Source organism: Sturnira hondurensis, unplaced genomic scaffold (genome assembly GCF_014824575.4).
Source record: "Sturnira hondurensis isolate 20B ecotype Veracruz unplaced genomic scaffold, ASM1482457v3 Scaffold0002039, whole genome shotgun sequence".
Taxonomy (NCBI): domain Eukaryota; kingdom Metazoa; phylum Chordata; class Mammalia; order Chiroptera; family Phyllostomidae; genus Sturnira; species Sturnira hondurensis.
The window spans coordinates 6598036-6670124 of NW_028074670.1; positions in this window are offsets into that span (position 1 = coordinate 6598036).

The following is a 72089-nucleotide window of genomic DNA, read 5'->3' on the forward strand; positions in this document are numbered from 1 at the left end:
GAATATACAAGGATTTGACACATTGGGGATCACTTTTGGTTGTGTCTGCCAATATAGTTAAACCAGCCCTGCAGAAAGGCATCTAGAAACCACATTTAGAACATGCAAGTAATTATCTATTTGTTGCAGCTTTGAGGTTTTAATTCAAGAAAAAAGAAAGTCTCAGCTAACTTTCTGTTACAAAAAAGTAAATCAAAACTTAAGATTCTATGAATAGAAGATTTAAACGAGGCATGCAAGAGATATGAAAATTGTCTATGTTGGAAAATGATTATCAGAAACATATTGTAAACATCAGTTTATTTGTGATCTTAAAGAAATTAAAACTAAATGCAGCTAATGTTAAAGCAAGGAAAATATGAGATAAGAGAATATATTACAATAACAAATAAAATGTCCTAGTTAAACAAATACTTAGAAAATGAAAAATATACATTGCAAAATTTCAATGAAATGAGTAATAAAAAGGGATACAACATTGTAGAAAATCTAACAAGTAAAGGACAAGCTTGTAAATGACAATTAAAAGGAAATACAAGTGTGCCTAATATGTTCATCATTTCCACGTACTCAAATGGTAATTTCATCCTCAGTGTGGGAGAATTGAGAAATATAGATTTAAATGGTTTATAAAGAATGGAATATAACCATAAGTACAGTGAAAAGCCATCTATAAAACATAATTTTCCTGGAGGGAAAATATTTATGATTTATATAACACATAGGAAGACAACTGAAACGAGAGAAAAGAACATGAAATAATGTATCTAAAATAAAAGTAATTTACCTCTTACAAGTTTAATGTGATTAATTTTTCTATTTAACATTTTATATTTATATATATGATATCAAATACAGTTACAACTAAAACATGAATACAGATCATTTAAAAAGTTTAATAAATCTTGCCCATTATCAGGCGAGGGAAATTAGATGCCACCTTTTGATATGAGGAATGTCAAATAATCTGCAGAAATGTTCTAAAGAAGCCACAATGTCCTCATGCTCCTGTTATTGTCTCTCTCGGGATTGCAGCATAGAGAAGAAAGATTAGAGCTGATAGTCATACTTTGGCTGTTGACAGTTTCTGCCATGGTGGGCATCCCTCCCTCATGATTATATTTATTTTAACTTTGGAAATGTATTTTTACGTCACTCTCCACCCTGCCTAGTGCCTTGAAGAACTATTGCAGTTTTTGTCTGAACCCTTCCAAGCTTCTTCTCCAACACCTAAGCATTCAGGGTGGGACAAAAATAGGTTAATGGCTGTTTAATTGTCCATCAGTAGATGAGTGGATAAAACAACTATGGGACATTTATGCAATGGAATACTACTTGGTAGTAAAAAAGAAGAAAATTTCACCCTTTGTGACAGTATGATTGGACCTGTAGAACATTATGCTAAGTGAAATAAGCCAGTCAGAGAAAGACAAATACCATATGATTTCGATCATATGTGGAATGAACAAACTGAACTAACAAGGAAAATGAGGACAGACTTATAGATGGAGAGCAGGGTGACAACTAGCGGGGCAGGCAGGTTGGCGGGTGGAGGGATTGAGCAAAAAGGAAAAAGGACTCACGAACATGGATAACAGTCTGGTGATTGCCTGGGGAGGGGTAAAAAAGTACTAAAAGGTAATGTAAAAAATACAATAAAGATGAAATTTTAAAAAGTTAATAAAGAAAGAAAAAAGAAAACAATACAATAGTCAATAAATGATAATAGAATAAACTCTGCTTTGTGTACTCACAACTGTAAACCTACCTTTTCCCTACCTTGTATTTGTACCACCTTTGAAAGACTATAAATCTCTACCCGTATGGGCAAGCCACTGTGTTGGGTGGGCACACTAATGTTCTGTAGTAGTGACTTCCCCAGTGGTAACAACTGCCTCTCTGCCTAGCAAACAGTGGAAGTGATGCTTGCCCATCACTACCTCCTCTTTTCTCTGCCCACCATCCAAAGCAGCTGCAGCTTGATTCCTTCCTCAGTATCCTCTACATTAGAAGTAGGTGCCAGTTTCTTTCTTACACTCTCAAAACTCTAGAGACTCATGTGAATTTGTCCCAAATCTCTTTTACCATGCTTAACTCAGTCTTGTGTCCATGCCTGGGGTGGGGAACAGGGAGGGAAGCCAATACCTGTACGTGTAAAAACTCCTTTCAGGCAACCTTCTTTAACATTTCCAGTGTTTTACATAGACTGGAGGTTCGTGATTGTGATGAAGTGAGGCAGAAGTTCTGATATATTTTGTAGGTTCTGCATGGATGTGTCTAGTACTCGCTTTAAACTATATAATATTTCTCAGTTCACAAAACGATCCTGAGCTTTGTAGCTTTAGCCGAAAGTCTGAATAGACAGCAGGTTCTTTTTCTAACACCCTAAAAGATAATGACTAACATTTGTTAAGTGTTTATGTTACAAACATTGTATGTTTAAAACATCATTGTATGCTCACAACAGCTTTACATGGTAGGCATTATTATTATGTCAATTTTATTGTACTGGGTAGGATAGTCCAGGGAACACAGTCTGAGAAGGAGATTGAGGGCAGTTTCCTGGGAGATTGCCAGGAACAAAGCCTGGGAGAGGCTGGGTGTAGCAGGACTGGCCCAGAGAGAAGCTGAATTTGATGCCATTTGAAAAAGGGGCCGTTGCTGATCTCACAGGGTGCTCCCAGGCTGATATTATGCTGCAGATTTGTCCTGAATTAGTCCTAAGGGGCCTGACCTTCGTATCTGCACACTAACCTCCATGGACCAGGAAGTTCTCTGTGGTTAAGGGCAACTCCTGCAAAGGCCCTCAGCTGGGTGTTGTGCTCAGATGGGGAAGGAATGCCTAGGTCCTGAAAGCATGGTTTGGATGCTGCCCCACAAACACGTATCACATTTACTAATGACAAAATTTGAGGTTTTGAGAATTTAATTATATTTTCCCATGCACAGTTTGTAGTCACAGGAAATTAACCCTGCACTACCTGGCTTTATAAATTCTCTTCAGGAGAATAATTTTTGCCATCCTAAAATCAGGTTATGATGGGAGAAGAGGGAACAAGCATGAATACACATATAATAAAGGAGTCAAGGACATTTAAAAACAGGAGAAAGGAATGGAACAAGAAAATTTACCCTAGAAGAAGTAGAAAAATTGAATAGACTTACTTTTTCCACTGAAGAAAACCGAAAGTTGAATAAAGATCTCCTATGGAAAAAAGCACAATGGCCAGGTGGGTTTATAGATGAAGTTTACCTAACCCTTAAAAACTAGATAATTACAAATTATTTCAATCTATCAGAATGTTGAAAAGTTTAATAACTTAATTCATATTAAGTTTTTTAAACTAATAACAACATCTACAAAATGACAGTACAAAAAAGAAAATTGTAGATCAGTTACATATTTTTGAAGATGCAAGCTAATAATTCATAGAGAGTAAAATACTTTGTGGACAAGTAGAGTTTATTTTACAGATCCAAGAGCAGTTAAAGTATCAGAAAAATTATAATTCATTATTGGAAACTCAGACCCTCTGTGTCAGCATGACTTAGATAAGATCAGACCACCTACACTTGGAAAACTTTTCCTGGGAGAGAAAGATTATGAACCAATAAATTACTTCACTATTTGTCTCAGAAGTAGTTATTAAACACTGGGTCTGGTGATCTGGGTAGTTTAGTTCTTAAATGACATTTTATTTATCAAATTTGTCTCAAAGCCTTTATTTTATGCTATGTCTACCAACCCAAACTACTATAGCTTATCAATTGCCTGATCTCAATTAGCCTGCTACCTTGAAAGATCTACCTTAAATCCCTTGAGCCCAGACACCAAGTTTTGTAATTATCTCACTATAGATTTCTTCCTTTTCAGTGTCTGTTAAATCTCTGTTAAAAGGTTTCTCCCTTACTGTAGTGAGCTTAAATAATGTGTTACTTATTATCAACTTATCTTGTGGTATTTTTGATGGGTTCAACACTGTCAACAAATGTTATTTATTACAGCAATACACATAAAATGTATTTAAGACCTTTTGCCAGTAAGGGGATACAAATTTGAAATCATGATGATGAAACACTACACACTTGTGGAATCCAAAACGAAAGAAAACAGTGGCATTACCAAATGCTGGCGAGGATATAGAGTTACTGGATTTGTGAGATATCCTTGGCAGTAATGTAAAATGGAGAGCTGCTCTGGACATTGTTTGCAAATTTCTTATAACGTTCACCATATAACTCAGCAACTGAACTCCTGGGGTGTTTATTGCAAGGAAAGGAAAACTTACATCCACAAGAAAACCTGTAAACATAGCAGCTTACCTCTAAAGCTTTATTGGTAAAATTGTCAAAACTTAGAAACAGTCCAAATGACCTCAGTGGGGGAATTCTTGAACAAACTGTGGCAAATCTATCTAGGGGAATGCTACTCAGCAAAATAAAATAATAAAATTTTGATATACTGTAACTACTTTGGTGGCACTCAAGGGTATTATGCTGAGTGAAAATAATGTCAGTCTGGAAAGACTCCATACTGTATGATTCCACTTATATCACATTCTTAAATGTTCAATGGCAAAATTATAGAGATAGAGAGCAGATCACTAATTGCCAGGGGTACGGTAGTGAGGAGACTGCAACTGCAGACGGGTAGCACAGGGAGATGTTGGGGTGATGGAACAGTTCTGTCTTGATCTCATGAATCTGAATCTATACATGTGATAAGATTACCTAAACACACACACTCACAAGACATGAACACCCCCCACTGATAGATACTAAATGGGTGTTCAATAAATTCTACAGTCATTCCTAAGAGAAACTCTAAATATATATAATATAAAGTACATAACTATAATAATGAAAAGCACTAATAAATCTTATTTAAAATGACAGATTATTTCACTTACAATTATTTATTTTTCAGAATATTTAATAGTATTTAGCCAATATGTAATTTTCTGTCAAAATTGTTTTTATTACAAAGCTATTTTTAGTACATACTAGCAAATTGACATAATCAAAATGATGGATTAGTAGCTAAAAATAAAACAATTGGTAAATTGAAAAGTAACAATAATAATGAAGACAATTTAATTGCTGATTCACTATGCTCTAAATCCAAATAGGCTTGTAAATCTCAAGTGAAATGTGGAATATGCAAATACTTTTCTATCAGTAAATTAAAGATTGCCAATTTAGTTTCAGGAAAACAGTTTCATTCATCATATTAATACAGCTTATTTGCATGTTAATGGCTTTGTAATTTTATTATGAAATTTATCATTTACTTTGACTTTATGAACATTGAGATGCATGCTTAAGACTTTTATAAAATTACATGTTTAAGTGAAATTATTATGAATACTTTAATTCAACACTTGTATCTATGAGAATTTCCTAAAAGGTTCTTTCTCTTTACAAGTTTGATGAATATTATTATTCTTTGAACATATACTCATGGGAATATTCCATCACACAACCAGAAAGGTTTGAAAGTTTCTTATGGGATTATGGTATAATAAATCATTATACAGACCCAAATTTGTGTCATAAAACTATAACAAATACTTAAATGCTAATTTGAGAAGCATGCCATAAACACACTGCAAAATAATTTTCTATGAAGTGATTACAGCCAAGAAATAAAATTTGTGACCAATAGATTTACAAAGGAAGAGAGATACATAATCAGCATAATTTATAGTAGAAAGGAGAAACTTCATAATTATAAAAGCTCTGAAATGGGAACTAGTGTAATAAATTATATTTTTGTAACTATGCCATCAAAATACAGGCTTTTGTAAATGAAGTCCCTTTCTGCTTTTTAATGAGATTGATAACACTAAAAAGCATTAAATTACACAGCATTTATTTTACATAAAAAAGAGGAAATGTAAAATAAACAATGCCCTGATGTACTCAAGGTTCAGAACAGGTAATGATATAGAAGGAAAGTATCACCCAATTTAATTATTTTACATTTCCAAACTAGAAAAGTTGTTCGATTACTGAAGTAATTTACAAACCTAAAAATCACTATACATAATAGTAAACATATAGATATTTTAAAAGGCTGAAAACAAATTTTAACCTGAAGAATTTGTATTCTGATTTTGATAGGATAAGTTTAATTTCTGAAAACAAAAATCAATGAACTTTATATTAATCAAGAGCAAAATTTTGAATTTCCATTTTTTAAAAAATATTTTATTTATTTATCTTTAGAGGGGAAGGGAAGCAGAGAGGGAGAGAATATCAATGTATGGTTGCCTCCAGTGGGTCCCCTGCTGGGAACTGGCCTACAACCCAGGCATGTGCCCTGACTGGGAATTAAACTGCGATCATCTGATTCACAGGTCCACGCTCAATCCACTGAGCTACACCAGCCAGGGCTGAATTTCCATTTTTAATAAAGGAATTAACAATGTAAAAAGTACCAAACACATACACACATCTGCACTGTATTTCTAGAACTCCTTAACAAATTACCGCAAACTTGATGTCTCAACATAATAAACATTTATTTTTTTCTTATTTCTGGAGGCCAAATTCTCCAGAAATCAAAGAGTTGGCAGGATTTCTTCCTTTGCGGTTCTGTGAGGGACTATCTGCTCCCTGCCATTTTTATTATTGTTTTTAACTCCTGATGGTTGTTGGCAATCTTAGGCATTCTTTGCCTTGTAGACCCATCACTCCAAATTCTGACTGAGATGAACTTCATTCCTATGTATTTCTGTTTGTCACACATCCCTGTCATTTATTTTATAAGAATGGCAAACAATGGGACTTCCGCCAAGATGGAGGCATAGGTGGAAACACTGTGCCTTCTCCCACAACCAAGTTTGAATACAACAAAGGTTTGGAGAAACAAAGACACAACCAAAGGATGGAAAATCAAATTATACGGAAGTCCGACTACATCTAACCTTTCAACGGGGACAGTAAGAGGGGTCGGGCAGGACAGATCCCCTGACCCAGGCGCGCGGGCAGCCTGGAACCAGTTGGGGTGTGGGGCAGACTGACCGCGGGCGCACATTTGCGCACAGTGAGACAGACCACGCAGGCCCCAGGGGGCGAGGGCTGACGACGGTGGCACACTCGCGTGCAGGGAGACAAAACGCGTGGGCCTGGTGACGGCAGCAACTGCGGCACCTGTGAGGGCCTCGGCAGCAGGCGGCAGACAGGACGCCATAGTCCCTCTTTGACCCCACCCCCACATACAATGTCACAACCCAACGACATAGTTGCCCTGTACTAGTGAACACTTTAGGGCTCTGATCCTGCTATGGAACAGGCACAAACAGCCCAAAAGATGGTGCAAGAAGAACTCAAAGTCCCAGAGCCAATAACTCTAAGCGACCGAGAAATTGCCAGCCTCTCAGAAGCACAATTCAAGACACTATTTATCAGGATGCTCACAGAACTGGTAGATTATAGTCANAGACACAACCAAAGGATGGAAAATCAAATTATGCGGAAGTCCGAACATCTAACCTTTCAACAGGGACAGTAAGAGGGGCGGAGCCAGCAGTGAGCAGGGTCGGGCAGGACAGGGCCCCTGACCCAGGCGCGCAGGAAGCCTGGAACCAGTTGGGGTGTCGGGCAGACTGACCGCGGGCGCACATTCGCGCACAGTGAGACAGACCACTCAGGCCCCAGGGGGCGAGGGCTGACGACGGTGGCACACTCGCTTGCAGGGGGACGAAACGCGTGGGCCTGGTGACGGCAGCAACTGTGGCACCTGTGAGGGCCGCGGCGGCAGGCGGCAGACAGGATGCCATAGTCTCTCTTTGACCCCACCCCCACATACAATGTCACAACCCAGCGACTGAGTTGCCCTGTACTAGTGAACACTTTAGGGCTCTGATCCTGCTATGGAACAGGCACAAACAGCCCAAAAGATGGTGCAAGAAGAACTCAAAGTCCCAGAGCCAATAACTCTAAGCGACCGAGAAATTGCCAGCCTCTCAGAAGCACAATTCACGACACTATTTATCAGGATGCTCACAGAACTGGTAGATTATAGTCAAAAATTAGAGGAACATAGTCACAAATTAGAGGAACATATGAAGGCTAAACCAATTGAAATGAAGGGAGATGCACAGGAAACCAATAGTGATGGAAAGGAAACTGGGACTCAAATCAATGGAATGGACCAGAAGGAAGAACAAAACATCCCACCAGAAAGGAATGAAGAAATGAGAATTCAAAAAAATGAGGAGAGGCTTAGGAACCTCCAGGACATCTTTAAACGTTCCAACATCNCCCTCCCAGTTTCCATAATCTGACCCCGAGGTGGGTTTGTTTTTACCATGGCCCACTTACTTCCCACTGGGAGGGGGAGAAGGGGGGAGAAGGCACAGAAAATAGCATAGATGGTAGGTAGAAAATAGACAGGGGGGAGGGCAAGAATAGTGGGGGAAATATAGAATCCAAAGAACTTGAGACACGTGGTTATAAACTAAGGGGGGGAGAATGGTGGGGGAGGGAGGGTGCGGGTGGAGGGGAATGAAGGGGGGAATAGAACAACTGTAATGGTATAATCAATAAAATATATTTTAAAAAATCACCAAAGGGATGGGGTTAAAAGACAGAAAACTGTACTTGAACAATAATTAAATTAAAAAATTAAAAAAAAAAGAATGGCAAACAATGAAGTTCTACACCCACCCTAGATCCAGGATGGCCTCTTCTCAAATCTTTAATTTAATTACATCTAGAAAGATGACATTTCTAAATAAGATTACATTAACCAGTACACAGATGTAGAACTTGGACCTATCTTTTGGGGAAACATAATGCAAACCACTACAATTTCCACGGAGTATCTTGATGGTCTCCTTGGATCATTCTATGAAATGAAAAATTGAAGAAACTAAGAATACTAGTTTAAAGAAAGAAGTGCTAGACCAAGATCCCATGTTGATACCTAAAGCACATTTGCTGTTCCAATCAGCTGACTTTGTATGTACCTGTCTTTTGATGAGTTGGCTCTATATACACATTTCTATTGTCTCTTCTATGTTTCAGATTTTAAGATACAATATAAGCCAGTGCCAGATTGGGAGGGGGAGCTCTGCCCACAAAGACCCCCGTCTGCCACAGATGAGAATAAGTCTACCAAGACATGATCTGCTTGGGGAGGAAAGGTGGCCGATCTCTCAAAGGAGAAGGGCCAGGAGAGTTTTCCTCAACAGGCTTTTATTGGGTTCAGTGTGCAAGGGAATGCAGGTAAAGCTCATCAGTCACTGTCAGGTAGTAAGGATCAAACAATAGGTAACATACAAAGAACTTTGAGGGCTTGTTCTGAGTCAGGGTCAACTAGCTAAAGGGCTATAAAACTTTGGGAAACAAACTAATTTCATACTTGGAACCCTATGAGAAAACAGGGCATTTCTAGCAAAGCAGGTTTCACAGGATTTTATGCATTCTTTCTTAGGCCTGATCACCACAAGGAACCCACCCTTTCCAGCACAGGGCTCCACCACCAGCATTGTTTCAGGCTTCAGTCAAGCAGGGGAAGTAAGGCAGCCAAGAGATTAGGATACTTCTTGCAGACAAAATGAGGATTCAGGTTATGTCAAAGCTGAGGGTCAAGGGTCCACCATCCCCTTTTTATGTAGCCCCCCAAGTCCTTCCTTGAGGGCCCCTTTGTGACTATGCCTGTCTTAGGTCACCCCTCCTTTGAGGAATCTTACCCATCACCGGCTAACTGGTCATTCAGTCAGGGCCAACCAGGGTGAAGTAAAAGGGGGAAGTATGGTGCTCCTGCCAGTGAAATAAGCTTTGTCTCTTTAGTGGCTTATGGTCCCAAGGTCTCTCACTCAGCCTCAGCCATGGGGGGCGGTTACAGCTTCTGTAACCAGGCAGGATGGTTCCCAACATCAGATTTATGCAAACTTGTGTTCACTCTTCAGTTCTGCACATCAGAAATTTAAGCTAATATAGGCAGAACTTTTTTAAGGATCAGTTTCTTGTTTCATTTTGTTTTATTTTTACTTTCACAGCTCCTGGGAAGTCTCGTAAAGGAGTAGAAATAAAGTGGCACCTTGTACCAGCTCTCTCAAGATGGATTTCTAGACCACCATAGTTAAAACACAGTCCTTTTACTTGCTAGAGTGCTAGAGAACTAAATTCATATAAAACAGGGCAAGAGAATAAGGAAGAAGATCATATTAATCACCTCCCTGATCATCATTGGCAAGCTGGGGAAACAGTTACCTCCAGTGGAAAATACCAGATACTGTGGGGCTCTAAGCAGGCAGGGATCAGTTCTAGGGAGGTAGTGTGAGTGGACTGAGTATGATAAGTCCCATGCAAGGAGCTCTGGAGGAAACATCCAGGACAGTGAACTGATACTCCAGTTGTTAATATTATGTGATACTCATTGAAATGAGTAAACCAACAAACAAAACTTTTGATATTTAAGCATTTTTCTTTGTGCCCACAGTACACTGCTTGGTGTTTCGCTTATCATAAAAAGCCAACAAATAATTCTGAAGACCCAGAAAAAGGTTCAAAATTAACATTGCAATCAATAAAACGTGATAGAATGGTTTTCAACTTAATATACCCTGCCGGCTATTTCTCCCATCTTTCCTTCATTTCATAGTCAACATTCTAGAGACAGTTATAGTTTCTGCTTTAACTTTCTAAATATTGTACAAACTCTGTAACTAACAATTACTTGGATTTTATACCATTATTTTACAAAAACAATTGCAGTTAGGGTTATTAATGACCTTCACATAATTAAATCCAACAGCCTGAGTCAACATTATCAATGATGTTATTTTAGAAAAACTCTCCTGCCTCTAGCTGTGATGCCCACGACTCCTGATTTTCCTTCTACCTCTATAACAATGTGTGCTTAACCTAGTTATCCAGTTTCCCACTTCCATTCAATCTCATTGAGGCTCTTTCTTAGATATTCAGTACTATCTCAATCATCTTATCTCTCTTGCAGTCTCAGTGACCATCTATTTGTTGCTGACTGAAAACTTTCAAGTCTATGCAGTCCAGACATCTGCCCCTTGAACCAAACCCACCTAATGCCAACTATCTACATGACATCTTATCTTGGATGCATAGTAGACATTTTAAATTCAATATATTTGAACTGAACTTATCATCCCCATTTCAAAATGTACTGTATCTGATGTTTTATAATTTGATATATAGCACAAACAATCTTCATGTTGCTTAAGCCAGACTTGGAAATCATATGTGATTCATCCCATATTTTTTCCTGCTCACCATGCATTTCTTTAACTGTAAGTACCTGAACATATTATATATGTGTATGTGTGTGTATGTATATATACACATATACACACACACACACACACACATATATTAAACAAAACTCTGATCCAACTAATACATTTTTACAGGCACAAAAATCTTCCATATTGCTATCACACAGCTTTAGGGTTCTTGTGTGAATGTACTGTTAATAAGACCTATAAGTTAAGTGTGTGCTCCCTGATCACAGACTCTATGTCACCTCCAGTCCAAACCACTTTTCAATAAATACATGTGGAACCAGAACTGGAAGTGTGCAGATAGCTGGGTGCACTTCTTCTCTACTATTGAAGAAATAGTTAGGGACTGATTGCTATATGGTATGACTATGGACACCACACTTGCGCTCAGGACAATTAATCTTTCCTTGTAGTTATATTTGTCTAGTATATTTGCAAAAAGCAATGGCTGTGCAGGGAGGTTGTTTTTTGTATGGTGCTGAGCCACTGCTATCCCGCAGATACTAGGGGTAGTGGCATACTCTTCCCTTTGGTATCTCTATTTTGCCTGGTGGCTGGTGACAACATGCAGTTAGAAGTTATGGTTTTCCTCAGTAAGTTAGTGTTACTTTCAATAAGGCACAGCTCATGCCTCACTTCCCCTAATAGCACTATCACACAAAGTTTATGCAGTTACAAGTCTTTGGGGAAAAACTAAATAAAAAAGCAACATAAGAACAATACATTTAATTTGCTATGCTAAATGTAACTTCTACTATAGCCTAAGGTATAAAATCCTATTTAGTTTGTCTAATTCTGCATAACGAATCACACCAAAACCTATTATTATCTTTGAGTATATCTGGTTTCATATTTACTTCTTGAAAACTGGTTGGGCTCAAAGCTGTAGTCTGTGACTACAGAGCACAAACTGAACTTGTAGATATTACTAATATTTATTTGACTAAGAATTGGGGTCATCTGGATCATAGGGGCACATGTAATGGGGCAGTTCTGAGCCTCAGAATACTCTTTAAACACAAAAAACATTTGTAGGATACTTCCTAGAATCTGGTTTTATCTAAGCAACATAAATGATTTCTATATTAGTGAAACTATGCATCTGCTTCCTTGAAATATAGAAAAAAGTTTCATTTGTTTGTGATATATATACATGCATTTGTATAAATGTGTTACACATTATGTATATGTGTTTATATATACATAAATATAAATTATAAATATAAATATAATCTTCTTATGCTCAGGCACTGAAATTTGAATGCATTGCAGGCAGTAATAATGAAGTGACCAGAGGGGAGAGGCCAGGGAATTTCAGGGAAAAAGGGTGAACTCTTTGCAGGAACAAGTATAAAGAACACATGGACAATAACAAGGGGGGTGCAGAAATGGGAGGGAGGTTGGGAGAGCTGGAAAGGTGGGCTGGGATGGGGAAAGGCAGAAAACTGTACTTAAATGACAATGCAAATAATTTTGAAAAGGACCACATAAAAGCTATATGGAAAAAAAAGAAGGGTCAAGTTTCTGGATTAAGCAATATAGTGATTATTTGTACTGTATATAGCATTAGTTTAGTATTATTTTATATTTTATTATTATTATTTCTTAAATGTCTAGGGTTGATGAGTTTAAGGAGATTCTCACTTAGACCTCTCATATGTTTGTAGCCAGACAGCAACTGAGACCAGAGTCACCTGAAGTGTTCTTCAAACACACATTTGTCACTTGGACTAGGATGGCTGGACTAGCTGGGGTTCAGTAAAGCACTTCTACATGGGGACTTGAGCAACTGTGAGTTCACATCTCTAGGAATCATTACTAAGTTTGTGTTAACTTAGTGCATAGTTTTAAATCGATTCCCTGGAGAACTCTAAAAACATCCAAGATTAGCTTTGTTTGATTTTCAAAATATTATATTTACAAAATAGGAACTGTTGTTTCCAAGTAATTTAAATAGCACCCTTTGAATGGAAAAAAAATGTAAAGATTTGCAAAGTTATAATTTTGTATCAGTCAACTTTTACTAGGTTTTGCTGCAGGAACACAAAATTGTGATCCTAGTGATTTACCGCATCAGGGTTCATTTCTTATTCACATTATATGTCAGTTCCATGCTGTTCTGTTCTATGTATCATCTTTATTCTGAGATTCAGGCAGGACGAGTAGGCTCTAACAATGACATGCATTCTCATGGATAAACTGTTTAGTAGCACAAAGAGCTTTTGCTTAGACATTTTACAATCACATCTATTCATACTCTACTGATCAAAGCAAGTCAAGATGGCCATGATCAATATCAGTCATATGTGGAAGTATCACCATCCCATTCTACACAGCTTGAACTGGAAGTTATATAGAAACTGGTGAAGATACAAAATCCGCTTACAGGAGGGCATTGGACACTTGGGAACGAGAACAAATCTCACACAGCTTTTTCTGAGAAATAATTTAGAGGATAAAATGTGTATCATATTTATGCATTTATGAGATCTCTTAATGTCTTATTTTAGCTACACAAAGATCCATTTGGGAAATTTATTTGAGTCCTTCCTGAGCATTACTTAAATTCTTACTCAAAGTTTCATCCTCTTCTGAAACTTTGTTGGAGGTTGTAGAATGTGTTGATGAGGGAAGAGGAGCTCAATTCTTTCAGATACAAATGCAAAGAACTCTATGTTGTCATTTCTATGTCTATAAACTTATTTTTCCACACCCAAAGTTGTCATTCTTGAATGAATCCTAGTCTTACATTTAGTTACATTTACTTTCTTTAGGGAAATTTAGTTGCAATTTTGCCAAAGTGAAAGATTGCAAAATATTTTCTTGAGACATGTTTTTACCATTTTCTTATGATTAATATTATCTAGGTCCCATAACATTTATTACTTAATCTTAACAATCATACAAAACAATATAATTGCTTAGGTGCTAGTCACCATTTTTTAATGAAACTTACATTTAAAATGCACAGAACTTAAGTGATGTTTCACAGCTTTTATTTTCCATTAATGCAACCCTCAAAGTTTAGCTCATGTGTAATATGGTGATTAAAAAAAGATTATATTTTCCAAAGCTTTTCTCTAGTATGCTTGTATGTTTATCCTTCAGATAATTTATGGAAAAGAATTCTTTAGTTATATAAAATTGAGAAACAGTATATATTATATATATGTATATACATATATATGCATATATATGTACACACAAAAACATACATAAAATCACAATCCTACTAGCACATTAAGGTTTCTGAGAAATCCTACCAAAATTTTTTTTTACATGTAGGAAAATTCAGTTAATAAACTTCATTATGACCCTAAGCCATTTTATATATAACCATTATTAATATTATAGAGTTTTGAAAAACATAATTGGATATATGCCTGTGCTTCCAGTTTATGACTTGATGTCACTTGTGTGCATTGAAAGACATGTGAGGCTGGAAAATACAAGGGGATGAAAAATGTTACTCCTCACCCAAGAGAAATGGTACAAGAGAAATTTCTGTTTTAAGGTATCAAAAATTATGTAAAAAGTGTGAGAATATGTTAAATATGCCAGGCTATGTTAGCTTATAATTGAATGATGTAGACTTGGTCGAAAATAATTGGACACCTGAGAAATGAGCACTTGTGTCTTGACTCCTTTTGAAAACTGCATTCACAAGTTGCATAAAGAGGTTTTTGTGCTGGCTATAATGGAAAAGTGTGCAACGGGCCAATTTTCTGGTCAAAACCAACCAGACTAAGATTAAATTTAAAAGAAATCTGCTCAAAGGTCTGAGAGAGGTTCTGAGATAGCTAGGACTTGAGGGATTAGAACCTGGAGAGAAGGAAATGTCACCAAAGTGAGCCCAACATTCCTAGTGTTGCACTTTTTCTCAGAGCCTTTTCCCACTCTTGACCTGAGAAAAGGAGCTAATAAGCCAGGCAGAAAGCAGCTACTGAGATATAAAGAAGCCATCAGAACTTTAAGAAACTCCCAAGACTGAGGAATAAATACTGGAGTTCAAGGTTGTGGAGGCAGGCACCATTGAGGGATCCAGGTCCCAGAAGGAGGGAGACACAATGAAGTGAGGCTAACACTAGGCACAGGTTTTCCCATCAAGGTATTTGCTTGTACAGCTATACAAAGCAAAAGGATATGAAACAAAGAGGAAAGTGGCTGAATCATGGCAGAGACTGTTATTGTCTTTTAGTCCTAGGAAGACAAAAATGCACTTCAGGACCCACAAGGAAGAAGAACCCTGTATAACACATGTAGGCTCTTGGTTTTAATCTCTGCAGGGCTATCCCTGAGGAATGCCATTGAACCAGTAATATAACAAGTAGTACAAATACCATAAAGAGGTCACAAGTTTCTGACTACCTCAAAGTTGTCTATCCCTTGTCTGCCTTCCAGAAAATGGAATGAATCTTCTCTGGAGAAAAATATCATCTTGAGGCACTATAATTTTTTTTTAATATGCCGTATTCAACATTTCATTAAAACCCATTACCAAAAATAACACTGGAGGGTCAAAACAAACCATAAACATAGAAATTTAGGTGATCCCAGAATATTATACATGGGTGTAACATGTGATTATATTTAAAATAGCAGGTGACTATGGGGGCGACTTTGTCTTCCAGTCCCCCCATCCACCATGGATGAAAGGAAACACTACCAAGACATGATCTGCTTGGGGAGGAGAGGTGGCCAGATTCTCAGAGGAAAAAGGCAAGAAGCCCCTTTCTCCAGAAGCTTTTATTGGGTTGTAATACACAGGAATACAGGGTGGCAAGAATCAAACAGTAGATAACATTTCAAAGAATTTTCAGGGCTTAGTCTGAGTCAGAGTCTGTCAGGAAGGGGGTTTGCAGAAACTTTAGGGTTTCCTGCTCGAACTCTTAACATACGAATGAAAGCACTCATAGCAGAGCAGGTTTCACAGGATTTTGAGGAATTGTTTGTGATGCCAGATTTCTCCCTGGAGGGATCCAGAGGAATCTGCTCTGGCAAGGCAAGGAGCTGCACCCCTCCCTATCAGGTATTCAGGCTTAAGTGGATTAGGGCCAGGAAGCGCTTCTCCCAGAGGACATGGGGACTCAGGCTCAGCCACATAGCCGGGGGGACAAGGGTCTATTGCTTGCTCTTTGTTGCAGCCCCCCCTAGTCCTTTCATGATGGCCTCCCAAGTGATTGAGTCTGGCTTAGGTTGCCCCTCGCTGTGAGGAGTCTTACCTGTCATTGACTTCCGGAGGTCACTCTCTCATCCTTAGCCATGGGGGTAGTTACAATTCCTGAAACCAGGCAGAACAGTCCCCAACAGGTGACCAAAATGGAGACTTTCTTTTAACAGCTAAAACCTATAAGAAAGAATGGGATAGAAATAGTTTTCAGAACTAAAAATAAAATTAAGAACTCAATAGAATGGTTTAATAATAGGCTGGATCCACTGAATAAAGCAATAGTAAGCCAGAAGATAAGATAGTCAAAAGTATTCCTCTGAAGAACTGAGAAGCATAGATCACATGCTGTAAAGATTCACTGAGAGGAGAAACTCAGGTCCCTGAGCCTTAAGACACTATTTTAAAGGATGAATAATGCTAAAAGTCTTTAAATGCAACTTGGAAATAATTACTTTCCAGGAAGCACCCCATTCATTGTCTTGCATTATATTGTCATTGTGGTTATTTATGATTGTTTGTCTCTACTTTTGCATAATTATTCTTCCTTCAGAGTTGTGAATAGTTTGGTGTCGAAAGGAAGTCTTGTCCCAAAGCACTAAAAATTGCCTGGAGTCATGCTTTATAATAAAAATATGATAAAAAAGGTCAGAAAAGATCACTTTCTATCAGACAAAGACAGGTTACAATTGGTTAGAAAGCTGTACCAGCGTTGCTTAATACTGAAAAAGATTAGTGGGAAATCAGGCTAACTCATTTATATATTAGATTTTTTTAATATTTTCTATTAAATTTCAGGAATGATAATTATGAGTGACACCCTTGCTTTTTCAAAATTATTTTTGATTTAAGTAAAATATGACCTCTGTTATAGTAGGAATTATAGTAGAAGTCAGTATGACTTATTCCCAACTATTAACTTTTTTTCTGTAGTGAAAATATTATAAATTTAATGGCATTACATATGCCCTCATCTAGGTCTCTGTGTAAGTTTTTCATCCCTTCACTCTCTGTCTTTGAATGGGGTGAGGTGGGTAAATAGTATAGTTTATTATAGTTCTCACATCCCTTGGAAACTGATGTTTAAAATAATCCAGAAATCACACTCTTCTTATTTCCAAGAAATTAAAATTGCTTCATAGAGCTGAGTTGTAGAGTGTAATTTAGGAAAAGTGGGGAAGAAACAGGACCAAGATGTTTGGTAAGGTGTTCTCATTAAATTAATTATTTAATTACTAGATTTAGATAGGTAAAATTATTTTCTTGGAGAACAAAAAGGGCTGCCCTGTTATTAATTACTGAGAGTTTGGATATAAGATGAATTAATATACCAGTAAAAGATTCCAATAGGATATTTGGTCAAAACAATACTCAAGAGGAGTGGAGTGTATATGAGCTCCGTAACTGCATGCATTGTTCTTCTACCTGCAACTCTGTGCCTTGAGATTGGCATTGCCCTGAAAGCCTCTTTTTGCCAAGCAACTGGGAAATGGGGTAAGCTAACTGGAGAAATAATACTGCAGGAAACTGCAGTGGAATCTGTAGGCAAAAACTCCAAATAGCAGTGAGCAGTGATGTCCCCAGAAAGTGGCTGGTCATTTACTCACCCAATAAACTGAAAAGAACCAAAATTACTTTCTTATGGTGATGAAACTAGGACACTAGAAAATATGACAAAATAGTTCACGATCAACAGATGCAATTGACCAGTTCAACAGAAATCATTAGAGCTAACAAGATATATGAATTTTTTAAAGACTCATCATTCAGGATAGAACTGAAACGAAACATTTCATTTCCGTTCTAGATACATAGATACATAAGTTTTTCCATCAGTGCATTAGGGTTGTTCAAGATACATAAGTTTTTCCATCAGTGCATTAGGGTTGTTCAACCAATTCATAAAGATGTATTTGCTCAGGTACAGAAAAGCCACTGGAGAAATTGGTTATTTATGCTCAGTGCATGCTAGGTGAACATATAAGGTCCATTCATAACTCTATACATTTTCCCCCAAAATTTCAAATACTTTGTAGGCTCAGATTCTTACAGGCCACCATCTCCATCTACTGTTGAATCTGGCCTTTATGGTCCAGTGGGCATTAATAAAGGGCAGATTTAGAAGCGTGCCTATTGGGTTCTTCAACAATGTCAAGTTTCCCAAAGAAACTCTCACCAGTGCTGTTAAAATGCTGGGACCTGCCATAATTTTTTATCTGAGAGGAAGACTATGTTTAAGAAGGCTTTTTATTCTGCCTTTGCAGAAATCCTGCCGACCCTGCGAGAATCCAATGCAATTCTCAATCACCTGATACAACAACAATTCCTCGCTGGGGCTGGGTGTGAGGTCAGCTCTTCCCCACTGGGAGAGGGACTTCCTGTTCCAAACACTTAGGGTAGGGTTGTTGTTGTTAGGAGTCTTTGTTTCTTCCTCAGCCTATTGTTCCTTCCTTTGGAGTTGCAAGTAATTCTGGATTGAGTTTTTGTGTTTGCAGATCTATTTGGAAAAGTCAGAAAGGGGTCAGCAGAAAATGGGAAAGCTGAGAATGAAGCTTAAGAACCTGGAGTGTATAACCAGCACCCAGGAGGAAAGCTTAGCCTGCTTCAGAATTCTGGGGGCCAATTAAAAGCACATGGTTTGGGAGGGCAATTCAAGTGTCCCTTGTAAATAGATTACTCTCCACAATGTATTTGAGGCAGGGCAAAGTCCCCAACAAATCCATGTTGTCAAGTGGAGGAGCATGAACGTTCTCAAGAAATATCTCAGTCCCGGAGATCTTAATTGAAAATGCCGTTGTTGTTGTTTTAACCGAAGATAGAAATAGCAGCTTTCTCCCATTTAAAAAATAGATCCTACTGGTATCAGAATTTCTCCCTCAGGCCTCATATGGATCAATTATTCTTCTCATACTTTCATTACAGACCAGCACTCAAACAACTCCACATAACTGGAAGCATGACTGAGTGCATTTTGAGAAGGAGAGGATTCATAAGGGAGGAGGAAATGGTTTAGAGGAAAACTTGTTTAAAAAATTTCAAGATGATTTGACTTTGGGTGGTGGGCACACAATGAAGTATACAGGTCTTATATCATAGAAATGTACACTTGAAATCTATATATTCTTATTAACCAATGTCATCCAAATAAATTTAATTAAAATAATAAATAAATTAATTAGTAGATTAATTAATTAAATATTTTAAACTAGTGCTGAAAGGCTAACAAGGAGCACTGGGATGTGGGGGGAAGACTGCAGCCTCTCATTCTCACTTGCCAGTGGAGCAAAAAGGGGGAGAGGTTACTACGTTTATCTCACAAGGAATGAACTTTTAAGAAATTACAAAATGTTACTTTAGACTTCTATTTTTTCAAGACTTTCTTTACTTATTTTTAGGCAGAGGGGAAGGGGGGAGAAAGAGAAGGAGAGAAACATCAATGTGTGGTGTCCTCTCGAGCCCCGCTCCCCCGAACTGGAGACCCGGCCTGCAACCCAGGCACGTGCCCTGACTGGGAATCAAACAGGTGACCATGTGGTTCACAGGCTGTCACTCAGTCCACTGAGCCACACTAGCCAGAGCTGCTTTAGACTCCTTTCCTGGTGATATGATTGGGCATAGGATCAAGGGTGTCAATGGATTTATAGGAGGACATTAGCTCAGCGTAAGTTTAGAGAGATCACTAATAGGAGGCAAAGAGGACTTTTTTGTAGAGGAGGAATGGAAATAAGATCCATTCACAGGTTTGTAGCAGAATGTGTAGGACTTTGGTTAAAGGTAAGTACATTTGGCTAATGACTTCAGCAGGTACAGAGGATAGACGGGACTGAGACTGGGACCCTAAGAAAGGAAGAGAAAGCAGTGGGTGTACAGTTGAGTTACTCAGGATTCCTTTGGGTGGCAGTAGCAAAATTCCAGCTCAGATTAGTTTGAGCCAGAAGGAATGTGTTGGCTCACAAAACTGAAAGTATAGAGGACCCAGAACCTGCAACACCACCTGAAAAGAGAGCCATATGCTGGTTAAGGCAAGCACTCTGAAGCTAGACAGTCTGGGATTAAATCCCAATAACTGGTAAGTACTGGCTTTGCAACTTGAAGTTAGTTATTAACCCTTTTAATGAATGACTCAGTTCCCTTTCCTCTACAATGGAGGTATTGACAATTTCTTTCTCATAGAGTTTGTGCAAGAATTAAGTGAAAATGATATCCAAAACACTTCAACAGTTCCTGCCACCTTTGCTGTGTTCACATCAAGATCCTTTCTCTCTCGTCTCTTCTGTTTTCCTGTAGTTGGCACCATTCTGGCAGGTTCTTCTCACCAAGTAACCTGCTCTCAGCTTTCTGCCTGTCTTCACAGCATCTCCAGTAGACAGTTTCTTTCCCCACTAATATATAAGGTTTTTGACTTATTCTGATCCGATTGATTGGTGGAGCATGTTCAAATAGCTGGGGGTGAGAGGTGAAACAAATGAAATGGCCAGAAATATGGACAATTCTGATAGGTTATGTCTGGATAAATCACCTACTCTGCAGTTAGGATTTAGGCTCTTTCCCATATAAACTCTGTAGATTTAGAATAGAGTGGGATGATTTCTGCAAAGATAATTGAAGTACAGTTATCAGAGAAAGAGGAAATGGATTCTAGGTGGATTAAAAACAACAGATGTATTCCACAACCCTGAGAAGGAGGTCTTGACGTAATTTCAAACTTATTGAGAAGAATTAGGTGAAAAACAAAGAAAAGTACTTTTAATAATTTCTCAATTAGGCCATAGTTCTTTTATCAGCACTACAGTTGTCAAAATTGTCAAGCTAGTTAAGTTTCTTTGTGATGTTCTCGTAGTTTTCTTTAATCATCACTACCATTCATTCAGTACCTGCTGGAATCAGGTACTGTATTACATGCCCTCTCATTCTCTAATCTCACACACATTTTTCTGCTTTTATTTGAAATCTGAGTTCTTGCTGATCCCCAGATATTGTCAGTAAGGATTTACACTCATATCTATCTGAACCACATGGTCTTGCTCTTTCTACCACAGGATGAGGCCTCTGGATGCCTTTCTTACTGTTCGCCTCTCCCACTCCCAAACTGTGTCACTTCCTTACCACATCCAGGCAGTTATACCCTGTTTCCTTCTCCACTCACCAAACTGTCTTCTTGGAAAAGCCTTGGCCATCAATCACTTACCATTCAGTGACTGCCCAACTCTATGTCCCCTCTACCAAGGTCCTTAGCATTGGAAGCTTCATTTCTTCTGATGAAAGGAAAGGCTTTGCTCCTGGTCAAATGACCTCAGAAGTCATCAAATCAGAGGACAGATCTGGGGTTGAGTATTCCACCCAGCTAATTCTCGACAACAGAGGGCTGTTACCCTACTGGTAACTTAGAACGAGGATCTTTAGAAAGGCTTCAGCAGCAATGTCTTTGAATGACTGGCCTCTCCGGCCATCTGTCACCCGGCCATCTGTCACAATGTAACACAGACCCTCTGTTTTAAGCTAGTGAGTCTCCTCAGTGGTCCTTTCTGATGGTACAGCCTTAGCTAAATCATACCATATCCTGAGAACCCATTCCTTCGCTGCTCTTTCCCACATCCTCAGATCTTTCTAGATTCCTTTAAGCCACCCTGGCCTTTTCCCTGCTTCAGTCATACAATCTGATTATAACACAAACCTACTCTTTGATTCTAAACATCATTTTTGTTTTGTTTTGTTGTCATTTTTATTTACCATCCCAAAGTACCTAGGCCAGGCATGGGTACATGCCTGACAATGAATGAAGGAACAGCCTGCTGATTTTTCTAATACATAAAATGCTAGTTTCCTCCCTCTTTCCTTTCTCAGACTGTGACTAAGTCAGTTGGGGGCTGCAACACCATCATTCCATTTCTCCTTTTTGCTTTGCCATTGCTCTCCACCAGCATAAAAATCAATTAAGTCTCAGTACTGAGCCTTATCTAAAATATTCTGCTGTCATAAAGCAAGGACCTCTTTTATTGCCTTGTCACTTTTCAACAGAGAACAAACTAAACCTACTATTAGAAAGAAAATTCAATCTACTCTAGAAGTGTTCCCAGTATATATATTTTTAAAAATCATAAATTCTCAGTTTTCAGAGTCACAGTACAATTGCAGCAGTCCTAAATTTATGCTTCTAAACAGAAATACAATTTTCATCCCCATTGCCTCTTGTCTTTTCTATTGCTCTGCTTAATTTACAGTTATTCAATAACAATTAAAACAATACTCTCATCCTGGTCAGTTGCAACTGAAAATCATTATGTGCTGATGACTTGTGGGTGAGGATGTTTGGAGCGAAGGTAGCTGTAACCTCTAGTCCACATTAGGACAATCACCCAGACATGGAGATTGAAGAGCAGAGGGGATATCAACTTGCAGAGTAAAAGAGGCCAGGGTAAGTAATTTAGCACAGACGAGGGAAAGAAGAACAGATTTGAATGGCTCTCACTACCCATGTCTCCTCCCTTTAGGGGAGCTGAACAGTAATTGATTTTTGGAGCAGTCCATCTAAGTTTTTTCCAAACATTCTGAAGCTTGTCTGAGATTGCTTCATTATCTAACTCACCTGAGAAAAGGGGGGAAAGCAGCAGAAAGCACAGGAGGGGCCCTGAGTGACTACATCAATAGATTGGAGTTGTTTATTGTTCTGAAACTGATGTCCTGGATAACCCAAGAGCGTAATTTGGGACTTGAATCACTCTCCATGACTCCACAGACAGAATGCTAACAGCTGTGATGTGAGTGTCCTGGACTAGGAGGAAGGTGACCTGGTCCTAGTCCTGCCTCTATGCTTATTTTCAGTGAAAACAGAGGTAATCTTTTAACCTCCTCTATCCTCAGTCCCTCATCTGTAAAAGTAGATGGTGGGCAGGAGTCAGGGCCTCAAATGTTTTCAGAGACAGGAAAGCATTTTAGGAAATTCAGTGGCTCAGGAATGCAAGAAAAGCTTGGAAGTACAGCAACTGGGGTACGCATACCTGGTTCAAAGGTATTTAGCATTCACATTCAATTTTTATAAACAAGCAGTGCCTATTATCAGACCTCCAGTTTTGGCTTCTAGACTAGGTGATCTCTTCATGTTTTCCTACCCACACGTCCTTTGAACATGAATCCCAGGAAGAGCAGTGCATCATGGTCTGACCAACTCACCATATGCATCTCACATCAGATAAAGTGTGTGGACACAGTAGTTGCAAATTATAATTTGTGGAGTGGCAGGACATTCTTCAACCTTTATCTTTGCAATGAAGTCTTCTATTATTTTTAGGCCGCTCCCTCATTTGACAGTTCTTGGCTTTCAGCTATTTAATCATTTTACTTACCATCCATCTGACTTGTCCTCAGCTAAGCCTTTTCCTGAGGTGTGGGGAGCACAGCTGTTTGCAGTTTTGCTCGGAATGCCTGAGACAGCCTCAGTACCAACATTTCTTCCACAGGCAAAGACTGCACCACCAAGAATCCCACAGTCACCCAGCAGCTCTGTCAAAAAGATCATCTTTAGCCCCGCTGCAAATTTTCTCCCTCCTTTAAGAAGCAACCCTTTCTCGGCCTTCCCCCTTCTCTTTTTGAATTCCCAGTTTAATAATCCATTCAGCTCAATGGCTATTTCTCTTTCTGTCTGCCCTCCCTAAAGAGCTGACCCAAACTCTGAGCTGCTTCCAAGTTATTTCAAGACGGCTCTCTGGACCAGCTCCTTGGAGATGCTGCAGAGCAGAGCACTAATGCTCTTCAATTGGGCCAGACTCATGCCCTAAACAGCCTTGGGGAAATTCCCCTTATTTACACTCAAGCCACACAAAATGCTCACTGTCATCTTTGGTAACAGATGCTGGCAAAACAATCACAGTATTCTTTTTCTACAAATCCTCAAAGGCCCTCCAGAGAAGCCATCTCAATGGAAAATCTAAAATCTAATCCCAGAAATATATAGGCGATTCTCTCACACCTCAGGTGAGGAACCAGCATCGTACGCTTTGAATAGGAGTTCTCGTCATTCTTTTGTTATTGAAATCCATAATATATTCAGAATTGGAGTTCATGGAGAAATCTCCCTTTAGCATTTTCCTTCACTGAAGGTGCAGAACGATGAACAGACTTGGTTAATGATCTCCTGGGTGAAAAAAATGAAGCCTCAGAATGGCAGCTGCTTACCCCTCCACTTTACAGCTGCTCTTCACTGCTGTGCCTGTCAAAAATCTAGGTGGGTTTGGTGCAATTACATTGTGTTTTAGTGTGGAGCTAAGGCCTTGGAAAACCTGTCTGCTGTAAATTAACTGAAAACCAGTATGCATGGAAAACATTTTAGTAAAGAATAACAGCTCTGAGAGTGGGAGCAGTAGAAATGTTTAGGAGGAGAGCAAAGGGAATGTCAACTATACTGCCAAGTAGGAGTGAGATTTAAATAAAGGGAGTCAGGTGTTGGCTGAACAACAAAGAAAGAATTTCACTCTGATAGTAAGAGAGCTGGTCTGACTCTAGGAAATGTGTGAGTGGAGATCAAATAGCAGTCCAAGAAGTTTTAACACATAGGAAAGAATATGTTTAGGATAACTTAAAGGCCAGGCAAAGCAGTTAAGGCCTGACGCAGTAGGCAAAAACTGATGAAATGCCTTAAAAACAATAGTCATGCTATGAGAGAATAGTTGTTTGTGTTTGGAAGTGGACCTACTTTAGGTACTTGAAATGTGGAAACTCAGATACATGTTAGTGTTTCTACCCCCTTCCCACTCATGCCTCACTTTTAAAAATTGAGGACAAGGGAGATTGTGTGATCCTCACTCATTTAAACTTCCGAAAAGGTGTTAAAATTAATTTTGTTTTCTTATGACATGATGACATAAGTGGTCACACAATTAAAAATAAAGTAATCCCTAGAATTTTCCATTTCTAAGTAACCACTTCATCCTTTGAATGGTGTCTGGTACTGTCCACAGATTTTGAAGTTAAAAGGATGATTTTCTTACTGACATGGCCTTTTGGAGTTCATGTCATTGTTGGATTTTTACAGTCTTATAATCCAAGTCTCAATATTTCCATTTATTAATGGGGTTAAATATATGGAGCTTTCAAAAAATGTTAGGAAGAATCAATGAGACAAGTATGTAAATGTACTTTTCCCAATGCAAAAGATTATAACATTAGGTAGTTTCCAACTGCACCTCACAAAATTAGTCTCTCTCCAGTGTACCTATACATCTTGCACAGCTAAAAATGTAAGAAGGCAAGTGATCAGCAGCTAACTCACAGTCTGGTGCTCTCATGGGTGACTCATCGATCCCTAATTAGGTGTGCGGAAGTAGTGCCCTTCCCATCCCCTGTGCTATTATGGCAAATGAATGCTCTTAGATAGGGCTCCTTCCAAGTCTATCCTAGTAGACTGACTGGCATCTAAGTGATTTATTTGGGATGTGATCCTAGGAAGCACAAGTAAGGAAGCAGAAATAGTGAACCAAGAAAGAGAGAAAATCTATAAAGTGTATGTGAATGAGCAAGTCCCTATCGTGGACGATTAAGGTTCATTCCTGCTAGATGCCTCTCTGTTGCCTATGGAATAGGTTTCATCATTTTCATATGAGAAATAAGAAATGGGGCATTTATTCACTTTGTCTAGTCTCTAACTTGGTGACAATTGCTCCTGGAGGTGTGAGGGCTCTGGTCATCTGGGCATCCATGATCGCTGACCATCTCTCACTCAGCTCTGCAGCAAAGCCCTCGAAGAGACACAGGCCTTGAAGGGGAGGCTGTCCACATACACAAACACTGTCACCTCAGGTGTAGGTAAATTCAGAGGTGGGAGGAGCAGTATGAAATATCAATAGCTTCTGCTCTAGGAAATATGACTTGTTTAAACTTAAGAGGCAGAATTATCACAGACTACACAGTTAATCACAAAGAAAACAAAGTTAATCACAAAGAACTTAACAAAAAAAAGATTCTCATAAGGGATGGGAATGAATGGTGATATTGAGAAATAATATTTTGGTTACGGAACTTGGGAACTACTGATATCTGATATACTGACTTCAGCTTGCTCATATTCCACTAGGAACAAGGACAGGAAAAAGAAGACTGAAATACTTAAAATTTAATCCTGTCAAGAACAGAGATGACTGGCTCAGTGAAAATTACAGTTTGACAATTCCTAACTAGCAGCAAGCATTTATAATTTTACACTCACAGAACTTGTGTACATTCTGGACATCTCTCAGATGAACATCGATAAGAGAAAAGGGGGACTAGAGAGGTTCACAAATGTTTCACCTAAGCTTCTGAAAAAAACGAAAGAGATAAAGGTCAAAATATTTACATTTCCCAGGGCATTAAGAACTGAAGACTAGGAAAAGTGTCTCAAATCTAGAGAAAAATTACAAATATTCTTTCTCAAAGACAAAGGGATAAAGTCTAAAGCAGCTCATCCAAAATGCAGGCTAATTTTACATGATACCCAAAGACAATATTTGAACCTCAATCACATCCCGAATGAAAGTTCGCAGACAGGCAGGCTATACAGGGCATTTTGGGGGGTGGGGCAGGGGAGGAAGGCGGAAGGGAAGAGAGAGAGTCACAAAGCCAACAGAGAATAAAAGAAAGCACTTGGAGTGTGGTAACTGCATTTTATGCCTACGACTTACTCTTAGGAGCACCTATGTCTCACATTTTAAGTATCAAGTTAATCGATAAAATGACTTAAAGATTGATTTCAATGTCTAGTTAATTAGTTAATTCTTTGATGTAACCATTCATTCAGGCACAATAAGCAGGGTGATAGTCCTGTCTAAACAGTCCAGTTTTTTTAAGGTCATTGTTTGCAAGTTATCCCAAAGCAAATTCCCAGTGCACATTACAGAGTTCACTGTGGCCCTAAAGATAAAAGAATTATTTGGAATATTCTCAGTGGGCTCGTTCTTTCCCAACTGACATTGAGCTCAATTCCTGGCCAACGTTTCCGAAGCGGAATATGTAACATAGGGACAGAACCTTCCAAATACTAATTTTCTGATGCAGGAGGGGCTCCATCTAGAGCCAGTTTCTATTCTCATGTGACCATTTACACCTTCACTGAGACCACAAGGCAATGTCAAAGTCTGTCTTCAAGCCAAAAGGTGGAGGAGTACAGGCTTACAGATTATGTATAGATTTCAAAATTCACTGTAATTTGTAACTGCCTGCCCCCAACCCCGGCCTATTATTTAGAACCATTTGTGATTAGAGAAAGCCCTGCCTTTGTTGCATCCTTTAGCCATTAGGGCTAAAGTAATAAAAAAGAAGACATGCTATGGTATAAATATTCTTTATTGGAGACTTACCTAAGCAGAAGTAGAATGTATTAACATGTTCTAATTTTTCCTTACATCATGACCACATTAATATTTTAACTACTCCAGATTATCTATGCACATGTGAACTTTTTCAGTCTTTATAATCTTTTGATCTAGTTGATATTCAACAAAAAGAGGCAAAGCTGATAAAACTGTCTTGGAATTTAAAAGGTTACTTTTCAAGACAAACAAACTTAACAAAAACATTTCTCCAATTTCATGAGAGCACAGGTTGGCAAATAACAGCTGTCTGGACAAATCCAGCTTGCTGTCTGATTTTGTAAATGAAGTTTTACTGGAAGGTAGGCATACCTATTTGTTTATATAGTGTGGCAACTATACTCTATGGCAACTTTTCTGGCTACAACAATAGAGTCAAGTCCTTGCAACAGAAATTCTATGACCTAGAAAAGCTTAAAATAATACTATCTCACCTTTAGAGAAAAATTTTGCCAACACTTGCTCCAAACCATTGTGGTAGCCACTTGCCACTGGTGACTATTGAGCATTTAAAATATAGCTGTTGCCCTGGTTGGTGTAGCTTAGTGGATTGAGCATGGGCCTGCGAACCACACGATTGTGGTTCAATTCCCAGTCGGGGCGCATGCCTGGGTTGCAGGCCAGTTCCCAGCAGGGGACACACCAGAAGCAACCATACACTGATATTTCTCTCCCTCTCTCCTTCCCTTCCCCTCTAAAGATAAATAAATAAAATCTTTAAAAATGAAATAAGTAAAATGTAGCTGTTGCATCTAAGGACCTCCAGATTTAATGGAACTGAGAGGTGCTGAAAGTGCATAGAAAGAGAAACAGAATCAATAGAAAGATTCTCTAGAGAACCTTTATGTAGAAGATTTATTTAAATTAATTTTGCATAGGTGTAGATATATCTAGATATATGACAGGTATGTTATATAAATATACCATAGGTATATAGATATAAATATACATAATACATAGATATACAATGGACTCTTGAGCAACATGAGTTTGAATTATGAGGGTCCACTTATATTCAGATTTTTTTCAATAAATATATGAACTGTTTTCAAGATTGGGAGTCTGTAGATGTGGAGGGCTAACAGCATGCATGGATCTACACCATTTTATGTAAGGGACTCAAGCATCCATGGGTTTGGGTATCTTCTGGGGAGGGTGGGGCTGGGTCCTGGAACTAATCCCACTGAATATACGGAAGGATAATCAAGTTTGGGGAATCAAAGGGTTACCCATTGACTTTCAACTACACAGGATGTTGGCACCTCTAACCCTGCATTGTTTGTGTCAACTGTATATTATGTTATATAACTATATATTATATAACAGTATATATAAATATATATTATAGAAGAGAGACTGAAAAAGAGATTTATTCTAAGTAATTGGTTCACATATTATGGAGGCTGGCAAGCCTGATTTGGCAGTGTGGGCTGGCAAGCTAGAAACCCAGGAGAGACAGAGCATTCCGGTCTGAAAGCTGGCAGCTGAGATACAGGAGAGCTGATGGTGTGGATGAAGTTCGAAGACAGTCTGCTGGAGAATTCCCTCTTGAGGGGCTACCGTACTTTTCTCTTCAGGACTTTACCTAATTAAACAAGGACTACCCACATTATGGAGGGTTTTACCCAAAGTTCATTGACTTAAGTATTAATCTCATCCAGAAAGACCTTCCTAGTTGACACACTAAAATTAATAATTTTGCCTACTATTTTAAAGGCATAAAATTGCAAAGAAATTTTTACAGGAATATATAATATCTCTTTAATTTTTACATTGATTAAATGTTGAAGTTATAGTCATATGATATATTGGTTAAGTTAAATATGTCATTAAATTAGTTTTATCTGTTTTCCTTAATTCTCTTTATAATTGATTACTAGCACATGTGAAACTACCTATGTGGCTAACACTATACTTGTATTAGATAGCGCTGCTCTCGACTCCATTCTCAGCCTGTGAAAATTCTTGTTCCTTTCCATATTTCATACAGTTCTCATGTAGTCAGTTTGAATGGCAAGTATATTTATTTATACAAGTTTGTAGAGTACTGGCATGAGTTATGAGAAAGATGAAAATATAGTTTATAATTTGGCTGTTCTTGTTGATGCTGTAGTTTATTTTCTTTCCTCAAATTGGGTAAAATAATTCTGAGGAGTCATGAAAACAACTAAGCTATCTTCTTAATCCGTACATTGAATATATGGGCATATGCGTGTGTACACACCTGTGTGTATTGAATGGTAAATGCATGACCCTTTAATAAAAAAAATCTGAATTTGGTCTTTTATTTCTCCTTAATCAGGGTGTATGCCTTTTTTCTATACTTTCATTCATAAAAATATTCTAGAGATTTTTATTTTCTTCATTTGAAATCAAATTAAGGTAGGTTAGATTTAATAAAATAATCCATTTAAGTGAACAGCAATTTAAAACATATTTGCAAATGAATACACCTGTGTAACCACTACCCCAGTCAAGATATACAAGGCATGCAAGATATACAAGAAACTCAGTTCAGTTCCAGACCACAAGAACAAAAGAGTATTATGAGTCATGATCATTTTGCTGAAGGGTCTTATCTTTATTTTGTAAGAAATAAAACACCTGTGAAGTACAATAAAGCAAAGTACAATAAAATGAAGTATGCTTGGATGTTTTAGGCAGAATTCTAGAATCATCCTACCCCAAGATTCCAGTTCCTGGTTATTTGGTCAAACCCTAACTAGGTTCTTCTGTGAAGAGACTTTGCAGATGTAATTAATGTTACTCATTAGGTGAAGTAGATTATTCCAGATTATCAGGTGGGCTCAATTCAGCCCACCAAGATCATGAAAGTAGAAAAGAAAGGCAGAACAGTGAGAGGAGACTTGAGACAAAAGAGAGGTCAGAGAGATTCCAAATACGGGACAGACTCAACCTGCCTTTGTTTTCTTGAGGATGGAGGAAGAAGGGCATATGGCAAAGAATGTTCCTATAAACTGAGAACGACCCTTAGTTCACAACCAGCAAGGAAATGGGGTTGCATTCTGACAGATCCATGGGACTGAATTCTGAAAACTTAAATGAGCCGGGAATAGATCCCTCGGAGCCAGCAGAAAATAACACCGCAGGGCGGACACCTTGATTTCAACCTTGTGAAGCCTGGAGTCGAAAACAGAGAACAACTATGAACCTGGACTTGTGACTTCCAGAACTGTGAAACAATTCGTAAGTGCTGCTTTATATTGCTAAATTTGTGGTAAGGTGTTATGTTAGCAATTATAGCAAATTAACTCAATATAGACATCTTATCTCTCCCAAAGACTCCAGGGTAACAATTCCAATTCACCTCTGCCCCAGGCAACCGGTGTTTTGCTTTTTGTTGCCATAGATAGTTTTAATTTTAATAGAATTTGCATCGATGAAGTGTTTGTCTTCTATTGTTAAACTGATCACCCATTTATCACATGGACCGGTAGATCATTTATTTATTTTGATTGCTGAGTAGCATGTTACTGCATTATATCACAACTCGTGTATCTTGCACCTGTTGATGAACATTTGGGTTGTTTTCAGCTTTTGGTACTTTTTAAATGAAGCTCAATGGACATTGACATGTAAGTCTTTTTTGTGGACAAAAAGTATCCTATCTTTGGGGGAAATATCTAAGAGGGGAAGTGCTATATCATATACTTCACCAATAAATAAGTGTCAAATTGATTTCCATAACAGTTGTACCATTGGACACTCCTGCCGTCACTGTATTGAAAGTTCCAATTGATCTATATTCTTGCCAACACCTAATATCGTTGATCTTATTTTTAGATTAACTATCTAGTGGCTATCAGAAAAAATATATAAATGGTTTTAGTTTACATTTTCTTCATAATTAATGACATTGAGTAGCTTTTTTTTAGCATATTTGCTTCTCAGGCTATTTTGTATAATGTTTGTTCAAATCGTTTGCTAATTTGTAATGGTTTGTTTGCCTCTCTTTGTTGAGGTGTAGAAGTTCCTGATATATTCAGAATAGAATCTTTTGTCAATTATTTCTATTAAAAGTATCGTCTTCCAGTCTGTGCTTTGTTATTTTATTTTTATAATAATGTTCTTGATGAGCAGATATTTTTAAATGAGTACTACATCATTTTTTTTGTTTCTTTGTGTACTGCTAATACTTTTTTGCGTTCTACAAAGTATTTGCCTATGGCAAATATTTGAAAAACTTCTCAATTGTATTTACTTAAAGAAATTGTATAGCTTTAGTTTTTATATTAACTCTATGATATATTTCAAGTTGATTTTGTGATTAAAATAAGATAAAAGTCAAGGTTCTTTTTTCCCGTGAGTTCCATTTGTCCCTTCAACTCTTGTTGAAAAGGCTATATTTTCCCATTTAACTTACATATTTCTTTAAAAAATCAATTAATCATGTAAGTGTGGTCTCACAATAATTTTTCTTTAGTGCCTTATTTGGAAGTGTACTAACCTCTAAATATTTGGCAATTTCCAAGGTATCTTACTGTTATACATTTATAGTTTAATTTATATGAGATAAGATTACTTTGTATGATTTCTCTTAACTTTATGGACTCATTTTTAAAAAGATTTTATTTATTTATCTTTAGAGGGGAAAGGAAGGAGAGAAAGAGAGAAATATCAATGTATGGTTGCCTCTCATGAGTCCCCTTCTGGGAACTGGCCTGCAACCCAGGCATGTGCCCTGACTGAGAATCAAACCACGATCCTGTGGTTTGTAGGCCCGCGCTCAATCCACTGAGCTACACCAGCCAGGGCTGGACTCATTTTTAATAACCCATAACATGGACCAATTTTTTGAATTCCATTTGCACTCGAGGAAAAAAGACCACTCTATAGGGATGGTCTGTAATTGTCAGTTAGGTCAAGTTTATTGGTATTATTGTTAAATCCTCTATATCCTTACTGACTTTGCCATCTACATTGTCTTATCAAATACTGAACAAATTATTGAAATATGTAACTACAATTGTATATCAATTTCTTCTCTTAGCTATATCATTTCTTTTGTTTCATGTATTTTGAAGCTCTTTGGGACTCTACATACATATTCTTTTTCTCAATGAATTATTTTATCACTTCTAAATGTTCTTTTACTCTCTGGTATTTTTTTTTTATTCTGAAGTCTTCTTTTTATAATATTAATAATATAGCCTGTTCAACTTAAAAAATAGTTTTAGTATGCATACAATTTTAATTTGATTCTTTTACTTTTCACATATATACACATTTATATTTATATTAAAGTGGATTTAGTTGTTTTGCCTTTTCCTCCATTCTAATAGCTTCAGCCATTTACTTACATGTAGACTACATTTAATGTAACCATTGGCATGCTTTTGTCTAGACCTACCATCTTTATATTTGCATGCTATCTGTCTCATCACAGTTTGCTTTATGTCTTCTCTTGCCTTTTTTGACTGATTGGGCATGTTTATAGTCCATTTTGTGTCCTCTTTAAAAAACTTTCAGTGGCTGCTCCAGCTTTACAAAAGAAACTTTTAACTTATCACAGTCTACTTTGTCTATTCTACTCTTCAAATAGTATAAGCAACATATTAAGTATATTTTCATTTCTTCCTAGTTTATTCTGTTTTTGTCACATATTACTTTTCTATATACTATGAACCATTAATGCATTGTTATTTTGCTTTGGCCAGTTATATTTTACTATTTTATTAATGATGGAAAAAAATCTCTATAATTACACATACATTTCTGGTGTTCTTTCTTTCTTTACAGGGATCTGAGTATCCATTGGCTAACATTTCCTTCAATATAAAAAAATATTTTAACACCTACTTGTAATCTGGAACTATTGGGTGACAGATTCTCCTATACTTTGTGTATTATCCAGTGAAGACTCAGAGGGAAATGTTATGCATAATTCGAAAACTCCTTTTCTGTATAGTTATCTCTTCTCCAATACTGTGCCTTTGGTAGCTGTTTTGGTCTACCAAAATTGGATATTTTCTCTTCATTTTCATAGTATTACTATGCTCAGATTGAGCCTCCCCTCCCTGCACCAAAATAGAGGAAGAACCTCCTCTATTTTAGTATCATAGAAAACAGGACAATTAGTGAAACAAATGAAGCAGACATAAAGCCAGGGCTCACCCCTTATATTTCTCTTTTCTTGGGAATCATGTTACTGACCTTCCTGTCGTCCAACGTCTGTTTCATTTGTTTCACTTACTTGTCCTGTTTTTTATGATACTTATTTTCAACAGGAGGGCAAGTTCTATACTAGTAACTCTACCATAGCCAGAAATACAATAGAAATTTCTATACATTACTTTCAAAATGTATTTCTGGTTTCTATATTAATGGTTAATATTTAATACATTAAATATAATTGATATAAATTATATTTATGAGAGTACTATTTTTAATCTTATTTGTAGAAGCGCATTGTGAATAAGTATTTCTGAAAACTCAGTTTTTTGTTTTTTTCCAATGGAAGTGCATTCCTGAGTTAAAGTGTCTATACTGTCTTAGGCAGATAAAATAGGATTGAGTGTTTAAGAAATAGAGGAGTAGATGAGTTCAGAACTATCAATAACTTTATATGCATAGCTCAAGATTCATGTTTCTGTATAGTAGTCAATGTAGTCTGTCCTTATTGACTTGCTTGACAAGTATCTACACAAGGAGTCTAACAAATGCAACAGCCAACCAAGAAAACCATATATCATCGTGTCATCTATTTGTGAAGAAACCCCCAGATGTAGAACTTAGGACAAAGTAGAACATAAATAGAAATCTACTATGTGTAGAATTTTATATCTTGTTGCTCCTGTATATTAGAAGGTACGGTACCCCTGTATAAAGTTTAACTGTGCCATGTAATTTTGAACAAGTCTTCATGTTATATTTTAATTCAAAATATTACATCCTGGAATTTCAAAACTAAGTGTAAGGTGGGAAAGAAGCTTAATGCAGACATATATGTAAGTGTATTTAAATACAAATTTTATGTAGAACTAGAGGTATTGGGGATGTGATCATCAAAAAAGAAAAAACTAATACAAACTATAACTGAATCCACACAAATAGAATAGATTCAATACAGCAAACAATAATCCTATTCTATTCTTTTCTTGTCAAGACCATACCTAGATAATTTTATATTAATAACACTTTTGATTTAGTAGGGATATATTAAATTTGAACGGTTTTTTTTTTTAGATTAGAGATATCAGGAGGTAAAATAATGTAGAAATTATGTTTTACAATCTGGGATGGACCAGGTCATGAGAATTAACAAAACTAGGTCATCATTTGCTGGCCCTCCAAAGAAAATTTTTATGAAGTGTTTATTTAATCCTAATTCAGAGCACAGTCTGAGCACTTCAAGGAAGAAAAGAATCCGACCCTCTGGTGACAGCTCTCTACCCTGTTTCATTTCCTCAGGCAACTAAGCCCTGGCCCCAAATCCCCTTATAGCACTCAGCCAAACAAAATTCTTGCGAATAACTAGACCCAGGTCCCATAGAAGATGATATAGGAATGATTTACTTTTTCTCAAGGGTTTCTCTTGAGAGAGTATCTTTCACTGCCTTCTTACTCTATATACTAAGCAGTTTATCAAAGCATTTCATCCTACCAGATAGAGTACTATTCATGACAGAAAGTCTGGCAAATAAAAGTTTCCCTATCTCATTATGTATGCAGTGTCTTTTCTGTGCCATTTATAGACTGGGGCCTGATCTCGTGTCTAGTCTTTTACTTGGTAAGTATTCCTTATGAGGAATAATTGGAAAAATTAGTTTTAGTTTCAAAATACCTTATTTTACCAATCATAAAATTCACTGTAACTACCTTCAAATGCTTTAAGACTTTCTTTGGGAAGACTGAAAGATAAATTTTACGTGTACTCCAAGGTTTCAATGTAGGGTCAGAGTGTAAAAAAATTAAGAGATTGATTTAGACTTTCCGCTAAACACCAACTGGAAGAATCAAAGGTTGAAAGAATTACAGCACAATATTTTCAAATCTTCCCAACCTATGGAACTAGCCAGCACTCGTGTCAACTCTATCTCAGAAATCTTTACCTCAAATAAACTGTTTAATATATTTTCCTAGCTATTGTAACAGATAACTGCACATCTCAGTTACTTAATACTAGTTTTTGACTTATGAAAAAATCTGAAGTCAGCCTTGGCTGGTGTGGCTCAGTTGGTTAGAATGTTGGTTGTTCTGTGGACTGAAGGGTCATGCTTTTGATTCCCAGTCTGGGTGCATACCCAGGTTGAGGGATTTCCAGTCTGGGCACATGCAAGAAGGCAACTGAGATTTTTTTCAGTGCAAAGGGAAAGAGAGAAAGAAACATGTCCTCAGGTGAGGATAAAGCAAAATTTGAAATCAACAATCATGATTGGCTAGATAGAGGAAGAGAAACAGTACTTTACTCTGTGGATTTGTTTAGGGATACGAGCATCATTTTTCCCCACTGCAAAATGAGGATTCAACATTTTGTGAATAGGGTATACATCTCTCCCATGTCCTATTATGTGCCTCATTATCTTGACCTGTTATCTCTTGGTTTCTTCTTATTAAAGCCATTTTTTAATATTATAAATCTTCTTGATTCTATAATTGTTTATTTTCTTGTAACCTCTCTGGACTTTCTAGGGCTTTCTTTTTTCTCTGCCTACCTTGTCTACAATGTAGAGATTGTTTGAACCATTTCCTCACCAGCACAACTATCCCAGCATGCCTACCTTTATTCCCCAGGGAACTATTATAATTTGGATTAAAAATAAGGACTATTTTAATTAGTACTAAGTTAAGTGTCATGAAATACAAAAAAATGATATCTAATAGACTGAACAAATCTCTGGACCTCTTCCTGCCAATTATTACATTGAATAGTGGTAGTTTCATTTCTACTTCCACTACCAACTTTCCTAAAATGTCACTATTCACTTGAACCTTTCATACACCCATCATTCTTTTTTATCTCAGGAAGATACCATACCGGCTGCATTGAAAGTGATATGTTAGCATTATTTTACAGTGTTAATAACTTTAAATATATGCCTATTTTAATTAAATCAACAATCTGATGCTAGCTTTTATTTACTAAAGATTAATCCTAGATTGTGTGCACCTAAAAGCATTTGCATTAGTTTCTGTTATATTTATTTGATTCATAATAGTACTCATTTCTTTTTAAGAGAGTAGGGCTCCTTTAAATTCTAAATTTGAGTTTACAAATTAATTTTGGCCATGCCATCCATAGGTAGATAAATACCTATCTAAAACTATATATATAGACACACATACGTATACACAGAGAGATACACACAGATGCACATCCATAAACAGAGAGATGTCAAGCCTTATTTTTATAACCATTATTTATGTCCCCCATACAATAACACAACACTCAAAAGAATAATTAGATAGAAATTATGTTTCTGGCATCTGGACTAAATTAAGATTATTTACTAAAATAACAAGTTTTCTGCATGATTCAGGGATCCTTATAAAGTTGTTTCTTTTTATTTTTTATTTTTCCAATTTTTTATTTAATTATTTTTCAAGTACAGTTTTCTGTATATTACTCCCATCCTGTCCCACCCCCATGCTCCCCCCTCCCTCCCATTTCCACCCTCTCAGTTGTTGTCCATGTATCCTTTATATATGTTCCTCTAAATCCCTCCCCTATTTCCCCTGAAATTCCCTCCCCTCTCCCCCCCTGGTCACTGTCAGTCTGTTCTCTATTTCAGTGTCTTTGGTTATATTTTGCTTGCTTGTTTGTTTTGTTGTTTAGCTTCCTGTTAAAGGTGAGATCATATGGTATTTGTCCTTGAACACCTGGCTTATTTCATTCAGCATAATGCTTTCCAGTTCCATCCACGATGTTGCAAAAGGCAGGAGCTCCTTCTTTCTTTCTGCTGCATAAAATTCCATTGTGTATTTGAACCATAGTTTTTTGATCCGTTCATTTACTGATGGGCACCTAGATTGCTTCCAACTCTTGGCTATTGTAAATTGTGCTGCTATGAACACTGGGGTGCATAGGTTCTTTGGGATTGGTGTTTTAGGGTTCTTAGGATACAATCCTAGCAATGGAATTGCTGGGTCAAAAGGCAAGTCCAATTTTAGTTTTCTGATAAAATTCCATACTGTTTTCCATAATGGTTGTACCAGTCAGTCTGCAATCCCACCAACAGTGGACCAGAGTCCCCTTTTCCCCACACCCTCTCCAACATTTGTTGTTTATTGCTTTATATTTATGATAGCCATTCTCACCAGTGTAAAGTGGTATCTCATTGTGGTTTTAATTTGCATCTCTCTGATAGCAAGCGATATTGAGCATCTCTTCATGTGTCTCTGGATCCTCTGTATGTCCTCCTTGGAGAAGTGTCTGTTCAAGTCCTTTCCCCATTTTTTAATTGGGGTAGTTGTCTTCTCAGAGTGAAGTCGTGTGAAACCCAACTCTCTACAGTTAATTAATATTCGACAAAGGGGGCAATAACATAAAATGGGGTAAAGATAGCCTCTTCAACAAATGTTGTTGGGAGAACTGGACAGCTACATGTAAAAAAATGAAACTTGAGCACCAACTTACATCATACACCAAAATAAATTCAAGGTGGATAAAAGACTTAAATATAAGCCGTGACACCGTTAAAGTCCTAGAGGAGAACACTGGCAGGAAAATATCAGATATTTCGTGCAGCAACATTTTTACTGATATGTCCCCTAGAGCAAGAAATATAAAGGAAAGAATAAACAAATGGGATCTCATCTAAATAAAAAAGCTTCTGCGCAGCTAAAGAAAACAGCATTAAAATAAAAAGACAACCAACTGGATGGGAAAACATATTTGCCAATGAAACCTCAGACAAAGGTTTAATCTCCAAAATATACAAAGAACTCACACGACTTCACTCTAAGAAGACAAGTTGTTTCTTTTTAAAAAGTCAATTTATCAGTTAGAGAATATATTCCACTGTCACTGAGAAGTTTTGGATATTGTTTTTTAAGTCCTTAAGGTGGACTTATGTGCACAATGAAGTTGGAGTGCTTGGAACTCAGTAGCCTCCCAAGGCCTGAATTTAAAAAGGGGAGATTTTCCTAAGGAGGAGGAAAGGAAGGTGGTGCCAGAGGTGGAGCCTGAGTAAAAGAGCTGTCCCGTATCTGGTGACTGAAAAAGATGGCAGATGGGAAGAGACCTCAGAAAGTCATTTTTACTTCTTTCAGTTACTGGTCTACTTTAGTTAATTTAGAATGCTGTATACATTTTGAAGACTCAAGGTACTACTTAAAATAAATATACCACTCAGTTTATTTCAGAGCTGTGATTTCCTAATACAGTTTTGAAAAAGCAAGTTTGAGAAGATAAAAAGTCTCTCCTTATGGCCAGTGTAGCAGAAAGTCGTCTCAGATTACCAAAAAGGGTGGCTAAGCAGTAGAGGAAAGCTTAAAAACATGAATTACCCATTTTCATTCACCTGATGAAGGCATCCCTTCAAGTGTATCTTAATCACGAGCATCTTCACAAAACCTATAGATGATGACCAAACAACCATATGAATGGAATCCATAAACTGGATGAAGGGTCCCCTCCCAAAGTGATCCCCCCCCAAAAAAAATCTCTGTTTAGACAAGTGGGAATGGAAAAACCAAAACCTGAATATCAAGCTTGAAAACAAAAGGAGATGCAAATCCTTGGGCCTGCATTTCCCACTCAAAGACTGAAGATGAAAGCCAGCAGAAAGAAAAAGAATGTTCAAATAAAGGCCAGAACTTCAACAAAGGAGGAAGGTTCAGATCCAGGAGGACTTATGCCAAAAGCTGGGAATGCCAGAGGGGAAGTAGGGAACAATGGTCTCTTGCAGGTACCTTGTGTGAATCTGTGGTGCCACTGGGGCTGGAGGACAAGCACTCCAGATCCCACTCCTGATAACCACACAATGTTAACAAAAACAAAACCCTGGGGATAACAGTGTGACTACAAAAGTGAAAGAGGGATTGAGGGAAACAGAAGTGGGTAAATGGAGGAATAACTGGTGATAGAAGGAGACTTGACTTTGAATGGTGAACACACAATACAATAAACAAATGATGTATTCAAGAATTGTACACTTGAAACCTATATAATTTTATTAACCAATGCCACTCCAATAAACTCCACAATAAAGAGGTTTAAGCTGTAACAGAGAATAAAATGCATTTATTTGAGCAAAGGATTTCAATCCAAGAGATACAAATAGAGGTAGCCACTCAATCTCTGCTCAAAAAAACAAAGGGCATGGCCTATAAGGGAAAAACACACAGAATGCACCCCTCACATGCAAATTAAGGGTTGCTGGCTAGAATACCAGGGATTGGTCAGTTGTGGGTGGTGAGAGACTGAGATAAGCAAGTTCGAGATGTGCCTCTGCAGCACGCACAAAAGTCCAAGCAGTCAAATCTTACTTAGGTCCTCTACGGAAATGAAAGATACTGGCTGGGGAATAAGATTGGCTCCTTTCATGATGAAGAGTACAGATGGCCTGGTTGCCATGGTAAGGAGGGAGTCATGTTTGGGTTGTGGTGTCACAGCTGGTTCTAGAGTTCATAAATGGGATGAGCATAACACAAACTTCTCCTGGCTCCATTTTAGTTCCCTTGATATAAATGGCTTTGTTGTGGCAGTTTCCATTTACAATTCCCATAATGACCAGGATGAATCTCCAGAAAATTATGTTGTATAAAACAAACTAATCCCAAAATGTTATATAAGTCGTATGATTCTATTTATACACCATTCTTAAAATGACAACAATCCTAGAAAAGGAGACCATATTGGTGCTGGGAGGGAGGTTAAGGAAGGGGTTGAGAAATGAAGGGAAGAGGATTTGGATACAAGTGATGTGAGGAATCCATACAGCAAAAAAATGTTCTGTATCTAGATTGTATGAATGTCCACGTGTTCATTGCGATGCAGTTTGCAAGGTTTTACCATTAAGAGAAACATGGAAAAGGGCACATGACACCTTTGTATATTTCATTCAGTCTTATGTGAATCTATAATTATCTCCAAATAAAAAATATAATAAAAAACCAAAACCAGAATGTGTACTAAGATATAGAAGCCAGACTACAGTGGGTTGGAGAGTTAAGAGGATATAGGGAATTGAATATCGGGAAATATTATGTTGTCACCTAAGGCAAGTATGGCATTTACTGGCTATATTTATAGGCTTTCCTTTCTCTCACACTCTTTAGCTGCAGTTATCCATCCTCATTCAGTGCTCAATTCTATGTTCTCCCTGAGCAAGCTCAGTCTCATGGTTTTAACTGCCTATATGCTAATAATTTCAAAATTGACATCGTCAGCCCTTTCTCCTCAAATGTCAAGTTAGTGCAGTCTGTTGCGCAGGAGACATACTCATGGGTGTTCCACAGACACCTTACTCAGAGAAGAGTTCCCACTTTTACTCTCCTGCAGTCTCTTTTTCTATTTGTGTCATCACCATCCAACAGTTCAGCTTAATTAGTAACCTGGGAATTATTCTTGACTCCAGTATAACTTTCAGACCCCTTGATATTCAAGCACCAAGTGTAGACACTTCATTTTCACATCTATTTTTGCCTTGCTCAGGTTCTCATATTTCTCTCCTATAGATTACTGCTATGTTCTTCTAACTGGTTTCTCTGCCTTCAGATTTTCCCACCTCAAATTAATCCTTAGCACATCTTTCTGAGTTTTCTAAGTTGCAAAGTATCTATCTTACTCCCAGAGAACAACACTTTAGATCCTTGTCAAAATGTATAGCCCTCTAGCATCTGGTCCCTTCCACTTCCCCATCTTATTCAGGTCTTTGTCTGGAACTTTATGTTCCAGTAAGATTTAAATTACAGATAATTGTTCTATATTGTACTCCTTGCCTTCTATTGTAATGACTCTCTGCTGGCAAGACTCAATATCTTTTCATACCCAACCTCTCACAGAAACCACTCCTTACTCCTTTATCTGTTTACTTACTGTTCAATTTTTAAAGATCACGTTAAGTGTCATTTCCTTTTATTACCCTAAAGGATTGCATATTTGTTCCCCATGGCACTCTGTATATATCTTTACTATGGTCTCTTATAGATACTATTTATGCATCTGTTTTCCCCACTAGACTGGGAGATATTCAAGGGCAGAAAATATGTCCACAACTCCAGGGTAAAGATGTGAAGTGGTTGTAGAACTTTGAAAAACTATCCCAGCTTTCATTTTACAAAGACAACCTCTTACAAACTCTCAGAACTCAAAATATGAGGAAGATGTGTACTTGTCATTCATTCATTTATTTATTCATTCATGCATTTATTCATTTAATCAAAATGTACTGACTATCAATCACTGTGTATGGGCTAGAATACAAAGATCAGAAATCATGTTTTATGTCCTCAAGAAGCTTATAGTTAGGCCTAATATCACTCTGAAAAATGTACAATGAGAAATATATAATTCTAGAATAAGTTTCACAAATCAATACTATTATTAGGGTAGTCAGTATGGGTGATACTACAGAAAGCCAAAAACCCTGAGGTCAGATTGGTGGGACAGATCCAACTAGATAAGGATCCTAATTCAGATCCAATAATCATGTGCAGAAAGAAGTATCTGGGACTAGTCTGGTGGGAAGAATTAAAAATGGCATTTAGAACCAGAAGACACAGGGTGAATGACTGAAAAATGTTTGTTAACATGCATGACTTGACTTCATGAACGGAGTGAAATGTGTGTTGTAAATGGTGCTAATTCTAAAGATCTAGCAGATGACTTGCCACACCATGTCCTTAGACAATCTTACCTGACTTCAGTGAAATTTGGCTTCATTGAGTAGGGAATCAGATTCTGATCTCTATTGCTTGCAGTATCTTTCTTATGAGGTGCAGCTTTATCCCAACAACAAGATGATTCTCTAGGCACTGTCAATTCTGACTGCATTGTTAAAATAAGGGAAGAAACAAGCAAAACCAGTGGTTACCAGAATTTGTTCTCTTGCCACTCTGTTGGAGCTAGACAGTGTGAGCCTCATGATATATACATTTACTATACACAATAAAAATGGTGAAAATAAATAAGAAATAATAAATAACCAGCCCCTGACCTCATTCCATGTTTAGAGAGTCTGGAAACTCTGAAAGTAACATAATTTACTTGCATTGATTTCATTGATTAATGTTCATACAACAAATATGTATTAAACCCCTACTGTGTGGCAGACATGGTTAAGTTCTTGGTTCCTGCCTCTGTGGACCTTTCCATCTAGTGGGCCCTGACCATACAACTATAAACTATCTCTTCTTTCTAAGTCATTCACAATCAGGAGGCTACAGAGCAACCTAACATTATTTAAGGGATGAGTGCACTTTTGGGTTTGTGGCTTCTCACTCTCTTGCCTTGATGCCCACAGTTTANAAATAAGAAATAATAAATAACCAGCCCCTGACCTCATTCCATGTTTAGAGAGTCTGGAAACTCTGGAAGTAACAGAATTTACTTGCATTGATTTCATTGATTAATGTTCATACAACAAATATGTATTAAACCCCTACTGTGTGGCAGACATTGTTAAGTTCTTGGTTCCTGCCTCTGTGGACCTTTCCATCTAGTGGGCCCTGACCATACAACTATAAACTATCTCTTCTTTCTAAGTCATTCACATTCAGGAGGCTACAGAGCAACCTAACATTATTTAAGGGATGAGTGCACTTTTGGGTTTGTGGCTTCTCACTCTCTTGCCTTGATGCCCACAGTTCAGGCTTTTCTGTTAAGGTTTTCAGCACCTGCATCAGTTAATTTGAATGGTCATTCCCAGCCTTCTGGATCCAATGTATGAGATCATTGAAGCTGAGATAAAGCATGTAGCAGTAGCAATATTACTAATATAATGTCTGCCTATGTAAGGGTTGATAATCTCACTGCTGTGATTCTAGATCTGATATGCTTCAGAATGAATTAGAACATCATATTGCCCAAAAGTCCTTAGCTCTTCCTCAACCCCTGCCTTATTGGTCTAATACATTCTCTCTTGGTTTTTTGCTTTATACTTTAGTTCATTATTGAAGTAGGAGTGCATTCCTGAACTCCTCATGGGGCCCTAATACGCTTCCAAGTTCTTCTGCCAACTGTATCCCCAGGAAAGCTATTGACCCTTCCTCACATTCTCTACTCACTTGCTGGAGTTCTCCTTTCAATGAACCAACCTCCTGAAACACCATAGTTCAGACTGTCACTAGCTTCCACCCTCCTTATTTTAGGTACTCCCATGCTCTGTAGCCCTGCTACTATGCCCAGACATAAGCTCTTCATTTTTGCCAAGATTCTGCATACCTTAAACAACAATTACGATACACAGATGGGTTAAGGGTATATTGATTCCGGTTGCCAACACTTTTGAGTATTTGTTTCCAAAAGACAGCAGAAAAAATAAAAATTAAGCAGTGGTACAATGAATTGAAATAATTTACAGATATTTTTAATGTTGTAGAAGAAAATAATGATCTGATTAAATCTTCCCCTAAGAAATCATTTTGTTGAGTTCATCCAAATAGCAGGGTGTAATTTTAATTATTATAATGGAACATAATTGTCACTAAACTGAGGAGTTAATTATTCTGAAAATAATTGTGCCATTCTTCTCCAAATACAATCACACAAAAATGTATTTTCTTGTTTTGAGTGTTGAATAAGACCAACACGGCCAATATATTTACTCATGTGAAACTTAAGCAGTAGCCACTTGTGACTCACCCAATTTTCTCCCAAGAGTAGAATTTGCAACTTCAAACTTGCAAATTAAATGGAGGCTGCATTATTTTTCTAATGGGAAACACAAAATTCGTGCACAAGTGTCTCATAATTGACATTTGCCACCTATCTTAAATGACACCATTCAGCTGGGGCATTATTATGGGTTCCATTGAAGCTTTCTAATGATTTGTCTTTTTTATTGGGATATTTCCTAACTCTAAATCCATGGGATAATTTCTAGACAATACAGCAGAGGCCCAAAGATATGAAATTATCAGACATTTAATTGACCTCAAATGAAAGGCAAAATTGTATCGCTGAAGAAAAATGGTGAATATTTTTGAGTTAAGATTAAATTAATGGCTCACAGAGAATAATGCAAGAATAGTGGTAAGGGAAAATAACAGAGTACAAATATTCAGTAGCCTAACACTAGCTTTCACTCTGGGACTTACTTCAGTGAATTTAGGCATATTACCTTGTTTCTAGGTTTCCTTGTGTTAATCTATCTTGTCCCACTACTGCCAATACCAAACCATCCTCCAGCAGGTCATATTCTGGGGCCTCCAATGTCCATGGCTTTATAAATCCTGTTTTTTCATGGAGCCTATTCTCTGAGCACTTGAATTCATTAAAGCCATTAGCTTGACTTGCTATCATAAAAATTTTTTGACTTAAAATTAATCCTCAACTGCCAGATAATTGTCATTGAATGAAGAAAATTTGAAACTGACCCCAACAAATGTGATCAACATATGGTCTCCTTCAGAGTTCAGAGAGACAGATGAACTGAATGAGATTTAAGCTTTAGGTGAGGAAAAAGTCAATTAAAGCTTAATGAATGAATTCATGAAAGATTAATTCATTAATTAATGAAAGGTCCCATTGGCCTCCTAATATTATTAGTATTTGCTACTATTTAAAAAGGCCACAGACTCAGAATTTAAAAACATAATGCTATTTCTAAGAATGTCAATATAGGAAAGAATAAAGGGTTGATGACTACCACATACTACTTCCTTAACATATCAAAATATAAACTTTTTCAATACCTAATTATGTTTTAATATTTACCTATGTTTATCATGAAGTAAAATTCTCACAACACTCAAATGGTAAAGTTAAGAAAGTGTCATGCTTAGTAGGGCAGTGTGAGTGGTCAGAGAAAAGAGAATGCTGGAAGACTTTTGTCATGGAATCTCAGGAAATAGAATATTTTAAGAAAGAGGGAGAGGTCAACCATATAAAATGTTCAGAATTAAGTGAACTGATTATAGAAAAATGCTGAATGAATTCAACATCCTATGTCACTGATGACTTTAACAAGACTTGATTTAGTGAAATGATGAAGATAGGAACCAGGTTAGAAGGGTAAGGAATATAAAACAGAGGCTAATATAGACAGTCAATAAAATATATGGAGTGGGGAATAAAAGATTTGCTTGTTTTTGTATTACTTAGGAGAGACTTATTTGTGCTTGAAAATAGCAATTCCACTAAGAGGAAGTGGTTGCATACACAAGAGAAAGGGAAAGAATTTAAACAATAAGGCATGGTCTCTGAGCATACTAGCACTCATGAAACCAAAGTAGAGATATAAGGATCAGCCGTAGATTAGAGGACAGGCAATTCTTGGCTCTTTCTTTAACTCCTAAAAAAAGGTCCAGAGATCAGTAATTTCATTCGCTCAGTGAGACCTGCTTCTCTATTCCTGAACTGCTGGTAGCATATTCAAGTTTTATTCCTGGGAGGCTGTTTCCAGTTTGAGATGGGAATTACATTATTTTTACTGTAATGAGAAATCCGAAACTCCACCCGTTGTCAGACAGGAAGGTGAACCTGTGACAACAACCCTGAACCTGTGTAGCACACCCCCTGTGGAATGTCCCTAACCACCAGTGACAACTAGTGGCTGTGTTGCTTATATATCCTCATCCTGAAAGCAGAAGCCTGGACTGCTAATTAATGGAGAATCATGAAAAAAAGTCAAGATAAATTATTCTAAGTGTTGCTTCTTAGATCCATGGGGTATAGGGAGATAAAAAAGATAAATGAAATCTCTTTCCCCCCTATTTATGGTCCATGTCATACCTTTGTCATAATTAGTGGCCTGGGGTGGGTTACCCCAAGATTATGGGAGTCCCACCAGAATAAATTAAGCTAAAGGAATAAAGGCCTACCAGTGGCCTAAAACGGATCCAGAAATAAAACTAAGCACAAAGGTAACTTTTGCACATTCTCTGTGTTTGTAAATAAAGTTTTATTAAAACATAGCCATGCCCATTAATTTATCTATTCTCCACAGCAGCATTTGTGATACAGTAAAGGAGATGAGTAGTTGTGACAGAGACCATAGGTTCTCTTAGACTGAAAGATCTTATCCAGCCCTTCTTTTCATCAAAAGTTGGGAGACCCTCTGACCTTGAGGAAGGGGAGAGCTATGTAATGTCCAAGGCCATTGACAGAAAAATAGGCAAGACTTCCTATTTTGCCATCGGGGAGAGGACTTTGGACAAGTTTCATGGTCAGAATCCATAAGTGTTCAAATGTCATGCCTCTCTCTTCTACTGAAGGATTGAATTTCTGAGAAGAATATGGGTTGTGGGAACAAGGCAAAATCCAAAAATTAATACAGTAATGCAAGCCTAAACTAAAAGAAGCATAAGGCTGGACTAGGAACACGTATAAACAAGAGTCTAGTGGCACTGAACCTAAGGTGGGAGAGTCTAGGCAGAGAGAGATCACAGTGTTGAAAGGAAGGCAGGCATTTAGGATCCCTAAGAGCTATAAATTCTTCATAAATTAAAAAGTTAAATCATGACCTTGGCTTTATTAATATTTGTGAAAATAATAGCTAACACTTGGGAGCATAGCATGTGCACTGTTCCTTATATGAATTTTTAAAATTAAATTCTTACAGCAATTCTATGAGGTATGTTCCAATTTAATTGTCATTTTAGAGATGAACAAGTGGAAGCTTGGAGAACTTAATTTGCCCAAGGTCACACAGCAAACAGCTGATCTAAAATGTAAATATAGGCTCTCTGAGTTCAAAGTCTGTATCTCTAACAACAAACTTCTTATGCATGTCATAGGGCAACATCTAATATAATTGTCAACAAAAAAGAAAAGAAATGAAGGAAAGGAAACCTTTCATCGGAACAGTAACTAGTAAAACTATAGCTTACGAAGTAAACTTTATTTAATGCATATGATAAAATTAACTGCACCATTAAAGTGTTATCTTTTCTATTGAATTTCAGTATTGCTTTTTCTTTGGTATACCACTGTTTCTCTTGGAAAAAGATACCATTAAGAGATAGTACTCAAGAAGAACATGGACTCTTGAGCTAAAAGCAGAACAAAATATAATATGGAAATTAGAGGATTGTGAACGAAGCAGAACTGATTAGAGAAACACACTGTGCTAAAGCATCATTTATATTGGTCAGTTGGAGTCTGAAAAGACCCCCAAATAATTTCTTCTTTCAGTTAAAACATTATTTACATAAAGGGAGTTACAATCTGGGCCCTTCCATTTTATTACACTTGAGTTGAGGCTGAGGATAGTTTTCAAATTTATTGAGGTATAGTTGACAAATAAAACAGTAAGACCTTTAAAGAGTACAATGTGGTGTTTTAATATATGTATGTATTATGAAAAGATTCCCACTACCAGGTGAGTTAACACATCCATAATCTCACATATTTACATTTTGGCATTAATATTTAAGTTTTACTCCAAGCAAATCTCAATTATAGAATACAGTGTTATCAACCATAGTTATCACATTATATATAATTAAATCCTCAGACCTTATTCATCTTATAGCTATAGTTTAGGATATGGTTTATATATCCTTTTACCAACTTCTCACTCAAATTCCACCTACTCTTAACCACTGACAACTACCATTTTACTTCCCGTTTCTGAGTTCAACATTTTTTAGATTTCACATATGAGATCATATAGTATTTGTCATTATCTGTCTAACATATTTCACTTTGCATATTGTGCCTCAATATTCATATATTTTGCTGCAAGTTACAAATTTTACTTATTTATTATGGCTAAATAATATTTCATTATGTGCGTGTGTGAGTGTGTATGTGTATAAAATAACTTCTGTATCCGTTCATTCATGAATAGACACTTAAGTTGTTAGAGTTGTTTCCATATCTTGGCTATTATAAATTATAGTTCTATAAAAATGAAAGTGCAGATCTTTCCAAATTTGTGTTTTTGTTTCCTTTGAGTATATTTCTAGAAGTGAAATCATTGGATTATATAGTTATTTTATTACTTTTTGAGGATCCTCCACACTGTTTTTCATAGTTGCTGTAGCAATTCAAATCTCATCTACAGTGCATGAGGACTCCCTTTTCTCATTATCCAGCATTTATCTCTTGTCTTTTTTAAAAATATATTTTATTGATTATGCTACTACAGTTGTCCCATTTCCCCCTTATTCACTCCCCTCTACCCTGCACACCCTCTCCTACCCACATTCCCCCCTTTAGTTCATGTCCATGTGTCATAAGTTCTTTAGCTTCTTCATTTCCCACACTATTCTTACCCTCCCCCTGTCTATTTTCTACCTACCTTCTGTGCTACTTATTCTTTGTACCTTTTCCCCCTCTCTCTTCCTCCACTCCCCTGTTGCTAACCCTCCATGTGGTCTCCATTTCTGTGGTTCTGTTCCTGTTCTAGTTGTTTGCTTAGTTTGTTTTTCTTTTTGTTTTAGGTGTGGCTGTTACTAATTGTCAGTTTGCTGTCATTTTATTGTATAAGTTTTTATCTTCTTTTTCTTAGATAAGTCCCTTTAACATTTCATATAAAAGGGCTTAGTGGTAATGAACTCCTTTAACTTGACCTTATCTGAGAAGCATTTTATCTGTCCTTCCATTCTAAATGAAAGTTTTGCTGGATAAAGCAATCTTGTCTGTAGGTCTTTGGATTTCATGACTTGGAATACCTCTTTCCAGCCCCTTCTTGCCTGTCAGGTCTCTTTTGAGAAATCAGCTGACAGTCTGATGGGAACTCCTTTGTAGGTGACTGTCCCCTTATCTCTTGCTGCTTCTAGGATTCTCTCCTTCATTTTAGTCTTGGCTAATGTAATTATGATGTGCCTTGGTGTGTTCTTCTTGGGTCCAACTTCTTTGGGGCTGTCAGAGCTTCCTGGATTTCCTGGGAGTCTATTTCCTTTGCCAGACTGGGGAAGTTCTCCTTTATTATTTGTTCAAATAAGTTTTCCACTTGTTGCTCTGTCTTTTGATAATTGCTATTTTAATAGAACTGAGGTGATATTGTGGTTTAATTTGCATTTCCGTAACGATTACTGATGCTGAGCACCTTTTTATGCACCTGTTGGCCTTTTATGTCTTCTTTGGGAAAATGTCTATTCAGCTGTTATTTGCCCACTTTTTAATTCAGATTTTTTTTAGTTGTATAAGTTTTTTCTGTACTTTGGATATTAACCCCTTGTCAGATACATGCTTTACAAATATTTCCCCCATTTGTTATGTTTTCACTATCGTGGTTTTCTTTACTGAACAGAGAAGAACTTTAGTTTCATGTAGCTCCATTTGTTCATTTTTTAAATTTTCTTACTTGTGCTTTAAATGTCAACTCCAAAATGTCATTATCAAGGCCTATGTCAAGGAGCTTTATTCCTATGTTTTTTTGTAGAAGCTTAATGGTTTCAGGTTTCTAGTTCACATTTAAGTCTCTAGTTCATTTTGAGTTAATTTTTGTGATAGGTATAAGATTAGAGGTTCAGTTTTATTCTTTTACATGTGAATAATCAATTACTCAAGCACTATTTAATTAAGAGTCTGTTTTTTTCACTGAGTATTTTTCGCTTCCTTATAAAATATTGGTTAACTGTATATATTTAGGTTTACTTCTGGGCTCTTGATTTTGTTCCATTGGTCTACTTGTCTATATTAATGCCAGTACCATTATAATTGCTTATAATTGATTATAATTGCTTTTACAGTATATCTTGAGTACTAGAAGTATGATGCCTTCTTCTCTTTTGATCTTTTTTTCCTTAGAATTTCTTTGACTATTTAGAATCCTTTGTGGTTCCATATAAGTTGCATTAAACCTATATTAGGTTTTTATTAGTATTGACATTTTATCAATATTCTTCCAATCCATGAATTGAATATATGAAGAAATCAATATATTTCAATTTGTGTGTTTTATTCAATTTTTGTTTTTTAGTGTTTCTTTTTCACTATTCTGATTATGTCATCTCATTTTCCCCTGTTTTAAAAAGGTTCTGATGAGAAATCTGCTGATAATTTGGTGGGGGGGTGTCAGTTAGGGATCTTTTGTATGTAACTTCTCTCTTTTTTCTTGCTGACTTTAAATTTTTCTATTCTTTGTTTGACAATTTAATTTAACATGTCTCAGTGTAGCCCCATTCATGTTCAATCTATTTGGAGTCCATGTTCCTCATAGACCTGGAAGAACATTTCTCTTTGCTACAGAAAAAATGAAGCAACCAGACACTGAGAGGTTCAGGAGCACGATCTTTATTACGTGCACGGGCTCAGAGGAGAGTGAGCTCCGAATTCTGAGCCCCGAACAGTGGCAGTGGTCTTACTTTTATACTCCTGCCTTTCTTTCTAGGCTACGTGGCAAAAGCAGGTTACAGAAGCAGATGCAGAAGTTAGATTACTCTGTGGCATTCTTAGGCTAGAGGGAGGGGGCTTTTTCCCTATCATCTTCATAGGTTTAGAATATTTTCAGTCATTATTGCTTTAGATATACTTTCTTTCCCTTTCATTTGTTTCTTCTCCTGGAGTTTTCATAATATGAATAGTTTTCTCTCATAAACTTTTCTTGTTATGTTTTATTTTTTTCTTTTTGCTTTTCTTACTGGATAATTTCTAATTTTCTATTCTGCAGATATTTTTACTTCTAGATATAGCTTTTATGTTTTTTGTTGCTTTGTTATGCTTGTTTTGTTTTCATAATTTATTATGTTGTCTTTGTGCTCTTGTAGTTTAAACTTTTTATAAAATATTTTAAATTCTTTGGTAGTTTATAGATCTCCATTTCTTCACAATCAGTCACAAGAGCTTTATTACTTTTTTTGATTGTGTTATATTTACTGAATTTGTGTTTCTGTGCGTGTGTGTGATGGCTAATTATTTACATTGCTTTCTGTGCATTTGGCTAACTGATGTTCTCTTACTCATCTTACAGGTTTGCTTTGGCAGAGACAGATATTTACCAGTCAGCTCAGTTTGGGTTTTGGAGTATATTTGCTAGTAATGTCCTTGAGCTGGAGGGGTCAGCTATTATGATCTGTTTCCAAGTGAGACAGCTGAGTTCTGAGGGTGGAAATGTGGAGGGTGTGCCCCTGGCTGAGAAAGTTGGATAGGACTCATGGCTTGTTTTCCTATGCAAATGAGAATGTGAGATGAGCTCCATGGTTGCCTGCTGCCTTTCTTTATGTTTATTAGATAGTCAGAACAGGATCTAATGCTCAGTGTAGATGGGGCTACAAGTTAGTTTTTCTACGTGGCCTATTAGGGCAAGACCCAAGAGTTGTACAGCTCATTGTTTGGGAAACTGAATCAGGCTGAGTGTGTACTGAATTCATTGGTCAGGTGAGGTAACAGTTTTGCTCTGCAGGTGGGAGAGTCACACACTAAAGTGCCACTATAAGCAGAGCTCTGGGTGGGCTTTGCAATTTCTTGTGTGCCTTCATTAGGTTCTCTGGTCAGGTAGGACTGTACTCAGTAATGAGTGGGGCTATTAATTAGTTTGTCTTCTCTGGGCCCAGTAGAAGAAGCAGCTCTAAACCCAATAAAGCTCTCTGTTGTCTTTTCTTTTCTTTTTTTAAATTTTATTTTAATTGTTGTTCAAGTAGTTTCCTGTCTTTTACTCCCATCCCAGCCCACCCATCCATCCATCCAGCCCCATCTCCCTCCCACTTCCACCCACCCTAGTTTTTGTCCATGTATCCTTTATAATTGTTCCTGTAAACTCTACCCCCTTTCACCTGAAATTCCCTTTCCTCTCCACTCTGGTTACTGTCAGACTGTTCTATATTTCAGTGTCTTTGGTTATATTTTTCCTGTTTGTTTGTTTGTTTTATTGCTTAGGTTTCTATTAAAGGTGAGATCATATGGTATTTGTCTTTTACCACCTGGCTTATTTAGCTTAGCACAATGCTTTCTAGTTCCATCCATGATGTTGTAAAGGGTAGGAGTTCCTTCTTTCTTTCTGCTGCACAGAATTCCATTGTGTAAATTTTGTTGTCTGAATTCAAGATGACCTACATCCAAAGTTTCCTGGCTAAAACAGGTTTTATAACTGTTATCTCTGCCTGATCTCTTGCCTAGAGCACCACTGAGCCACACAGCTTCTAGGTATTCCCATCAGCTTTTCTGGAAAGATATGGAAAGGAATCAAATCAGTTAGATGGAACTGTATCTCAGCTTCCTTGCCTAGATAGGAAAGGGAGGTGTGGCCCCAGACCACTCAATTTCTGAAACAACTCTCTGGTTGGAAAGAGCCAGGAGCTATACATAACTTTAGCTGAGAATTAATTCTCCTGCCTGTGCTTAGTGCAAAGTCCCTCCACACTGGTATTGACTTCCCTGGGGGAAATTGGTTCTGCCCACTTGCCTCTCTGCTTGAGCATTGCTGGGCTACTTAGCTTTCAGATTTAACCACCACCCGTTCTGGTCAGATGTGGTTGGAAGAAATCTCCACAGATTGTGTAGCTGTGATAAGCTCTTCCCCAGCTGTGGGAAGACCAAACATTAGGGCTCGGAAAAACTCCTTTGAAGATTCAAATCATGTAGAAAGAACTGCATCTGAGTCCCCTGGTTAAAGTAAACTGTCAACCAGGTCCTGTAGATGAGCTAAGCTTCTAGTTGGGATTACTACTTGGGTTCTGTAGGTATAAACTCAGCCTATCGAGGTCCATGTGCTGCTTGTTTCAAGTCCCTCACTCTTTCTCCATTTAGATCTTTCTGCAGTCAGATCCCAGTAGTAGAGCCTTGCAGATTCTCTTGTAATACCTGCGGGGTGGAAATGGAGCAGCGGCTCCCACAAAGCTATCCGTGATACTGGGGGGTGCTAGTGGTCCTCCTGGATTTTCTTTTCCCACTGGAGAGGCCAGAGGCTCAGGGAGACCTCTGCATAGCACTGTGCTGGTGTTGGAGAGGGGCAATGTAGTCAATATGTAATCTTCTTTTTCCCTTCTAATTTAGCCTGTCCTTATATTTGTGGTATAGAGGGTGGGGGGATAGTGCTTTAGCCACATGTTCTAGGATTCAGTGATTCCTTGTTCTGGAATAGTTGTTAAATCTTCTCTTGTGAGGGGGGATGTGAAGTCACGAATGGCCTATATCACCATTTTGGTTCATTTGGTTCATCTCGGGCCATCGTCACTTGGGATCATTTTCTTACTTTCTTTTTTTTTTTACTTTATTTTTTTAAAGATTTTTTATTTATCTTTAGAGGGGAAGGGAAGGAGAAAGGGAGAGAAATATCAATGTATGGTTGCCTCTCATGTGTCCCCTGCTGGGAACTGGTCTGCGACCCAGGCATGTGCCCTGACTGGGAATCGAACCACGATCCTCTGATTTGCAGGCCCATGCTCAATCCACTGAGCTACACCAGCCAGGGCCATTTTCTTACTTTCTAGTACTTTGTTGACTATATACACAGTACTACTAATTTTTCATATAAATTTTGTATTCTGAAATATTAATTTGCTTAGCAGTTCCGGTGTATTTGGGGTAGAATCATTAAAGCTTTCTGTATTTAAGATTATGTCATCTGCAAATAGAGATAATTTTACTTTCAATTTGAATTTCTTATACATATTTTTCCTTGCTTAACTGCTCTGGCAAGAACTTCTGCTTTTACGTTGAGTATAAATGGAGACAGTATGTTTTGTTCCTGATCTTAGGGGGAAAGTTTTCATTGAAGCTTTTTTAAAAAATTTTTAAAAGATTTTATTTATTTATCTTTAGAGGGGAAGGGAAGTAGAGAAGGAGAGAAATATCAATATATGGTTGCCTCTCATGTGTCCCCTGCTGAGAACTGGTCTGCAACCCAGGCATGTGCCATAACTGGGAATCGAACTGTGATCCTTTGGTTCGCAAGCACACACTCAATCCACTGAGCTACACTAGCCAGGGCCTCCTTGAAGCTATGAAAAGCTATGAATGTTAGTTGTGAACTCGTCATATATGGTCTTTATTAGTTTGAAGTATGTTCCTTCTATATCCAAGTGTGTTGAGAGTTTTTATTATAAATGTCTGTTAAATTTTATGAAATGCCTTTTTTCTGCATCTGTTGAGATCATATAATTTTATTCTTCATTTTATAAACATCGTGTATTACATCGATAGATTTGGGATATTCCCATGATATGTCCTGCTTAGCCATAGTATATAATTCTTTTAATATACTGTTGAGTTTGGTTTGCTAATATTTTGTTAAGGATATATTTTTACATTTATGTTGATCAAAGAATTTTGGGCTGTAATTATATTATGATGTCCTTGTTTGTCTTTGGTATCAGGGTGATGCTGATCTCCTTACATGAATTCAGAGTGTTTCCTCATTTTCTATTTTTTTTTTGGAAGAGTTTAAAAATATTTTTGTTAATTCTTCTTCATCAATTTGGTAGAATTGTTCAGTGAAATCATATGGTCTAGTACATTTCTACATTGTGGGATTTTTTATTATAGATTCAATCTTCTTGTAATTGACCTGTACAAATTTTCTATTGTTTCGTGATTCTGTCTAGGTAGGTTGTATATTTCCAGGGATTTTTTCAAGCTTTTCCAATTCATTGGTATATAATTGTTCATAGTAGTTTTTCACAATTCTTAGTATTTCTGTGTTATCAGTTGTAATATTTCCATTTTTTATTTTACTTCAGTCTCTTAGTTTAGCTAAAGTTACTTGATTTTGTTTGATTTTTTTAAAAATAGGTCTTAATTAATTGTTTTAGTCTCTATTTTATCTATTTTCACTTGCTTTGATCTTTTTCTTTCAACTATTTTTCCTAGTTCTTTGAAGTATACATTTAGCTTGTTTATTTCAGATATTTTTCTTAATGCAGTAATGTATCAAAGTAATCTTCCCTTTTAAAATTGTTTTTGATGCATCCCATAAGTTGTTATATTATAGTCCCATTTTCATTTGTCTCAAGATAATTTTTTCTTAAGATTTTATTTATTTATTTTTACAGAGAAGGGAAGGGAGGGAAAAAGAGGGAGGGAAACACTGGCCTGCAACCCAGGCATGTGCCCTGACTGGGAATTGAACCTGTGACCTTTCGGTTTGTAGGTTGGAACTCAATCCACTGAGCCATACCAGCCAGGGCTCAAGATATTTTTTTATTTTTTTTGTTTTTGTTATTCTTTAACTGATTGGTTGTTCAGGAGTATGTTGCTTAATCTCCAAATATTTGTGAATTTTCTAATTTTCTTCTTGCAATTGATATATAGTTTCATATGATTGTGGTTGTAAAGATGCCTGATATATTGATTATCTTAAATTTATTAATATTTGTTATATGTACTACATGTGATCTATCCTGGAAAAAGTTTCATTGAGAAGAATATGCTTCTGCTGCTGTTAGATAAAATGTTTTACAAATGTCTGTTAGGTCCCTCTGATATAATAATGGAATTTAAGTCTGTTTTCTTATTTGTGTTTTTCTTGATCTATTTATTGTTGAAAATGGGATGTTGAACTCCTTTACCATCATAATATTGCCATCCGTTTCTCTCTTCAGATATGCAAATATTTGTTCTTTATATTTAGGTGTTCTGCTGCTTGGGTACATATTTACAATTATTATAGCTTTGGGTTGAAAAGACTTCATTATTATTATCTCATGACCTTTTTTGTCTCTTCTTACAGATCTGGCACAATGTTTACTTTATTTAAGTATAGCTATACCTCTTTCTTTTGATTTCCATTTTCCTGGTATATCTTTAACTATCCCTTCACTTTTATTCTTAAAACTGTAGTGATTCTCTTGTAAAGAACTATGCNTAATATTGCCGTCCGTTTCTCTCTTCAGATATGCAAATATTTGTTCTTTATATTTAGGTGTTCTGCTGCTTGGGTACATATTTACGATTATTATAGCTTTGGGTTGAAAAGACTTCTTTATTATTATCTCATGACCTTTTTTGTCTCTTCTTACAGATCTGGCACAATGTTTACTTTATTTAAGTATAGCTATACCTCTTTCTTTTGATTTCCATTTTCCTGGTATATCTTTAACTATCCCTTCACTTTTATTCTTAAAACTGTAGTGATTCTCTTGTAAAGAACTATGCTGTTGGAGCTTGTTTTCTTTTAACCTTTTCATCTACTCTGTGTCTTTGAAGAATTTAGTTCATTTACATTAATTATTTATAGGAATAGACTAACCATTGCCCTTTTATTAATCATTTTAGAATTACTCTCTTTCTCTCTCCCTATCTGAAATGAAGCTTTTTCTGTTATGGTAAGCTTTGATTCCCATTTTTTCTTTTTTGTGTATCTGCTACAGGTTTTGTTTTGTGGTTTCCATGAGAGTTACATAAAACATCTTATACTTAAAACAGTCTGCTTTAAGCTGATAACAACGTAACTTCAAACGCATACAAAAGTTCTTGTTTTCACTCCTCACATTTTGTTTTAGTGTTACAATTCACATATTTTTTACTGTGTATTTACTAACGAATTATTGTAGTACAAATATTTTAATACCTTGACTTTTATTTTTATATACTAGTTATAAATGGTTCATTTTCCACCAATGCAGGTTTAGAGTACCATATTTTGCCATGTATAACGTGCTCCCCTGTATAAAGTGCATCCATGTCTTGGCCCAAACTTTCTACAAAAAAATATTTGCTTTAATTTTTATTTCAATGTTTATTTATTAATATTTAGGAACAAAACCAATCATATTCCAGGGTAGTACTTTGCATACAGACATTGTTATCGTTTTCTGGAGTTATACTTTTAATACATAAACATAAAGAAAAGAATTTAAAACATTTATATAGATATGGAATTAGTATTATCCCTGTACAATGTGCATTCTTATTATTCCCTCAAAAATTTGGGCAAAAAAGTACACATACACAGCAAAATATGGTATTTTGAATTTATAGGCTTACCTTTACCAGTGAGTTTTATGCTTTTTGTGTTCTCACTACTTTTAGCTTTCTTTTGTTTCAGTTTGAAAAACTTCTATTTACATTTCTTGTAAGGCTAATGCGGTGCCAATTAATTTCTTCAGGCTTTGCTTGTCTGAAAAACTCTATCTCCCTTAGATATTGAAGGATATCTTTGCCATATAGAATATTCTTAGTGGACATTTTTTAGCACTTTGAATATATCATCCCACTACCTATGCAGGCAAAGTATCTGCTGAAAAATCACTGGTAGTTCTAATGAGGGTTTTCTTGTGCATAACAAGATGATTTTCTTTTGCTTCTCTTATGATTATTTAACTTTTGGCAGTTATAATGCCTCTTAATTGTACTCTTTGGATTCATGTTCTTTGAAACTCTCTGGGCTGCCAGAACCTGGATGTGTGTGTGTTGTTGTTGTTTTCCCCTACCACTGGTTGAAGAGGTTTTTGGCTATTAGTTCTTTAAGTAAACCTTGCTTCTTTTGCTTTCTACTTTGTCTGCAACTCCCGTCATGCACATTGGCCTGATTAGTAATGTCTTATAAATTACTTAATCTATCTTTACTTTCTTATTTTTTTTCTCCTGTAAGTGGATGAATTCCATTGTCCTGTCTTCAGGTCACTGATCATTTTTTTTGCTTAATCTAGTCTGCTGTTGAATCCCTCTAGTAAGTTTTTCAATGTACCTATTATATTCTTCAGCTCTATGATTTCTGTTTGATACTGCTTTATATTTTCGGTCATTTTATTAAAATTCTCTTTTTCGTCATCCATTGTTTTCCTGACTTCAGTGAACATTTTCATGACTACTTTGAACTCTCTATTGAATAAGTAACATTTTTTTTCTTACTGAGATTTATTTGTAGAGATTTATCATGTTCTTTTGTTTGGACAATATTCCTTTATTTCTTTATTTTTTATGACCCTCTGTTTTGGTTTCTGCACATTACAGCTACCTCTCCTTCTTTTGACAGACCGGTCCTGTGTAGGATATAAGCCTTGGCAATCAGCTTGGCTTAAACTCCTAGTTGTTTTTCAAATGTTTGTGATTGTCCAAGACACTGCATTTTTCTTAGTGGTTCCCAGTAATTGAGAGTATACCAAGTCACATCAGTATCCTAAACTGGAGGATCACAGTCAACCCCAATGATAGGCTGATTAAAGCCAGATCGTGAAGCAAAAGCTGGAAGGTATAATAGTTAAACCCCTTCTAATAAGAATCTGGGAGATGGACTTTTTCGTCTTTTCCTTCCGTGCTAATTCTGTGTATATATCCATTGGGGGTGCTCTGGTATCTATTTATAAACAACTTTTTTTTTAACTATAGTCATGTGTTACTTGTATATACAATCCCTGCTGGAATCACAGCCAGGCAATTCAGAAGCCCACGCTATGGGAAGAAGCCACAAAACCAGGGTGTCATGTGTGTAAAAGCTCCTTTCAGAGAGAATCTGGCCACCTGTTTTTATCATTAGAGTGCACCGAAAGCAGAAGGCAAGGAAAGTGCCCATTGGTTTTCCCAATCTCTAGGGAATATTGCAGGCAGAACCTAGTTGTGTACTAAGTTACAAGATGTGCTCTCAGGGAGCATCTTATAAAGTATGCAGTCATAGCCATTTCAATGAAAGACTGGAAGATGGGCATTTCTTGCCTATTGAACCATGGGGGAGAGGTATAGCAAGTACTTGTACACATGTCCAGTAAGTTAGATATTTTCTCATGGATACAAGTCCTCTTGGCTCTCAGACATAGGTTTTCTGAGGACCCACTCCTCAAGAGGGAGCCTTAAAAGTCTTCTGTTCCTACTCCAGAACCATAGAGACTGAGTAGCATAGATGGTAGGTAGAAAATAGACAGGGAGGAGGATAAGAATACTATGGGAAATATAGAATCTAAAGAACTTGTGACACATGGACATGAACTAAAGGGAGGGAATAGAGGGAGTGAGTATGCAGGGTGGAAGGGAATGAAGGGAGGAAATGGGACAATTGTAATGGCATAATAAATAAAACATGTTAAAAAAGAGTTGGGCTGCTGTATGCGTGGCCCAAACCCTTTGTTCCTTGGGGAATAGCGGAAAGTTGGAGATTCCCTCCTGATTGTATGGTACTATACTGAGGATGGAGTTTATGGACAGAGTGTGTCTCATCCTTTCTTACTCATTTAATCTGGGCATGTTCTTAGTGGCCCAATATGTAGGAGTTATCCTGCTATCTTTATTTCTGAGAGACTTACTCATGTGTAGCTGTGTATATGGCACATTTATGGAAGGGGAAAAGTTCAGAAGACTCCTCTATTGCCATCTTGGTCCTTTCTTCCTGCAGATTATACTATACTTTTTAGAAATTATTATTGCTCATAAGTACTGGCTTTGTACTGGCTTTCTAAAAGTGCTACCTAGTACTGGCTTTCTAAAATCCCCCTAAAAATATGAACTCTTCTCTTGGCTTTTAATGCTGTATTTTAATACATCCCATCCATACCACTAAGCTTGTTTTTTTTTAACCAGGTATGTTATTTGAGCTTAAATTCTCATCATCCAAACATAATCTCTAACTTTCTACATTTTCTAAAATGTTGGTTTATCTCAATTGGTTAGTTATTTCTCCCTTCATCTCCTTGTAGCCATATTATGTAGCTATACCCAATGAAAAACAAAAACCTTCCTATACTCCACAAAAACCTTCCTGACTTCTGACATCTGGTCAACGTGGAAGTGTAGGTAGACACACTTCACCTCCTCTCACAACCACAAAAAGAATTGCAACTAATTCTCAAAACAAATAATGCCCAGAATTGCCAGAAAATCAAATTGTATGAAAGTCCAAGTACCAAGGATTTAAAGAAGCCACATTCATCCAGGTAAGTAGGAAGGGCAGAGAAGCAGGGATGGGTAGAGGGACAAGGAGGTGCAGTATGGTGTAAAGAAGTTGTGATGTCAGTGGAATGGGCTGGGGCAATTTCATATTTATATGTGCTAGATAAAAATTTGTAGGGTTATCTTGGGAGCATGTGATCCCCACCCCAGGCCATACCACACAGCCGAGGGTTCCAGTGCCAGGAAGATAAATCCCCATAGCTTCTGGTTGTAAAAACCAGGGTGGATTAGGATAGCAGAATAAATGCCACATTTTCCAGAAACTTCACTTAAAGGGGCTGCACAGTCTTAGAACGTAGGTAAACCCACCCACTCTGGGATTCAGCATAAGGGCAACAGCTGTAAGGGTGCCAGTCACATTTGAGGAGTGGGTACTGGGCAGAACTCCAGAAGCCAGGCAGTGGCACCATTCCCTCTTTCAGTTCTCCTCTACACACACACACACACACACACACACAACCACAGAGCAGTGCAGCAGGTTGACTTACCCTGGTGATTACATAAGGCTCTACCACACAATTTACAGGTGCTTTTTCCAGGAAGACCACACTACTAAAACAGGGAGTCAAAGCAGCTCTATCTAGTACATAGAAACAAACACAGGGAGGCTGCCAAATTGAGGAGACTAAGAAATATGGCCCAAATGAAAGAACAGAACAAAACCTCAGAAAAAGAACTAAAAAAATGGAGATAACCAGTCTATCAAATGCAGAGTTCAATGTTGATCAGGATGCTGAAAGAACTCACTGAATACAACATAAAGGGAGAAATGAAGGTTACGCTAAATGAAAGAAAGAAAAATTTACAGGGAAACAACAGTGAAGGAAAGGAAGCTGGAATTCAAATCAACAATTTGAAACAAAAGGAAGAAATAAACATTCAACCAAAACAGAAAGAAGAAACTAGAAACAAAAATTCAAAAAACTGAGGATAGTATAAGAAGACTCTTGCACATCTCTAAATGTGCCAACAGCTGAACCATAGGGATGTCAGAAGGAGAAGAGAAAGAGCAAGAAATTGAAAACTTATTTGAAAAAAAATAGTGAAAGAAAACTTGCCTAACTTGGCAAAGGAAATAGACACATAAGTCCAAGAAGCACAGAGAGTTGCAAAAAAAGTTGGACCCAAAGAGGACACACCAAGACTAATCATAATAAAAATATTAAAGATTAAAGATAAAGAAAGAAACTTTTTTTAAATTTTTACTTTATTTATCTTCAGAGGGGAAGGGAAGGAGAGAGGGAGAGAAATATCAATGTATGGTTGCCTCTCATGGGTCCCCTGCCGGGAACTGGCCTGCAACCCAAGCATGTGCCCTGACTGGGAATCGAACCGTGGCCCTTTGGCTCGCAGGCCCACGCTCAATCCACTGAGCTACACCAGCCAGGCAATAAAGAAAGAATCTTAAAAACAGTAAAAGCAAAGCAGAGAGTTTCCTAGAAAGGATTTCCTATAAGACTATCAGTTGATTTCTCAAAAGAAATGTATGGCTTCTGACTCAGAAGCATAATTAATAGGTACAAAATAGACAGGGGAGGTTAAGAATAATATAGGAAAGGAGAAGCTAAAGAACATGTGGACATGAACTAAAGAAGGGGGTGGATGGCTGAAGAGAAGGGAGGTACTAGGTGGAGGAGGGCAAAGGGGGAAAAACTAGGACAGTTGTAATAGCATAATCAATAAGATATACATACTTAAAAAAACCTTCCTGGATTCCTTTTTTAATACTTCAACTTGAAACTGTTAAAGTACTTATTATTTAACCATTATAATTTTGTTTACTTTTAAAATCCTCCCAAGCCTAAATTTCAAGTGTAGTGGGGATGGCTGTCCTATACATCACACCTAGCAATTATTGGGACAACTGGGCATCCCACAATTCAACTCTTCACAATTAAATTTTAATACTATCTACCCAGAGATAACATTAGATCTCACAAGTTAAGGTTTCAGTCCTACAATATGAAACCCTCCGTACTGCCATTTCGGATACCAGTTGCAAATTCAGGTTATTACCTGTATTTCTGGCTGCCTATAAATCAGTGATTCAGACAACCCTTTCCCTGGGTTTCATTAATTTGCTAGAGCTACTCATGAAACTGAAATACTTTACTTACTATATCAGTAGTCTATTATTAAAGGATATAACTCAGGGACTGACAGATAAAAGAAGATGCATAGGAGAAGATATAGGGAATGGGCAAAGAACTTCCATGCCCTTCCCAATGCAACATTCTTCCAAAATTTCTACATATTTACCAATATGGAAGCTTTTAGATCCCGATCCTTTTAGGTTGTGATGGAGAATCTGTTATATAGACACAACTGATTAAATCATTGCCATGTTGATTGATTCCACCTCTAGACCATGTCCCATTCCAAAAGGGGCTGAAAGTTCTTATCCTCTAATCATATAGTTGAGTCCTCTGGCAACCTGCCCCGACACTCAGGCGAAGTCCAAAAGTCACCCATTAATATAACAAGAAACAAATTTGTAACTCATCACTTACTAAATTACAAGAGTTTTAGGAACTCTGTGCCAGAAATTCAGACTGAGACCAAGCATATATTTCTTATTATAAATCACAATATCATATCCCTAAATTGTACTCTTTCTTGAGTTCTCTGTTTACGTAAATACTGTCCTCTTAAATTATTCTCTCTATTATATTGGTTAGATTTTTTTCATTTTCTTTCCTATGTTTTGTACCTAGCCATGTCTTGGATGACAGGCTTATTATCCTTGTCTGAATTCTGCTATGGGATCATGGATAGTCTTTACAGTTTTTATAAGCCTCAGTTATCATCTGTACTAGGGGTGATAATCATGTTTTAAGGTTTGTTATGAGCACTGCCCTTGTAGCAATAACATTGTCCGTGTAGTTCCCTGCTTTAAACCAGAATACACAAAGAACAATACTTGGTTAATAGGGGTCAGGAAAAACTCTAATACAGGTCAAGATAATATGAAATGATGTTTATCAAATTGGTAGCAAGCACATAGTGGAAATTCAATAAATGTCCAAACCTCAGAAACTATTTATTTGTCAATTAGCTTTGCCATTAGCTTAGCTGAGATCAAGCGATTTAAATTTCTTTCACTGCACAGGGAATAACAACACATTCTCACTGGGAATTACAAGACATATGAAAGGTGATAGTAATGATAGAGCTCACAAGAAAGGTGCTAGGTAGGGCATAAAGGTGTCCTACAAAGTATATATTTGTTATCTTGTGCTACCTATAAATATAAAGATGAGGTGGATCACAATGTTATGTGTCATTTCAACTTCTAGTATTCATGACTTATGCAGTCCTCACACTTCAAAAGATTGTTTAACAGCTTCTTTTAAATAATAGAGTTTTGACTTAATTTCTGAATGTTGGCTTTGGAAGTTTCACAATGTTCTCATTATCTTAGGGGCCTTGGTAGAATTTCAACAAGCCCTTTGGAGGGTAGAAAGTAGTGTAACCACACATCATGGGCTTTGTCCAGGATGAGCTATTAATAAAGTTTTGGAAAATGGTTTTCTTGGCCCTCCAGTTACCCTTCTATTCTTAAATGCCTTCCTGACATATCAAGGTATAAATGGTTCTTCAGAAGCTTTGGATTCATTGTAAGTTGAGAAAGAGATTGTTAGAATTGTGAAAAATTGCAGGCTTTTTAGAGATTCTGGGACACGATAGAAAAAGTGACATAATGTAAAGAGCCTGAGCTTTGGCACCAGACCAAACAGCACTCGAATACTGGTTTTCCCACCAGACCAAACAGCACTTGAATACTGGTTTTCCCATCACCTACTGCATAGTTTGGAAAACCACTTAATTTGTGGAGCCTCCTTGTCTTCATCTGTAGAATAAGAATAAATAGTAACCGAATTTCATGTTTATTATCAAATTACATGGAATGAAAGTGATTACAATATTTTACTGCTTTGTATTTAAAAATACCTGTCAGTTGAGGTCAAGTGGCCCAAACTATAAAGAAAAGAGGGTTTACAGAGAAGGGAATGGTGGAATTATAGAAAATATTATGGAGAGGAATGAGGAATAGTGCTAAGTGGTATATAAATTAGGGTAACGCCAGCCTGCTATTAGAGATAATCCCCCAGAAATCTTAGTGGTTCACCATAATAACATTTAACTTTTTGCTCATTTAATAACCCAAAAGCAAGTTCAATAGGTGACCTTTCACATGGTGATTTAGAGATCCAGTTTCCCTTCATCTCATCGTCCCTTCATCTTTCAGAGCAACTGAGTTCTTTATTTCTAACCTGTGCACAGGAGAAAATGAGGATGTTATGGGAGGTCTTTACAGGGCAGGTCTGAAAAGGGCACTCATTCCCAGACTTTTCAATGGCCTCTGTCATATGGTTTCACTAAACAGAGTCCCTGAAATACAATCTACCTCTGGGCCCAGGGAGAAAGAGAAATGGGTATGGTCAGCAGTTAATTTCTGCCAAAATTGGTAAAAACTGCTCAGCATGCAAATTTAATGTAAAGAAAAAAGTACCTACATCAATTATATAATTAGCAAATTTTGAAAAAGACTGCTAGTTATGGGTTCTTAAGAGAAAGATCTTGTGATGAGAGAAACAAAATGAGTTCGTCAGGGACACAGAACTTGAAATGGTATGCATTCTTTGAAAGGTAACCAAGAATCCAGAAGAAATCTGGTCAATTAGAATTTAAGACCTCATTCAAAGCTTTGATTATATTAACATTATAATAAAAGAATTCATACATGCAAGTAAAAATTAAGTATTCACAAGGCCTAATGTTACTTAGTTCCACCTGAGAAGACTTCTGGATAGAAAGATAAGAATTTACGAGGAGCTTATTCCACAAATTAAAAAACAAAAAGGATGTGTAATTATGAAGAAAATTAAGACTCAAGTTTTAAAGGTTATTAAAAGTTCAGTGATTATAATGCCTCAGGGAATTTTTGTTACTGCTCACTTTGACCGTAGTAAACGCTCAGTGAATGACATAGCTGTGTATCTGCCTTGTTTTGCCTGGTGTGTTCTGACATAGCTCTTGGATGGAAGTTTCCTGCAGGAAGTATCTTGACCTAGTAGACTTACACTCACCCTCCCCCTTGTTCAGAGCAGTCTAGGCAGCCTGCCTCTTGGATTGCTTTTTCTACCTTAAGTTTCCTAGAAGTTTAAGCCAACTCGAGTAACACATTTACAAAAATGAGAAGAGTTACATGCCACAGTCTCTTTCTCAGCTGACTTCTTATGCAGAGTTTTACTTTTCTATTAATGTCACAGAAAAGACCAGGGTGAGGAGATGAATGATATACTATTACTGAATGGATCCACCCTTGTGCTCCTAGGGTTCCTAACTCCATACTAGGTTTGCCTTGCCTGTCACCAGGGAAAGACGTCTCTCAATGCCAGAGATTGGTAAAAAGGAAAGGGATTACTTATTTAAAGAGTTATACAAACTTAAGAGTAATGACTTACTGTCTTCATTGAGAACCCAAAGTCCTGTAGAGTACCCACAAATGCACAGTCCTTCCTTCCCCTTCTGCCTAGTCTGGGATACCCCATCTAAGAAAAAGAAATAGAAGTCCATGGTTCTTCTCTGCCCAAGGTGTGTCCCAAAATGACAATGTCTTCTCTGTCCCGAAATGACACTGCATGGATGCTGTGTCTGGGTTTAAATCCCAGTGCCAATCTTCTTCTGCAGCCCCATTTCCGACTCCTCCCACAACTGGCCACACTGCCAGCATTCCCATATTTTTGCAGCTTTACTGGGCTGCTATAGTAAGTCCAGGCAGGTATGGCCCTGTGGAATAGAGCCAATCATCTCCAAGCTCTAATGCAGGCTTTGTAACCATGGGGAGTTGCCTCCCAGCTACATCATAGGTTGAAGTCACTCCCATCCCCCTGGCTCAAAGCCTGGCTGTAGCTGTTTAACATATCTATGAAACTAGTTAAAGCTTATAGATATGTTAAATGACCATTCTAGAGGATATCTGCAAAACTGTTGCTATTCAAAACAACTCTCAACCACCCTGCTCCATGCATCCCATTCCCTAGCTCAGACTTGTGGGGTGAGGACATCATATATATACATATATATAAAAATATTTCCTGGACACCAACTTGTAAACCCCATTACAAATCCCTGTTTGCCACCCCCCCATGAGCTGCACCCTGTTACATTAACACTAGAGGTTCAGGGGACATTGATTGGTTCTCTTATTTTTTTTTTATTCCTGTGGTTATTTTGTTCATATTTAATAAGAATGTCACATTGTATTACATAGGAAGCACCCAGATTTGACCCAACACTCACTAGATTTCAAACAAAGAATTAGAGGCAGATTTCATTTGGCAGAAGAAGTCCCCTTTCTTGGTATTCAAATTGTCTCACCATAATGGCCCAAATCAAACATCTCATTTTCTCCACTATTTTTAGTCTCCAACATCTCTCTCCTTCCTCTTTCAGTGTGTGTGTGTGTGTGTGTGTGTGTGTGTGTGTGTGTATCCTTACCCAAGAATATTTTTATATTGCTGAGAGAGATAGAGAGAGCACACAACATCAGTTGGTTGCACCCTGACTGGGGATCAAAGCTGCAAGTTTTGGTGTCTGGGATGACGCTCCAACCAACTGAGCCACACTGGCTAGGGAACTTCTTTCAATTTTAATATCAAAGAAGTTTACACCTTTGCCAACAAAATGAAAAACTCAGAAAGGAGCTCAAGTAAGGCAGGGACAAATACAGAAGCGTTCCTGGATGGAAAAAACTTTGGAATTCACAGATAGTCTAGATCGGCAAACAGCAGCCTGTGAGCCAAATCCGTTGTACTTTGTGGTTTTTGGAGCTGGGAACACAGCCACACCCATAGTTGTGTAGCATCTCCATCGGCTTTCCTGCCATAATGACAGCGTTGAGCAATTTTGACACCAAATGTGACCACTAAAATACTCCACTCTGGAAAAAATTTTGCCAACCTCTGACCTAGATTGTCATTTATTGAACTGAATAATCCAGGAATAGAAGCTTTCATGGGAGAGAGGCAAATATAAACATGTTATGAATACTAAACAGAAAGTAGACCGTAAATTATTTAAATAAACAATAAAAATACACAAATACAGGTACATATATATGTGTAAATATGTACATCTATGTTTGTATTTCCTTCACTTATGTGTGCATATGTGTGCATATAATATGCACATGTACCCATGTATATTTGTATATGTGTATACATAAAATGTTCATATATTTATATATTCATATATGACACAAACATCTGCTCTTTGAGACTAGTGATCTTATGTTTTACTCCTTTTAACATCCTTTTCAGTACTTAAAGCAATCTAAGAACAAAGAAACTAACAACATTGCTGGCTAACCAAATGCTTTTAACTTTAAATAACTTTATGACTCCCCATGTCTCTATCTCTAGGCATTTCTCTCTGTTCTCAGTTTGGGCCAATACTGTTTTAAAATGGAAATTCCTAGAGGGACTTCATTTATCCCTGCTCAGTTAATGAATACAGGATGTTCTCTATTCTTCTCCAGGGTCACTAAACTGGAACTTGTCTTGAGAATGAAATGTACTTTAATGAAAGCTTACATCTAACAAGACTGTTTGCCACTTTTCATATTTTTCTTGCGGCCAGGCTTCATTGATAATGAGACTAAGGTCATGGACTTTGTCCCCTTGTGGGCCACTTAACTCTGGTCTATTCCAGAGTTAGAATGCATTGTGACGCTTCTACAATGTGCCAGGCACTGTGCAAGTCATTAAGACTATAAAATTGAAAAAGGCACAGCTACATTCTTCAAGGGTCCCAGAGCCTGGCAAAACAACTGAATGAATCTGGTTCATAAATGACTGGGTCTGCAAGTAATGTTATAAGAGATGTAGACAAATTGCTAAAAATATTCAAAAAGAAAAGAATAGGAAAGATTATGAAAAATTTTATAAAATAGCCTGTTTTTGTAGTGTGCCTCAAAGGTAAATATTACTTTTTTTAGGTGAGCCAATGCAGGCAGGGAGCTTCGTAGCCGGAGAACAAAACACAGAGCTGAAAAAATAGGTGATGTATTCTGTAAACTGCACCAGATTCTAATTGGCTCAGAATACAGGGTATACTTATGAAAGTAAGGATATTAGGTATTTACAAATAGTCTGGAGAGTTGAAAAACAGGAGCTTTATTTGGTAAACCCAGAAGACTCCTGGTAGGTTTTAAGCTGTATATAATTTAACGGAAACTAAGAAGAGCAGTCTGGCAGTTTGCATGCAATCAATTGGAGTTTGAAATGGCAACAAGCGAAAGGCAGAGTAGAGTGAAAAGTTAATGAACTATTGCAACAGTCCTGGAAAGTACATGAGCACTAACTGAGATGCTGGTAGTAAAAATAGAAAAGGGAAATTTGAGCAACAATTTTGAGGCCAAACCTACAAGACTTGGATTATAATTTGCATACTAATAAGTAGAAAACAATAAAAAATAACCTTTTTTTAAACATGAAATGTTTATTTAATTTAAAAAAAGATATTCTAGTATATGAAAAATAAAGAAGCCAAAGCAAAAGCTTTGTGGAGATGTTTTGGAAATATGGTGAATTCCATATTAGGCATGTTGATTTTAAGGTGCAGGTAAACTCGCCAGCTAAGTTATTTGACAAGCCTGGAATAGAGAGAGAGAGATTAAGGACGAACAAATAGACCTGAAAATCTCTTGCATAAAAGTTATTTGTGTGTTACAGGCCACTGAGTTAAAGTGATGAGGCCTAAGAATCCCGGTTCATGGATATGTTTGAAAAAAAAAAGTAATCTGGAGGAAAAAATAGTGAAGAGCCCAAAGAAATATATGAATTACTAGGGTAGTTCTATATCCAGGCGTCAAATGTCAATAAATTTTACAACAAATAACCATAAAGATCCTTAGAACTATGATAAAACCTTCCCATGTGAAACACGCAGCCAAGAAAACATAGTAAATGATAGTAAGATTGATTTGCAGATGTGCTTCACAAAAATGTGAAAATGTCGCCCTAAGGACTAGCCAGAAATCAGAAGCTAAGGAATTTCAGGAGCATCAAGTACCTTCTAAGTATTCTTGGTTTTGTTTCAAGAGAACATATTTGGGTCAGTCTAATTCAATTAAGTCAATGGGAGAAACTATCCCAGTCATAAGCACTCATGTGTTCACCCTCTGTGGAGGAAGACTGTTAACTAACATACATGAGTGGGCAGCAGGAAGCCTTTGGAAGAGAGACCAGAAGACTGGAAAGTGCCCGTGCATGTCTGGCACGCTCTCGGCAGAGGGGGTTTCCACAGCTGCTGACACGCATACTCTCCCCTCCTTGTCAGCCTTATCTCACTTAGGCCCCTCAAAGCATCCTACTGTTGTGATTTCTGCCATTAAGAGCATAGGGCTAACTCCTCCTGTTGAATCTCATGCCCATCAGGTAACGTTCTGATGATACATTGGTTGTTCATGTAGCGTGTCGATTAGAGGAGTGAATGTGCTGAGGAAAACATCTATCAGTTCATTTGACATAACATATTAGTAAATCAGCATTCTGATTTATATAGACTATTAGTCTCTGGATATGTTGACAAATCTGGGTGTCTGGATCTGCCTCCATGAGAACCAGACATGAAAACTAACATACTACCCTCCGTTTTCCTTAGATTTCATCTCTACTCTCCACCTAGCTGCAACTCAGTCTTCCTAGATTTATGTCCTACTGCTGCTGGGCTCCTGGCATTATTTCGGTTATTCAGTGCTGTTTAAACAACCACTCCAAAACTTAAGTGGCTTAAAACAATGTATTACTTCTCACAAATCTGCAATCTGGCGGGGCGTGGTTTGGCAGTTCTACACCGCATGGCACCTGATAGGGCTGGCAGTCCAGGACTGCTTCTTCATCCACGTATGCGGGCTGGTTAAAACCATGAGGGATTAGGCGAATATCACCTTCCTCTTCATATGACCTCCCCATATGCCTGGGCTGGGCTTCCTCAGAGTACGATTTTAGCGTTGCTAAGCACCTTGCATACAAGCTGGCTTCTAAGAGAGTGAAAGTAGAAGCTGGCAGTTATTTTAAAAGCTAGGAGAACCTGGCATAACATCTCTTTTGTTACATTTTATGTGTGAAAGCAAGTTCAGTCAGATTCAAGGGGAGGGAAAATAGACTCCAGGTTTGGTGTGAGGAATGACTGCTCATACAGCCTGAGAAGGAATTGATGGCCGTCATCTCACACATACAAGGCAACAGGCACAGCTAGACTCTCAATAAATGTTGAAGAAATAGAAATAAATGAATGAATGGGTCGCAACAGAGGAGCACTTCTACTGAGAAAAAGGTCTAAAAGTCTTTCCTTGAATGTGTACTTGCGTAAAGGAGCCTAACTCAGGCATCAAATAGAACTGAAAATCTAGTTTTTCTAGAGAACAATGTTTGCTGGGGCTAGTTGTCAAAAAAAAAAAATCAAGAGATAGACTCACAGAATAACTCTGCAAATAAAATGTTAATATTAAAATAGATAATATATTGGTATTTCTATGTGCTAGGGATTATTATGTCTTTTTTATTATTTAATTAAATTTATATTATGTAATAATATAAATTACATTATAATATATAATTATAATATATTATATAATTATATAATTATAAAATTCTTCTTCATGGATGAGAAAATCAGAACACAAAACAGCTGAGCATCCTATCTGAATCATATTACATGATAAAGTACAGAGGCTACATTCAAACCTAAGTCTTAACCTCTGTGCTGGCCCGGTCTCCTACTGAAAGGGAATAATAGGTTTCACCTGGGAAAAATGTTTTCCTTTTCACTCATTCTCATCATATTTCTATCCTTGCCTTCTATCATCTGTCTCTAGTAAAAGTAGAATTTCTATTACTAGGTAACTGTGAAAATAATGATAAATTGTCTTCATGTGGTGATTTCAGATATATGAGTCCATGCTTACTAACTACAACTATCCATATAACTGAGAATATTTGAATTGGGAATAAGACCCCCTTAGCTGATTAACATGTCAGCCCTCAACACAACCATCTTGGACAGCAGTAAAGGAAGACTAGGGCATTTTAATGAGCAAAAGTTAGGAATTCAGTAGTTAAATGTTTGCCATACAATTTGTATTAATACTTTTTATTTAAAACGTTGGATGCTCATTTGTGCAAACAACACATAGGAAATCTAGAAAGAATTATACCCAGAACCCCCTAGGAAGTTTTTGATTTGTAAAGCATTTCTTCTTCAGTTCTGAACTTAGTTCACAATGATAAGTCATTATTTTTAACATGTTCAGTCTACATATTTAGCTATTTTACTAGATTTTTTATTTATACATATAAAAATATTTTGGGAAATGGATATCTAGATTTGGTCACCATGAATTTTAGCTTTATAACATAAGTTTGAATCATGAATTCAGACTTTTCTCTAATGGATTAGTTAAATTTGAGCATACA